The following is a 65,797-nucleotide window of genomic DNA, read 5'->3' as shown; positions in this document are numbered from 1 at the left end:
ACTCCCCTACTGTCTGCTCCACCGTTGTTCCCCAGTCAAGGGCTTCCAGGGTTTGGCCTTGGAGGCTTGTGACAATAAACTGGGGAGATGCATTAGTGTGCTAAGGCTGCCATAACAAAATATCACAGCCTGAGTGGCTTAAACAATAGAAATTCATTTTCTCGTAGTTCTGGAGGCCGGAAGTCCAAGATTGAGGTGTCATCAGGGCAGGTTCCTGGTGAGGCCTGTCTTCCTGGCTTGTAGATGGTCACCTTCTTGCTATGTCCTCACATGGCCTCATCTTTGTGCAAATGTGGAGAGATACAACTCTCTTGTCTCTCCTGTTCTTATAAGGACACCAGTCCTATTCAAGTAAAGCTTCACCTCTATGACCTCACTTAACCTTTATTAGCTTTATTAACCTTTTTATAGGTCTTATCTCTACTGGCTTCCTGACATTTTAACAAGGCCTGAAAAAAACATTAAGAACACTGAACTTTCAGCCTTTTAGATAGTAGCTACATCAGATGCCCAATAGCTATCCTTAACCCTCACCTCATCACCTATCCCTAATCCCCACCCAGCCCCAATATAGGGTCAGGACTGGGGAAGGAAGGACGGGTGGCTGCTGGACTGTAATAATAATTCTAAAAGTGTGCTTTATAGTATATACATCAAAATATCAGATTTCAAGCACCATGCCTAGCTAACTCCTGCCCTCTGGACATTTGCACTAGTCCAGAGCCTCTTGCCAAGGATGGAGGTGAAGTGAGGAGGAAAGTTGTAGTGTAAGCTCACTCTTTATACCATGGGGGGCCTGCCCTGGACTTGCTGGGTAATTGCAGTTCCTGAAGGTCTTGGCATGCCTGTAATGACAGCTCAGCCTGACTGCTGACTCTGCTTGTCTTGGGTTGCAGGGGTCCATGGGGGAGGCAACTGGTAGGAGAGTTATAGCCTGCTTTGGTTTTTGCACCCACCAGATGGGCCCAGGGATTAGGGGGGCACTCTCTAGGGATACACTTGGTCCTGCCCAGCCTGTTCCCACAGGCTTCTGGGGATTCTGCCAGATTATCTTTCCCTTTTCCAGGGTCAACCACCAGGCTATAAGACCAGACTACTGGATAGGCCCTATTTCAGAAGCAGTAGGGCCACTGCTAGGTAGCCCCACTCAAGCCGCAACCTCTTGCTGTCTGTGTTTGGCCTTGAGTCAAAGCGCCGGCCAATTGAGACACACTCGGTCTTTCCTCAGTCTCTAAGAGGAGGCACCTAGGGTGGGTTGAGGATTGTTTCAAGGCTCCAGTGGACAGCTGCATGCAGAATGTACCGAAGAATACAGATATGTATCCACATACACAATGCCCTCTGTGTGGCATTGGTTGAACCTGAGGGCCTTGCTCTGGGAAATTCCATGGAAGGCCAGATAGTTGTAAACCCTGACCAGACCTCCAGCTGCTGCAGTGGTTCCAGGGCCTGCAAGAGTCATCAGCATTCAAGGAGGCTTCAGTGCCAAGCAGTGCAGCTTGCCCCATTCCCCTTCCCCAAAACAGGGATCACAGGTAAGTAGGAGTGGAGGAGGCTGGCGCAGGGCAGGCTGAGGAGGCCCCTGTTTAGAGTTAAGGGCTATGCCACACCCACCCTCCTATTCATCCAATTTCCTGTCCGCCCAGCACAGATGTTTTTACTATCCCTTCTGGGGAAACACCAGGTTCTTCCTTCGGGGTGGGGATGGCAGGCAGACAAGTCCAGACTGCTTCAAGGATCCATTGGCCAGGGATATTGCCTAGGGACAGCATGGAGGTAGAGCCTCATTTGGCAATGCCCTGGCCATGCTGGGGTGAAAGGTCATAGGCCATGCCTGATCTTGAGCCTGGGAAGGGTCTCTAAGACTAGGTCTAGGTAGGCAGTACCTCCTACTAGTAGCCTTTCCCAGCTGGAAAGGCTTGGGCTTTTCCCTCCCTAAACAAAGTTGCTGGGCGGGCCTCTGCTTATCTACTAGTTTTTATACTAGACAGAGCCCCTTTGATATGTGTGGTCCCTGAATCACCCGCCTTGACCTCAACTGGTGATCAGCAAATGTTTGTTGAGTGAACGCATAAATGAACACCATAGAGCTGTTCCAGAAGGGAGGTATGGCTTTGTTCATACAATGGATTTGGGGAGAAGGGATGTGAATCTCTAAAACATGCTGTGATGTGTGGCTGTTAAAGATGGTTGTGGATTCATTAAGTGACACACACTGGGTGTACTCAATGAGGTCTGCTAGAGGCCACAATAGTGGAAATGTCCACTCATTCATTCATGTATTTTTGTTCACCAATTCCTGTCTAGGCTCTGGGCGCCAGACCCTATGCTAGAGCTGGAGACACAGTGATGAACAGGTTAGAGGCAGTCCCCAGGAGGGCCAAATGGTAAATGAAGTAGACATTGAATGAGGTCAGGTAGCATGTGTGAAACTCATCCATGAGGAGCTTTGGGGCCTATGGCAGGATCTGGCTCAGGCTAGACCCAGAAAGCCTTTTGAAAGAAACAACCTTTTGGGAAGAGAGTGTTCTAGGCAGGAGGAATAACACATTCAAAGGCCAGGGAACTGAAAAGTGCCTGGAGTGGCTGCAGCATCAAGCTTGAGGCTGTGCATAAGAAGAGAGACCATCAGGGCTGGATGAAGGGGATTGGCAGCATTGGCAAGATTTGTGTCTACCCTTGGGTCCATGGAATACCTTCGAGAGGTTCTATACGGAAATAACATGATGGGAATCACATGGTTACAATGTCATTCTTCCCTGTGTAATGGAGTAAGGGTAGAGGGAGCTGAGTAGAAAAGTGGGCTAGGATGGATTGTCCAAGTGAGAGATGGTGGTGTTCTGAATTTGGTCTGCGACAGCAGGGTTGGGGAGAAGTAAGTGAACTGAGAGAGATCCACCGGGTAAGATCTCCAGGGTGGGCATGCAGTGGGAAAGAAAAGGGAAGTGACTGGGAGATGGTGATATTTGCTGAGATGTAGGAAATGCTGGAGCAGAAGCAGTTTGGGTGGTGTGGGCTGTGGTATGGGGGAGATGTTTCATCCTGGCTGAACCTGCAGCTGGAGATGCCCCAAAAACAGTGGCAGGGGGGTCCCCATACGGGACTACCCCAAACCATCCTGAAATGGTTGGGATTCCAAAGAAAGTAGCACTAAATGCCAGGGTGATCAGTCCAAAGCATTTATTACGGAAATTTCTCGGTCTCTGAGGGGGCTGCAGTACATCCTCTAGGCAGACAGCGAGACAGGGATGTTCTATCTAGGTATGCCTGCTGCAAGGGGGGTCTGGGTATGGAATTTATATGAGATTTTAAGGAATTTGGCTCAGGGTGGGGGCTAGTTTCTTTCAGTGTTTCAGGCAACAATCTAAACACCTTCATCAGTGCCTGGGAATGTTTAAGGCCCCAGCTTGGGCTCAAGCCTACAGGAAAAAACCTTTGGCTGTCTGGGTCATAGAGTGGTCAAGGCATTTGGTATTTGTCAGGAGAGAGAAAAAAGTGGGGGAACCTGGGGGACCCTACATGAGATAATGAGTTCACTTATCAAGTGGCCACAAAGAAAAGGCTGTGACGATGTGGGTCTGGAGTGGACCCAGGCTGGAGATTCAAAACTGAGTGATAGATTTACATGGGTCCAGAAGCCTTTGAGGGCGTGGAGGAATGTCAAATGTAGTGGATTAAATGGTGCCCCCAAACCCCACCAAATTGCATTCATGTCCTACTACCTGGATCCTGTGAATGTGACCTTATTTGGAAAAATGGACCTTACAGATATTATTAAGTTACAGGTTATTAGGGCAGCTGTTGCAGTGGTTCCAGGGCCTACAAGAGTCATCAGCATTCAGGGAGGCTTCAGTGCCAAACCTCCCTGGATTACCTGGGAAGACCTCCCAATCTGCCCTGGATTACCTGGGTAGACGCTACAGCCAATGACAGTTATTTTTATAAGAAACAGAAGGGCAGAAGATGCACACACCGAGGAGAAGGGCAGGTGAAGATGGAGGCAGAGATTCGTGTGATATAGCCACAAGCCAAGGAACTCCTGAGCCACCAGGAGCTGGAAGGGGCAAGGAGTGGTTTGCCCCTAGAGCCTTCAGAGGGAGCACACCCTAGTAACATTTTGATTTTGGACTCGTGGCCTCCAGAACTGCGAGAGAATAAACTTCTGTTGACTTAAGCCACCTAGTTCATGGTAATTTGTTGTGGCAACCCCAGGAAATGAATAGATCAGGATCCCAGATGGAGTCTGAGGGCCTTATGTTAAGGGCTGAGTGGTGAAAGTGAGGCCACAAAGGCAGAGGTCAGAAATGGTATCTTCTGGGTGGAGGCAGGTAGAGGAAAAGGAATATAAAAACAAATGAATGGCCACTTCCTGCAAGGCAGGAAGACCAACGAGACATGATCCTCAGAAGTCCCGCCCTTTCTCAAGGCCGCAGATTTTTAGGAGGATATCTGACCAATGCTGTGGTACTGAGCTGCCAGGACTCCAAGACCCTGCGGAGGTCTTACTCATGCCTTTGGAGACTAAATCCTACAGTGTGGAGCAAGGTATTGTGGACATATCCGTCCATTCAAGGAGTTAGCAAATATTGAGCCCAGTTTGGTGGTGGGAAAATGGCAATGGACAAATGCATGCATAGTTTATGTACTTCCAGACCTCCCAGGCCAGTGGGGGAAGACGTCACCCAAGCGATCGTTCAATTTTATCAACTGTGGCAAGTGTTATGAAGCACATACGGACACGAGAAGCTGTTACGGGAGGTTTTGTGTGTGTTTTTTGAGACACAGTCTTGCTCTTGTCACCCAGGCTGAAGTGCAATGACACGATCTTGGCTTACTGCAACCTCTGCCTCCTGAGTTCAAGTGATTCTCCCACCTCAGCCTCCCTAGTAGCTGGGATTACAGACACCCGCCATCATGCGTGGCTCACTGCAAGCTCTGCCTCCCAGGTTCACGCCATTCTCCTGCCTCAGCCTCCCAAGCAGCTGGGACTACAGGCATGCGCCATCACACCTGGCTAATTTTTTGTATTTTTAGTACAGACGGGGTTTTACCATGTTAGCCAGGATGGTCTCAATCTCCTGAACTCGTGATCCACCCACCTCGGCCTCCCAAAGTGCTGGGATTACAGGTGTGAGCCACCACGCCTGGCCATGCTCAGCTAATTTTTGTATTGTTGTAGAGGTGGGGTTTCACCATGTCAGTCATGCTGGTCTCGAACTCCTGACCTCAGGTGATCCGTCCGCCTCAGCCTTCCAAAGTGCTGGGATTACAGGCATGAGCCACCGTGCCTGGTCTGTTATGGGAGGTTTTGACCTACTCAGGGAAGTGAGGAAAATCTCTCTGCCTCTGAGGGAATCTGAAGGATTCTGAAGGTTTTAATCAGGTAGGGAAAATTTTTTTCTAGACAGAAGGAACAGCATGTATAAAGGTCTGGGGTGGGGAGGGGGAATGGCCAGTTAGAGAGACTGGAGGAAGTTCGATGTGGTTACAGAAGTGAGCAGAGGCCAAACCATGTGGAACCTTATAAACCACTTTTCGATGTTTCTCAAGATCAATGCAATTTCCCAGCTGCAAGTAATGGGCTCAGATCTGCATTTTGAGATCATCATGGTTGTAGTGAAGGAGAGATGAGAGGGAACAAAAATGGAGGAGCAGCCAGTCAGGAAAGTGTTGCCATCACTCATGTGAAAAAGATGGAGAGAAGTGGGTGGATTAGAGGGAGATTTAGGGGTAAAATTGAACAGACTTGGGATATAGGTAAATAGGGTCTGGGGATGAGGGAGAGAGAGCTGCCAAGTATGACTCCCAGGCTTCTGGTTAGGTAACTGATGGGAAGTATCTCCTTCAGTACAGCAGTAAAGACAGGATGTGTGGAGGGGGAAGATGTGGGGGAGAACAAGAACTCTGTGTTGGACATGTTGCCATTGAGGTGCCTGTGGACACTCAAGTGGGGATGTACACTGAATAGTGAGTTATATGAATCTGGGGTTCAGCAGTAAGGATAAGGGTAAAGAGAAATTTGTGTCACCTGTGTGTAAAGAGAAGTGAGAAGTGGAAAGCCTAGACCTGAGTTTTGAGGAACCCCCAAACTTTACTAATGGGGAGAGGCTGCTGAAGAAGCTTGAGCAGAGGTGGCCAGAGAGGACGAGGGGAAACCAAGGGAAATCAGTGTTCCAGAGGGGCTGTGGTCATCGCTGGGTGTCAGACACTGCTCAGGGCCCTGGCAGATGAGGTCTGAAGAACAGCCGTTGAATTTAGAGATTGGAGGCTATAGTTTATTGAGACCTGGTTTGGTGCTGTTAGGGAGCTAGAAGGCTGACTGCAGGGCCTGAAGAGTGGGAGAGACAGCTCTTTTAGGGCCTGAAGAGTGGGAGAGATGTGAGGATGGGGAGACAGCTCTTTCAAGAAATTCTGCTGCGGTTGAGAACAGAGACACTCAGTGGGGTCGAATGAGGGTTTTGTTCCCATAGTAGAGGCTTGAACACATTTATAGGCCAATGGGAAAGATCCAGTTGAGAGCGGGTAGTTGAGCCTTCAGGAGAGAAAAGGGATGATCCATGGGGCAAACTCCTGAGAAGGGGCAGGAGATGGAAGGAAGCTTCTGTGGATGTAGCAGATGCAGGAGGGTTTGTGTGGTTTTAGCCCGGCTCGAGCCGGTGGCTGACGCAGGCAGGAACAGTGGCTCACCCATGTTTTATGTATATTTCCATGTGCGTGCTCCTGCTTTCCCCAGGTCTGGGCCGCCTGCCTGGCCCGTGTGCCACAGGGAATATCCACACTGGGCCTGGGCGGAGGCTGGGCATCTCCCGCTCTGGGCTTGCTCCCTGATGAGATTCTCAGACCGTGCTTCCCCTCATTCATGAGAGGAAGGTTCACAGAGCAGGCGTGGGAACCTGCCTGGCCGCCAGGGCCTCCTCCCGCTCAGGCTGAGGTTTGCTGCATCTCTGTCCTTATTCCCTTCTAGACTGGATTGGCTGAACCAGGTGTCCACTCTTTTTGGCCCATGGCATAAAGAAGGGTTTGGGCAACCCAGTGTGCCCCAGGTTGTTACCGCCCCCCCCGCCTTCGCCCCCACCCAGTCTTTGATGAGCCCCCTTCTCATCAATCCATCACCCCTGCACATGCCATCAGGACTGCCTGGACCAGAGCCCAGGACTCTCTGAAACCCACTGGGAGCTCGGCCCTGGGAATGGGCCTCCCAATCTTGGTCTCCAGGGGGTGGGCCCCAGGTCCCTAGTCTTCCTCAGGGTCTTCTCCACTTGCCTCCTCTCCTGATACCCAGTTCCTAGCCGGGGTGACCCCAGCCTCCCGTAACAGCCTCCTTGTGGTGGTGCTGGGAAGAAGGGGCCCGTGTACCCGGCAGGGCCCCCCAGGCAATGGGCATGAGCGCAGGCAGGGAAATCCGTCAGCCTCCAGGGACGCTCTCCCTACAGCCCCGGCGCGGGGATCGGGTCGTGGCGACCTCTCCAGGCGCCCAGGGGCTGGGGAGGAGGGCGGGCCAAGGCCCGCAGGTGAGGGGCGCCAAAGCCAGGCGGGCGCGGAGTACGTGCGGTGGGCTGCGGCCGGCATGAAGGGCGCGGGCGGCCAGCTCCGGCTCCGGCTCCGGCTCCTGCTCCCGCGAGGCCGGGTAGCCTGGGCGTTCCCAGGGGTCGCAGAGGACGGCGAACCCCGCCGGAGCCCCCGGAGCTGGGGACTAGGACGCAGGAAGGCGTGTGGAGCGTGAGGTGGGGACGTGGCGGCGGCTCAAGTGGGCGGAGCCCCAGCCGCTGCCGGAGGCGGAGTCGCCAAGGGAGGAGGCGCCGAGCTGACCGGGCGACGCCGCGGGAGGTTCTGGAAACGCAGGGAGCTGCGAGTGTCCAGGTGAGCGCCCCGTCCGCTCAGCCGCCAGATCATCCCCAGCGCTGCGGCGCGGGCTGGGGTCGCCAGGCGGTGCGTTCTGCCCGCGCGGGGCTGAGAGTTAGAGGCCGGGGCCGGGGGTCGCGCCGCTAGCCGCCAGCAGCGCAGTCCGGGCCGCAACCGTGCACCCTCCGCCCTGTTTCTGCACCCTCCGCCCTGTTTCTGCACCCGTCTGGGTTCCTGTCCCGCCGCCCGCAAGCCTTCCTGAGCTCAGGGTGGTGAGGTCAGCGGCGCCCTTCGTGCAGTTCCCTCGGCGGTCGGGCGGGGCTGGGAACTTGGCGGCTCTTCCCTGTCAGGCTCCCGGGAAGTGGCGGCCTGACCCCGGGCTGCCGGCTGTTGGGAGCGGGGGCGCGGCGTCCGCCTGGCCCTGAGGGGCCTCTTCATATTGGCTAAGCCCGTTCTGCACCCTCCCAAGGTCTGGGAGTCCGAGGTCTTGTCCGGGCAGGGTCCAGCTTGGAGCCCATTAGATGGGCCATTGGATCAGAAAGTCTTTTCTCCCCCAGACATCCTTGTGGAACCAGCGTTGTTTTTCCTTGGCAGCTGCGGAGACCCGTGATAATTCGTTAACTAATTCAACAAACGGGACCCTTCTGTGTGCCAGAAACCGCAAGCAGTTGCTAACCCAGTGGGACAGGCGGATTGGAAGAGCGGGAAGGTCCTGGCCCAGAGCAGTGTGGTGAGCGCTGTGCTGGAAGGGAATGCGGGCAGTGGGTACTTGGTAGAGCACTGACTGCCTCTGGCCAGAGGACCTCCCGGAGGAGGTGACCCATGAGCTGGAGTGGTCAGAGGAAGGCTGGCAAAAGGGCAGCGTGGACAGAGGAACAGCCTATGTGAGTGGGAGCAGAGACCTTGGCCAATGCCATTCCTTATGGCCTTGTAGTGGAAGCAAGGTGATGGGGAAGGAACACTGTAGGGGATAGCTGTTCACGGACGCTGTCTATAAGACCCTGGAGTGAGATGACGTGCCTGGTACGGTGCCCTGCATGTGTAAGATGCCCAGTTGACCCTCGCAGCAGGAGCCTGGATCAGGGCACTTCCTGCCTCAGGTATTGCTGGGCAGCCCAGGTGGGTCCCTGGCCTTTGTATTCTATTTGACCCTTTAAGATGGTGCAGGAGAATACAAAAAATTATCCGGGCATGGTGGTGCGCGCCTGTAGTCCCAGCTACTCGGGAGGCAGAGGTTGCAGTGAGCTGAGATCGCGCCACTGCACTCCAGCCTGGGAGACAGAGCGAGACTCCATCTTAAAAAAAAAAAAAAAAGAGAGATGGTGCAGGAGAGCACTGGGATCCCTCCCAAGACTGAGACTGTTGTCTGTTGCTGTAGAGTGGCACCCGAGATTTGTGCTTCTTGATATAGACTACCTGGGGCCTCACAGCCCCAGCCCTCTTGTAGGAAATCCTGTCCTAAGAGCAAGGGCTGGAGTCCGTTACATTGTAGCTTGGGGCATTCTTAAATGTCCCAGACTTTGTAGAGATCCGTTGTCCACCTAAGAATTTATAGGATGTTTTTGGGGTCTGCTGCTTGTTTTCAGCCTGTGTCTCATCTGACATTAACAGGTTCCATAATTTAGTCTCTGTTAAATGAACTAGGATTTCCTTTGGCTTGTACTTAAACTGCCCCTGAAGTGTCCAAGGTGCAGGCTCTCACTGTGGTTCTGGGCCTCAGCGCTCAGTCTCTCTGCTTCTCCCCACTCACAAAATGTTTGGTCTTTGAATTCTTTTCTTTTAGGGCCTCCTTGTTCTTACACAGCTGAGTGTCCACTGTGTGGCCCAGTCAATGAAGCCACGTAGCAAGGATGGAGTGAGTTGGCTGGGGGCCTCATTCCAAAGATGCTGTCATACTGGATCACCCTAGTTCTCTGAGAGCTCAGCAGGCAGACTTGGTGACAGCTTAGCTGAGGCATTGTCTGTGGCATGTGATAGGCCCTTGTATCCTGTCGAAAGCTCTGCATTGGGGTACTCTAGACAGTGCTTACTTAGTCACTGGTTTAGACTGGCCCCAGCTGATCTCAGTTCATCCCTTGAGTGCCTTCTGCCTGTTTGGCTTCTGACTGGAGCGTGCCTGGGGCTGGAATGAGGGACGAGAGAGAGGAGGTGGCTGAGGCACTATTCTTGCCTGTGGGTAGCTCGTACTCTGAGATTGCTGCTTCATATTGGCAGCTGGCCATGTGCCAGGGGAGGAGCCCGGCTGTGAGTGCTCATCAAAGGAAGAGACTACGTGGGTGCAGCTCTGAGGAATGAGTCGGTTGAGGGAATCTAGGGTCTCCTCATTTCCTAAGAAGGCCTCCCTTTTTCACTCTGCCCTCCCACATCCTTGGGAGGGTCTGAGACTGGAAGCAAGGCCTTGGCTGATTTGTGGCCACGCTGGCTGATAGTGTGCAGAGGGCTAGGAGGTGTGTCCCTGGCTCCTGGGGTCTGTCAAGAGTTTACTATTATGCAGATGGAAGTTGGCAGGAAAAGCTGTGATGCAAGTACATGCAAGCCCAGCAGAGTGCTGGAGTGAGAGTTAAACTTCGGGAAAGTTGCTCACATCTAGCAATTTGGATATTTGAAGTTCCTTAGGGTAAGACATCAGCCTGTCCTAGAGCAAAGAGGGCTGGAAGGTCCTGTGGTCTGTGGGCTTTGTGTTACGGACATGGAATGAGGGATAGAAAGACAGTTGTTTTTTTTTTCTCAGAGCAGAAGGGAATGAAAAGTCTGGATGATTTACTGGAGCCCTAGAAGAGAGTTCTTGTTCAGCTGGTGTCATTGCAGGGCAGAGGGTTAAGTATTTGGGTAGAGTGCTCTCCAGCTCAGATGGAATCTATCTGAGCCTGGTAACAGGCCAGCATCTGCTCTGTACCTTTCAGGAAGTGCTTGTTTAGAGTGTGGCCTGTTTTGTACCTGGCACTCTGAGGGCCAGGGTGTAGTGGAGATCCTCAGGCCTGGGTACTTGTAGGAGCCTGGAATGAGCAGGTCAGAGGCATATAAGTGTGTGAGTTCCTAGAGTATTGGTCCAATCCCCCGCCTTTTGCTAGAGAACATTGCTTGATGAGCTTTAGAGCCAGTGATTGACCAGTTCCAGGGTTATCCCCTAATGATCAATGTACTACATTATACCTGATTCCAGTCTCTCCTGAATTAAATGTTTCATCCCTTGTGGTGCTCCTGGGACGTGGAGATCGCCCAATTTCTGCCTTGTTTGCATCTTCACTGTCCCCTAGTCTGGACCTTCTTTCTCACCCAGGAATCAGCTGACTTGGGCTGGGCAGCTGGCTGCCTCAGGTCCACTGATGTTTCTCTGGTGCCCTTGGTACTAATGATTGACATAAATTATGCCTAGTGCGGGGCTATCTGCCAACATCTGTCATCACATTCAGTCCTCCAACAGCCCTATGAGATATAGGTCCTAGTATTGTCTCTATTATATACATGGGGAAACTGAGGAATCCTATAACTTGTCCAAGGTCACAAAGCCGGGAAGTGGTATAGAACTGGGGTTTAACTCTTAGTATGTCTGACCCTAGGGCAGGTGTGCCTATCCATTTGACTGTACTTCCTTGCCCTGAGCTGGACTGGCTGGTTATTTGTGAGTGCTGTCATGTCTAAGGTAGGAGTGACTGCCCATCTGAACTTAAGGGACCATGTTGCTGTTTTCTGGGTCCATGTTGCGTTCCTCCCTCTGGCGAGATCCAGCCAGGGATGTCATGGACCTGCTTTATGAACCTTTGGTGTAACCCCTGATAAAGTCCTTAACCTGGGCAGGCATGTTCTTCCTGGGCAAAGTGTGGCTCCCCTGTTTGGGAGTCCATTGCACTTTAAGGTAACAGATTACTGAGTAGGACTGGATGGCTGCAATATCTAGCAGAGTGTGTTTTGGGTTTGACTCTTGGTTCTGTCATTGATTTGCTGTCAGATGTCAGATATGTAGGAAACCCTCTCTCAGCCTCAGCTGTTTGTCATTTGTATCTATCTTATATCTGGAATGGAGGTAGTTATCTAGCTTAGAAGGTTTGGGTGAGAATTAGATAGTAGAAATGAAAGATTTTTCGAAACAAATAGTGCTTATCTCAGACTATGTTCCCAGGAAATAGCCTGAGACAGAGCTTAAGTACTTAATGCTTTATTGGAAGGTGTAATTGCAGGGCAGCCAGGGTGAGGGAAAACAAAAGGGAGGTGCAGGACCGTGCGATGGCTCATGCCTATAATCCCAGCACTTTGGGAGGCTGAGATGGGTGGATTGCCTGAGGTCAGGAGTTTAATACCAACTGGCCAATATGGTGAAACCCCATGTCTACTAAAAATACAAAAATTAGCTGGACATGGTGGCACACACCTGTAGTCCAAGCTACTCAAGAGGCTGAGGCAGGAGAATCCCTTGAACCCGGGAAGTGGAGATTGCATTGAGCCAATATTGCGCCACTGCACTCCAGCCTGGGCGACAGAGCAAGACTGTCTCAAAAAAATAAAAGAAAAAAGTGAGGTATAAAGGAGGGATGGGAGGTGGTGTTTTAGCAAGCTGGCTACTCTGCACAGAGATGTACTTGGTTACCCTATGAGGGCCCTGTGGTAGCCACTGGGGAGGCCAGTCTGGTACTTCAACAGAGTCTGGAGATAGTGAGAGGAGCCAGAGATTCTGGCGTGGGCCTGGATAGTCTCCTCCACTGGGCTGAGGCAAAGTAAATACCCTGGGACCTGGGAGACGGGTGAGACCAAGAGGTTGCAAGGTGGGATGTAAGATGCATCCAATATAGTGGTATATGGATTTTATCCTCAAGTGTAGTTCCCTTTTATGAGTTAGTCTCATCCAGACTGCCAAGTCTCTGCCAAGACTGTGACTGAAAACCCAACTTGGCTTTTGCGTGTCAGTTTTAACAGCCTTCTCTGCTACTTCATTGTCTAGTTACTGAAGCAAGACTTTGTGGTGTTGATCGTACCCAGGTGGGGAAGTGGAAGTCAACCACTGTTCAGGTACCAGACAGAGAAAGTATGCGGATAGATACAGATAAACATTTTGGCTTTATTAGGTTCTTGGTGAAGGAGAATATTTTTTCACATAAAGTAGTTGTTGAAGATATGAAACCTGGCATGGTGAGATGAGGCTGGAGAGGGCAGCAGGGCCTGGTCACACAGTCAAAAGGACCCTTTGGGCTAAAGAGTTTGAACTTTATCCTGATGGCAGTAGAGAGCCAAAGGAGGGCTTTGATAAATCATGCTGGCTACTTTGTAGAGCAGAGGTGGGATGAAGGCCAGATGACATGTGGAGAGGCCAGTATAGTGGGGGCCAGGATGCCTGTAGGGGAAGTTAGGGGTGGCTCAGATCAGGGTGATGACTGAGGCTAAGGAGAGTAGGGTACCCCCCCATACTTGCCTAGGCTGCTGTGGCAGCAGCTTATGGGCCTGAATGGACATCCACGTGCTTTGGTGGCAGGGTCTCCTGGAGCCTCTGGATCCTCTTAGGCTGAACACACAGGTCCTTTCAGCCCTGTTATCCTAGAGTTGGAGGCAGCGGGGAGCCATGTCCAGTTAGGTTTTCCCCCTTCACAGAAGGCAGGCAGCTTCTTGTTCAGTGCCAAGCAAGACCAGTTTGTTCTCAGCAAGCTCATGTTCTGTCTCTAGGCTGTTAAATACATTGTTAAAACTCAGGCTGTTGCATTTGGGTTGCAGCTGGGAGCTTGGCAGAGGTTCTGCCTGATGAGGTAAGGAGAGAAGCTAAGGACGCTGCTGGTTTGCAGCTGGAAACATCTTTTCATGGCCATTTGGCCAGATTGTAAATGTCTTTTCCAAAGTTCAGGTTTGGTAGGACCTCTGGTTGTATGTCTTGGAATTGCCCTGTGTTTAGAAACAGTGCCAGTCGCCTGATGGGTGAATCACTGTTGCTGGGATGTTGGCAGGTTTTGCAGGACTTCCCTGTGGGGGTCCAAACACTGGGGATGGCAGGGCCCGTTTGGAGTCTGTTTGAGAAGGGCCTGCTTTGTTTTCTTTACATTTTAAGCATATGATAAAATAATTTTACAAATTGCTATGGAATTTCTTGTAGAAAGAGAAACAAGCATAAAAATAAAAAGAAATTATTTCACCACGATATAGCCAGGTGTATGACTCTTTTCTTGCATCTCTCTATATACACACATACATTAATTTTTCCTTACAAAAATGGAATTATAGAGTGCATATTATTTGGGGCCCACTTTTCTCACTTAACAGTATGCTTAGATCTCTCCATGTTGATACATAGTATTCATTCTTAATATACTCCGTAAAAACTCATTGTATAGAAGAAATGTAAAATCTTCTATTGTTGTAGTTTCCTAATTTGAACAAGTCTGTGGTGAAGTATTTTTTGTTGTGTTCCTGGTATGGGACAGACATTGTTCTAAACTCTGGATTCAGCACAGATAAAACTCAGTATTAGTTTTCTGCTCAAGATGTCACTTTGTTTTTCATAAAAGTGGGTTTGACATTGTTCACCTCCAGACTTATTCCAGTTGGATATTGAGGGTTTCTGGGAGGGCTTTTGGCAGCACTGGACGCTTTGTAGGGGCACTCAGCAGGTACACATACTTTAACCTACTCTGTCTTAAGCAAGCTGTGGGCATAGTTATGAGATGGGATGGAGGTTGGCCTTTCCCACATTGTGGGGCACAGTCCCTCTTGGATGCTTCCTCTTCCCAATCTGACTCTAATTAGAGGACTTTTTGTACAGATCCTTTTGAGTTAAGGGCCCCAGGCTTGGGAGAAATGGGGTAGGGCTCCAGAGTACCCCTGCCAGAGATGTCAGTGTTGATGTGGTAGTCTGGGAGCTGCTGCTTGGAGGTGTCCAGCTGTCCAGGCTAGCAGAGTTAGTTATCCCCTTCTCCCACCAGAGCAAGACTTTGCAGGCTCTTGGTAAGTAAGTCATCTGTAATTACCTGTGATTCTTTGAGGCTCTTCCCAAACCCCATCTGTGATTCTTTGAGGCTCTGCCTCCAGGCTGAGATTCAAGAATGGGCTCAGTCTAAGCCAGGTCGCACATTCCAGAGAAATCACAGCTGGTATTCATGTAACGAAGAAACCTGGCTTTTCCCTGAGTGTTGTGAGGTATGAACCATAGATGATAGGAGCAGAATGATTTGAAAGGAATGGACAGACTTCTTCCCTGGAATTTATCTGGCCTCTAAAAAGGTATGCAACTGCAACTGGAGACACACCTGGGGAGAGATGCTGGGTTCCCCACTTCCAACCATGTCTGGTTTGGAACCTGCCTGGGCCCTGTTCTCCCACCACCCCAGCTCTGAGGAGCAGTCAGCTGGTCCCTTTCTGTTCACAGATACATCCTCCCAGCTCTATGTTTTCACTGTCCCCTCCCTACATACATACAGAAGGTGCTGAGCCTGAGCCAGTCAAGCCTTTTGAGGAAAAAGGAACAGATACCCAATCCCTTAGGTATAAGGGGCTTGTGTAAGCAAGAGAGAAATCCTGGGATAGAGAAGACAGTATAGTAAGGCCTTGGAGCAGACCTGTGGCTAGAACCAGGAGGGCCTGGACTCTGCTTCAGGGCAAGCCCACGCTTACTCACTTTCTCTTGATGACTTGCTGTCTTCTGCTGCTCTAACTCCCTAATGGACCCCTTAGCACAATACGCCCTACCCTGCAGCAGGTTCCAGGTTGGAAGATAACTGTCCTGTGTGTCTTGGGACCCCCACACCTAGACTATGACAGGAAGACTGTCAGCTCTGCAGACATTTGGCATAGGTATGAACACATGGGGCCATTCACTTATGCTTTCCTTCTGATAGAGGATCCATTTGCAGATGGGAGTTGTGGTTGGCCTTTTCTGAGCCTAACCTGGAATCTCAATGGATTAGCATTTCTCCTGAAAGAGTAAGATGAGGAATGGTGGGTGTGCTGTGTGTCTAATTAAGTATGGAGGGCAAAAAATTGATGAACTGGCATTAGCTTAGAGTTCGAATTCTGTCAGATAAGGCTTATGTTTTTTTTGGGGAAGCATTTGTATTTCCTTTGTTTTGCTTGTTTTGTCTTAGTCAATTTCCATTTGAGCACTCCAGTGGGGTGCTCAAAAGCAGGGCAGGAAGAAGACCGGCAGAGCTGGGGTACAGATGGGTGGTAATCCTCCAGCACAGTCTAGGCTGCATGGCTGAGCTGGGAGACGGTATCTGAAGCTTCTGTTGTGGACTGAGGTTTACTGCCAGTGGGGTTTGTCTCAGGTTGTGCCTATTTCTGGGCTGATGAGAAGACAGTAGCTGGCCCCTTTCCCATGTCAGCAGCCCAGCCTGGGGTTTTGGCCATGTGTGGCATATTCATTTTTGTATCCTGAGTGCCTAGATCAGTGCCTGGCATCTGCGGGTCTTCAGTAAATATTTGTGAATGAATGGTGACGGGCCAGTGAGAACAGTGTCTGCCAAGGAGCCTTACTACAGGAAGAACACTGTCTGCCTAGGAGACTGTCTCCTCTGACTGCTCTTTCTCTGGCAGGTGCAGACTGACAAGGGTTAGTTTTATTCCTCTTCTGGCTGGCCATCTGTTGTACACCTTAGTTTGGGTGTTGGTACCCTGGAGGATATTGTGTCAAATTATCTTTCTGTTATTGTCTCTCGTATACTGTTGCCTCCTTGTGGGCAGGGACTGGTTCCCCAAAACCTGGCACTGTCCTGGCATATGTGTTGGAAGGTAAGATAGAAACAAACAGCAGTCTGTGAAATAAGAAGGAGTGGGCCAGAATCTTGGACTGACAGACCATTGGAACCAGAGCTGACTGTACCCCACTGTGATTCTGCCTTCTCATGGTACAGGTGGTTGCTGGGAGTTGAGAGGATGGGCTCTCTCCATAGGGCACATGACTTCCCAGAGCAGGGACCAGAATTGAGCACACATCACTGGCTGCATGCTCTTTGTTCTTTCTGCTGTTTGTCCTTTTTAGCTTCTGTGTGCTAGGCCAGGATTTTGGTATGTTTGATTAACTGCATATGTGTGTACATGCCTATATGTCTCCTCACCTAAATTAGTCTTTTTCACTTTGTTGATCCAGTGATTGTCATTGAATGCCTTTCAGACACTTCCCTCTGTGACCATGAAACTCTGGGTGTCTGCATTGCTGATGGCCTGGTTTGGTGTCCTGAGCTGTGTGCAGGCTGAATTCTTCACCTCTATTGGTACGTGCCAACAGGACTGTCGTCTCCCTGACACCTTGGCTCACATGCCACGGATGTCTCTGGCTGCAGCCTGTTCTCATTTAGAGTGGAATAGCCTTAACTACTGGTTTTGGCCAGTTCTGAGGAGAGTGGAACTGGCAGAGTTGCTGTTTTCCCCTATAAGATCCCAATGATCTGTGTTCAGGGAGCTAGATGTCTGAATTGGGTCTTTCTTCCTGGGAAGTGCAGGCTGCACTTGGGCTCTCTGGTCTTTTTGACCACCTTGCCCATGGACCAGAGAGTGGTTCTGAGCAGCAAATCCTTTGTATCCTGAGGATCAAGCTTTTCTTATCCTTCTGACCTAAAGTTCAGAGCTTTTTATCCTGTAGTGAGCCCCCAGGATATCCATGCCCCAGTGTCATGACCAGCTATGTAACAGTCGGAGAATGAGATTTAGGGCTGCTTCTTGAATGACATCCAGTGCACTTATCTCAAACATCCCCTTGGTGCCTCTGCCTCTTTCTTCCTGAAGTTGGGAGATAGGACCCCATGAGTGCCTAGGCCCCCTTTAACTCCAAGTCCCCATGATCCCCAGAGAGCTGACATGTTCTTATCCCAGGAGACTTGCTTCTGTGCTGCTATTCTGTGCCCCAAGGAAGGAGGCTGGACATCCCTCATCTGTTTCTCACTGGTGCCTTTCTTCTCTCCCTTGCAGGGCACATGACTGACCTGATTTATGCAGAGAAAGAGCTGGTGCAGTCTCTGAAAGAGTACATCCTTGTGGAGGAAGCCAAGCTTTCCAAGATTAAGAGGTGTCCTAAGTCCCCGTACCATCCTTAGTTGGCCTTCCTTCCCTTCTGCCCGTCAAGGAACAAGGAAGCCATCTAGGGTGCCTATAAGAGGAAGCCCTTGAGAGGGTGATGTGGGGCTGGCCTGAGTCCTTGAGAGGAGCTAAGTACATGGGCTAAGGAGTCACTGTTTATTTTCTATTTAAGACCTTTTCCCTTACATTGGGGGTCCCAGCTGTTATCTAGATTAAGGGGCTAGAAGTATCTGTGGGGAGTTACTGTATTCATTTTCATTGCCTGTTGATGAAAAGGGCCCCAGAACCTGGCACCAGGGAATTCTCACTAGGGAAATTATCACAGGTCAAGACCTATGTGGGTGGATGCATTAGTCTTCCTTTTCCTCTGGTTCCACAGCTGGGCCAACAAAATGGAAGCCTTGACTAGCAAGTCAGCTGCTGATGCTGAGGGCTACCTGGCACACCCTGTGAATGCCTACAAACTGGTGAAGCGGCTAAACACAGACTGGCCGGCGCTGGAGGACCTTGTCCTGCAGGACTCAGCTGCAGGTGAGGGACGGCGAGCAGGTGCTTGAGTGAGCCCATATGTTTGTGTGCTCATGCCTGGGTTGTTGTGTCTGAGCCTGTCTTGGGTCTGGGTGTTGGTGGGCAAGTGCATTGTGGAAACAGGACCCTGCTGGTTTCATGGCTCTCTCCCTTCTCTGTGGGGACCTGGAAGTTGGCTGGCCTTGGTTTTTAACATGTAATGATGGTCAGTTCTTTTTTTAGCGTCTTTTTTTTAGTGTCTGTCTTTTCTTATTTTTTGCTAATGACATTTTTCCAATTATACTTTAGTGATACATGTTTATAGAAAAGTCGGAAAACACAAAAACAAGAGAATTATAATTCTTAATCCAATTGCCCAGTGGTGAGCATTATTAAAATTATAGTTTTTCTACCTATGCATATACATTTAAAAAATGGAACTATACATACATACCAGGGCATGCAAACTCAGTTGCTTGGAGGAACAAATGAATTTACAAGTGTCAAGTGGGCTGGATGGTGGGACCAGGACAAGTTGGGGAGCATAGTTCTGATCTAAATTCATTCCTATTCATATCTTTTACAAACAAAGCATATCTGTTGGTAGATTTGTGACAGAAGAAAAAATTCTTTCTGTGAATTTCCCAGCTTCTTTATATGCCATTCAATGTTCTTCTGCAACATGATTTTAATGGCTGGATGGTGATTACCTGTCAGATGGTGATAATCTGTCATACTGATAATACTGTCAAATGGATCAAGTCATTGGATATGGGATTTTTTTCTGAATTATCAGCACCTTTTTACGTATTTCTTGGTGTATACTTCTGATTACTTTTCTAGGGTAAATTCCTAGACGTGATATTTACAGATCAGAGTGTGAACTTTTTAAAAGCTTTAAACTATACTTGGTGCTTTTATTGTGATAATACTTTTTATGCCCTAATACTTTTCTGTCAATAGGAAGAGATGGTAGGGTGGGCCTGGAGGTGGGCTTTCCTAACTCCTAGCCCTGGGTTTAGTCCCCTGGATTCACTGACTTTTTTTTTTTTTTTTTTTTTTTTGAGACAGAGTCTCACTCTGTCACCAGGCTGGAGTGTAGTGGCGTGATCTCGGCTCACTGCAACCTCCGCCTCCGGGTTCAAGCAATTCTCCTGCCTCAGCCTCCTGAGTAGCTGGGACTATAGGCACGTGCCACCATGCCCAGCTGATTTTTTTTTTTGGTATTTTTAGTAGAGACAGGGTTTCACCATGTTGGCTAGGATGTTCTTGATCTCTTGACCTCGTGATCCACCCATCTCCACCTCCCAAAGTGCTGGGATTACAGGCGTGAGCCACCATGCCCACTGCCTTTTTTTTTTTTTTTTTTTTTTTTTAAAGGGACAGGGTCTCACTATATTAGCCTAGACTGGAGTGCAGTGGCTATTCACAGATGCAATTGTAGCACACTGCAGCCTTGAACTCCTGGCCTCATGTGATCCTCCTGCCTCAGCCTCCTGAGTAGCTGGGACTATAGGCAAAGTGCCACTGTACCCAGCTCTTCACTGCCTCTTTTCCCTGAGCTGTGAGTGCTGATTAACTTCAGACTAGCTGTCTCTCTGGCTAAGACATTTTAGCCCATGTGGCCAGACTGGGTTGGGCTTGGGGGCAGGGTGGCCTCTGGAGAGGGATTGGTGAGCTCAGCCAGGCTGGAGCTGTGCCCAGTGAGCTCACTGCCTCCAGAAACCACGGCTGCCTTTCCCAGACTCCCGCCTCTCCGCCTGGGCCTGCAGCTCGGGACAGGCTGTTCTGCCTGCACGGCGGGAGACTAAGCCTACCCAGATGACCTCCTCTCTCCAATCTTGTTCTCCACACCCTACACTCCCACCATCATCTGGTTCCTTTGGAAAACCTTATGATTACCTGGAAGGAGATAGGGCAGGCCCAGAGAATAATTGGTTGTTTTCATCTCTGACTTTGAGCTCTTGCCCCTGAAATGAGTGGGGCATGCTGACAGTGTGGCTTTTCCTGGCAGCATGTTCCCCTACCCCCACCCCACCAGATTCTAAACTCTTTAGAGTCCCTGACCATGTAGCTATGAAGACAAGGCAGGGTTACAGCTTCTTGGTTCCTGTCCCCAGTTATGGCTGAAGTGGATGTTTAGGTCTGAAGTCATAGGTGGCAGTGGATACAGCTGCTCTTGCGAAGAGGTTGGGGAAGGAATGGCCTTGTTGTTCCCCTCTCACTTCTCATCTTAGAAGCAGAATTGAAGGCCCTAAGTCAGCCTGGGAAGGCTTGGCTCCCACCTGGGATTGTAGGAGGTACACATCTTACTTTACAGCTAGGGCTTGGAGTCCCAGAAAAGCCTCCTTGGAGTACTTCTGTGGTCAAAAGCTCTCCCAGGCTTCAGGCTGTGGTCTTGAGCACCATAACTGGAGAGCCCATGCTCTGAACTCATTGCACATCTGAGTGGTGGGAGTACAGAGGAGAACAGGCCCACCGTGGTCTCTCAGGGGACGGACCTTGCTGGGTTGGTGCGGCCCCACCTTGGTCCTTGGCCTGTCTAGGTGGTCCTTCAGCTGTCAACCTAGGGGGAGGGGGATGACCTCCAGGACTTTCATCATCACCTTTCTGGATGATAAGTGCCAGTGGTCAGTAATGAGTGGCCAGCTCGGCTTCGTTAGTTAACTGCCATCGTCCCTTGGACTACTCCTCAACTTGAAATGTGTGCTGGAAGTCTGTGTTTACCTGACTAGCTCAATTACCCTGGATCAAGGTTTTCCATGGGATTCATTTTCCACTGAGTGGTTGACAGTTCTTCCCTGAGTCCTCTCCCGTGCTCTTCTCAGTTACCCTCTTTATCCTCTGTTTCTTCTGTCTCCACCAGCTCTGACTGAATGCTTTGGAGCCAAGACTTCTAGACTACTAAATATTAACCAATATGGGGGGCTGTTTCTACTTAGTTCCAAAGAGCAACACGGGCAGTAGGTACAGTGAGGAGTAAGAAAGGAAAAGTCCCCATAGACTGGAGTCATCAGGGACAACTTCCTGGTGGAAGGGGGCAACAGCCTTTGAGGGAGGGGGTGGGGAAATTTCACTAGCCAGAGACCCTCTTTGTGGCTGCCTCTCTGGTCCCAAGTGGAATTCTGCCCCTGGATCAAGGGTAATCTCTTGTTCTGACTCTCATTTGGAAGGTTTTATCGCCAACCTCTCTGTGCAGCGGCAGTTCTTCCCCACTGATGAGGACGAGATAGGAGCTGCCAAAGCCCTGATGAGACTTCAGGACACATACAGGCTGGACCCAGGCACAATTTCCAGAGGGGAACTTCCAGGTAACTCACCACTCCAGGAGTTGCCTGTCCTGCATGTGTCTCTTTAGTGGCGGGACAGGTTGGAGCCACTGCCGACTTGTGGCCTCTAACCTCGGGTACACCTCTGGTGCACCTGTTGGCTCACCGGTTTGTGCTGGACTCCCTCTCCCATGACAGGTTTCTCCCTCAGCCCCTGCCCTGCCACCTCCCTACATGTATTAGCCAAGGCCCTCTCTTGCGTCTCAGAGAAAGCCAAAGTTGCTGCTCAGGAGCCCCCCCCGCCTCTGTCCCCAGAGCACCACACAGATCTGCATTCAGACCTGCTTCTTGTCTCCCACCCTCCAATGTCTTTACATCTAAGGCTGATCTGGGCTTACTGTCCCCCTGTCCTGAGTCCTCTTAGTTACAGTCTCTACTGCTATACATTCTGTCTCCACCTCTCTGGGTTCTACCCTTGAGCTCCCATATAGGCTGTATTCTTGCTCATCTTACACTTGCCTCCCTCAGTATCTGAGAGTCTTTTGAGTCTTTGCTGCTGATCCATCTCTTCTCCCCTCCTGGTTAGGCTACTGGATAGAGTCATCTACACTCTGTCCATTTTCCTGGTTCCCATATACTCCTGAACTCACAGTATCTGGCCTTTTTCCCCACTGTTCACTGATGCTGTTCTTGCAAGGTCATCAGTGGCCACTTGGCTGGTAAACACAGCGAACAAGGTTCACACATAATGTTCTTTTACTTCCCAGCAGTATTTGACAGATGGATTGCCTCATTCTTTGTGATGTTCTCTCCTCCTTTGAATTCTGGGATACTGATATCTGCTTCTTTTTTAGCCTCTCTGGTCATTTTCTCTCAAGTGGCCCCTCTCCCACTGACTTCCCAGTGTTAGTGTTTAATAAGAAGATGTTTTGAGGGCTACTGGAGACCAGTAAACCCAGCGATTCACTGTGTGAGGCCTATGCAGACTCAGCTTATTCCAGCTCCAGAGCCCCAGCTGCCCCCTTTAGACTCCATTAGAGGGAGGGCAGTTCAGGGCACCTGCAAGATCTGTCACTCTGTAGCCTTGAGATTGGTTGCTTGGAGGAGGGAACCACACCCTGGTGTTGACCTCTCACGTTCACTCAGCAAACCCATGAGTGTCCTGAATAGGGATATGGGGCAGAAGGGAATTACTCCCTAGGACTCCATCCTTACCTCATCTTCTCCCTGAGCACCTTCCCCAGGTGAGCCCAGCCATTTCCATCAACTGAGGTGGATGACATCCAGATCTGTGTTTCCTGCCAAGGCTTGTCTCCTGAGCTTCTAGCCAGTGTAGACAGATGCCTTTGGGACATCTGTACTTGAATGTTCCATGGACTTCTCGAACTTCATGTGTCCTGAACTGAAATCCTCATCTCCTTGTGAACACTTTACCTCCCCCTCATCCTTCTATCTCAGCAAAAATGACCTCCGTCCTCTGGCTGCCTAAGCCAGAAGCCTAAGGCCTATGGATTCTGCCTCCTTCTCTCATGTCTTCCGTGCTTATCCCCTGACTCCAGCCTCACAGCTACTTTTTTCTCAATTTGATTATCTAAATACCATTCTGACTTGTCTCCTACCTCCAGCTTACTGCTTAAGACCATCCTCCATGTGGTCTTAAGCACACATTTGTTCACATGAGTTCCTCATTACTGTGCTTAATTTCCAAAGCTAAACCCAAACTCCTCCTGTGTGTGGTCTTTGGGGTCCTGCGTGACTCCGTTTTCCTGGCTTCCTTGCCCATTGTACTCAGCGTTCCCTATCACTCAGCTCTTTTATCTCACCCCCTCTATAGGAATACCTTTACCCATGTCAGCTAGGCTACTCCATGTCTGATTGCCTATCAGCACTCAGCTCAGCTGTCACTCTCCCAAATGCTCTCCAGGGAGTAGACATTCGAGTTGGCTCTGGCGAGGATGCTGAGTGCCAGGAAGCCATTCTTAGCATTCTTGGCATCTGGGAGACATGTTGATAATAGCTACTGGTCATTAGCATCATGGGGGTCATAGGAGACATCTTCATATGTCATCTCTTTGAATTCTTGGCACAAGCTCTTTAAAATTGATGATATTATCTTTATTTAGAGATAAGGGGACTGAGACTTAGAGAGATACGGTAACTTGTCTATAGTCACACAGCTGGTTGGCGCCCTCGTGAGGCCAACACAAACCTAGTTTAGTTCAGCTCCAGAGCCCCAGCTCAGTCAGCTATGTTACTCTGCCCCAGCAATGCAGGTTCCTGGGCCTGCAGAGCCAGAGGAGACCTGTGGAGAGGGAAAAGGGGCTCCAGGAGCCCCCCAATCCCTGGCCTACCTATGGACTTCATCTTGTGTTTACTCTCCTCAACTTCCTATTCCTCGTTATTGGTTCCTGAGCCACTGGGGTGAGCAGACCCTGGTCTCTGAAGCATTTAGCCTGCTGTGTAGCGGTTTCATTCCAGGCAGAAAGAGCCTTCTCTGAGTTCTTTTGTGTCAGCCATGCCCAGGTTGCTGTTAATGGGGCTGTGGGGAGTCTTCCTTGCTTTCCAGGGAGAGTCACAGCCCCTACTTCCCCTCCATGGTATCTGTTTTCTCATTATTCTCTGAGGAACCACACACATAGTCTTTCCCATCTTGAGCCCACCCTAAATCCTGCATCTCCCTATAGCTGCTTCTTCATATTGGCTTGAAACTATCTTCATGGTCACTTTCCAGCACTCCCTCTACAGCAGATGACCTTTGGTCATAAGACCCACTGAACTGATACTCAGCAAGGTCCCCGCCACTTAACAGCCAAAGCTGGCACTGCAACCTTGGCTCTCAGCCTCCCTTGGTGTCTCTCACACCACTCCCGCTCCCTCTGTTTCTCCTATCTTTAGTTCATTCTCAGGGTTATTCATTGTCTGTTCTTTCTGGGTAGGTGCTCCCTGGAGCTCTGGCCTTAGCCATCTTCTCCATTCTTTCCTTAGAGTTCCTGCAAGCTATTTTCCTCACCCATGGCTTGGTTGCCACCTACATTTATGTTTTTTATATTCAGCTAATTTTTCCATCCTCTAGACTCATATGGCAAACTGCCCACCAGACAGCTTCTTCTCTGTGGTCCTCAGGACCTTCCCACTGTCCTCAACAATGCTTCCTGGTGGGTTTCTGGGGCTCCCCCTAAAAAGGCCCCTTCCCACTTGGGAGATGGGGAATCTGAGACTAAGAGGTGGCTGTGAACCCCAGTCCAGGGCAGGGCCGGGCCATCTGTCTGTGCTCACTGTGTCAGTGGCCCTTTAGGATATGCAGTCTAAATGTCTGATGGAGTTCTGCTTGGTGATGCCCCCATCTAGTGGCTCAGGCTTTCCTTGAAGCGGGAATCTCTTTCCCTAATCCAGAGGCTCTTTGGAGCCTGACAATTTACTTCCCCTGCTGTAGGAACCAAGTACCAGGCAATGCTGAGTGTGGATGACTGCTTTGGGATGGGCCGCTCGGCCTACAATGAAGGGGACTATTATCATACGGTGTTGTGGATGGAGCAGGTGCTAAAGCAGCTTGATGCCGGGGAGGAGGCCACCACAACCAAGTCCCAGGTGCTGGACTACCTCAGCTATGCTGTCTTCCAGTTGGGTGATCTGCACCGTGCCCTGGAGCTCACCCGCCGCCTGCTCTCCCTTGGTAAGGAGATTCTAGGGGAAGGTAAGATGGGAATGGAGAGTGGCAGAGGAAGTGCACTGTGCTGGCATCTGCCTGACCCCTCTCCTGGGACTGAGTCAGTTTACCCTGTCACTTGACCAGTGACTAATGCCTTACTGACTTTAGGACCAGTCCAGCTTCTTACTAGCTCTTTACCCACCTCAATCCTGGCCTTAGCTTTGCCCAGTTGGTGATAGATACACTCAGGCCTGTGGCACTTGTGGGCCTTTTTAATAAGGACTCTGTTATGGTGTGTCTGTCACCATGCAGGACTACACAGGGTGGAACCTTTACTGCATCAGGAGCAGCTCAGGAGTCAGGTTGTACTTCAGGATTGCTACAGTGACAAACAGTAGCGGTGCTATTAGAGGCCTGAGGTCTAATAGTAGGACTTCATATGGCATTGATACTTTGTGTGCCTTTTGCTGTTGGACTGAAGAAGGCCAAAAGCACTGTGCCTTTAAAACTCATCTACCTCTTTTTTTTTTTTGAGGCAGAGTCTCACTCATCCAGCCCGGAGAGCAGTGGCACGATCTCAGCTCACTGTAACCTCCGCCTCCTGGGTTCATGAGATTCTCCTGCCTCAGCCTCCCAAGTGGCTGGGATTACAGAGGCACATGCCCCCATGTTGTATTTTCTTTAGAGAGATGAGGTTTTACCATGTTGATCAGGCTGGTCTCGAACTCCTGACCTCAGGTGGTCCACCTGCCTCGGCCTCCCAAAGTGCTGGGATTGCCACCGCGCCTGGCCTCTGTTGGTTTTCCAGTTACGACCAACATACTCTGGTTAGATGCTGTGGAAGGTAGAATGCAGCATGCAGGTGAGCTGCTGGGAGAGAAACCCTTACAGAATAATTTCTCTAAATGACTTAACAGATGTTTGTGGTTTCCTTTTCCTTCTCATTCCTTGCTTCTTCTAGACCCAAGCCATGAACGAGCTGGAGGGAATCTGCGGTACTTTGAGCAGTTATTGGAGGAAGAGAGAGAAAAAACGTTATCAAATCAGACAGAAGCTGAACTAGCAACCCCAGAAGGCATCTATGAGAGGCCTGTGGACTACCTGCCTGAGAGGGATGTTTACGAGAGCCTCTGTCGTGGGGAGGGTGTCAAACTGGTGAGATGTGTGAGGGGGCCAGGGTGCCAAAGCTGTGGACCTGGACTCTGGCTCTGGGCAGGCAGGTTTGGGGAAGGTGTTCTTCATTCTGTAGGTACTTTTCTCAGTATATCCCCCAGTTTTTCATGGCATCTTCTGAGGCTGACATGTGGATATTCTCTGAGGTGTAGGAAAGGAGACTGTCTCCCCTCATGCCCCAGGTAGAGTGTTGCTCCTCTAAGTTACCACTGAGCTTGCCTCCTTACCCCAACATGTCCCACTTTTTGCTTCACTCACTGTTGGGAAGAAAACAATGGGTGGACATACCTCAGGCCCCAAAAGAAGTCATGGTATAAGTAGAGAGTAAGTCTCTGTGGTAAAGACACCAGCATGTACTAGAGCTTGATATCGAGCCTTTGAGAGCCCTGGGATCCTAGTGCTTCCTGAGGAGGCCCAGGTGTAACAGGCTCTCAGCCTTTTCCATGCCCCTGTCTGCATGGCTTCCACTGGCTCCTCCACCAAGAAAGGTTTCTCCCCTGTCCCAGCCCTTCAGACCTACACAAGTCTTCACGAAAAGGGTCAGGAATTACTCTCTGCCATGGGACTTGAGGATGTGAGGTGATCTTGGGAGAGAAGAAAAATTGCATGATTTGTGGGGTGTCATTTCATGCCAGTTAAGCTGAAGGGGCTCTCCTCTCTCCCCTCCCCTCCCCGGATCTTCCCCCCTCCTCCCCTCCCCCTCCCCTCCCCCCCTCCTCCCCTCCTCTCCCCTCTCCTTCCCTCCCCCCTCCCCTCCCCTCCCCCCCTCCCCTCTCCTTCCTTCCCCCTCCCCTCCCCCTTCTACTCCCCTCTCCTCCCCTCTCCTCTCCTCCCTTTCTTCCTTTTTCTTCTCTTTTTCCTGTTTCCTCTCTTTCCTTTCTTTTCTTTTCTTTCTTTCGTCTTACCCTGTCGCCCAGGCTGGAGTGCAGTGGTATAATCATAGCTCACTGCAGCTTTGACCTCCCAGCCTTGAGCAATCCTCCTGCCTCAGTCTCCTGAGTAGCTGGGAATACAGGTGTGCACCATCATGCCTGGCTAATTTTTTTAGAGACAGGTCTATGTCATCTAGGCTGGTCCCAAACTCCTGGTCTCAAGCTATCCTTTGGCCCCCCAGAGTTCTCGGATTACAGGCGTGAGCCACTGTGCATGCCCACCTGCTGGGACTTTTGTTTTCTTCTGTGGTGTGGTGGGAGGGAGCAGCTGCTGGCCATGAGGTGAGTCCAGTGTCTGCTGACAGCCAGACTGGGACCGAGGATTAGGACTCACTCAGCTCAGGGCCTGTTACTCTGTGCTTTCCAGACACCCCGGAGACAGAAGAGGCTTTTCTGTAGGTACCACCATGGCAACAGGGCCCCACAGCTGCTCATTGCCCCCTTCAAAGAGGAGGATGAGTGGGACAGCCCGCATATCGTCAGGTACTACGATGTCATGTCTGATGAGGAAATCGAGAGGATCAAGGAGATCGCAAAACCTAAAGTAGGTGTCACTGCAGGTCCTTCTCGGGGCACTGAAGGGGGCAGGTCCTTTTTCTCATCCCTAGCACTATGGATGGTTGGTTTGCCAATCTAGCAAACCGTTTATCCATATCTAGCATGGGCCTACTGTGGGGATACAGAGATGCTTCAGACTCAGCCTGACCTTGTGAGTTCATGGTCCAGTGGGGAAGAAGAACAGGGTAACCAATGTGGACAGCCAAGTGCTATCATAGAAGGTCACGCTGGGAACAGGGCAGGTCTACACTGGTGTGTCAGTTCACCTGGTTGGGAGACTGTTTCATGGGTGAGTTTTTTGGAAATATTCCATAGGATGCTATGAAGCTGGGTCCTGTGGAGCTCCTGATTAGGACTGTAAATGAGGCAAATGACTTAGAGGAGAATGTAGATCTTTATAATATTGGGTCTTCTCATCCAAGGGTGTGACAGGTCTCTCCATTTATTTATATCTTTTTAAGTTTTCTTCATATAAGCCTTGCACATTTCTTAAGTTTATTCCTAGGTAGTTTCTTTGTTACTGTTAATTTACTTTATTTCTTCATTATTATTTTTAACTGGGTAAATTATTTTATTAGTTTACTATTATATGCCAAACTGTTGATTTTACAAATACATTTCATAGTAAGAGCTAATGTTTACTGAGTTCTTAACTGTGGCAGGAACTTCTAAGTGCTTAACATATATATTAACTGTTATGTCACAGTTATGAACAGCTGCTCATAACAGTGTCACTGTCTCTGTTTTACCTATGAAAAAGCAAACTCATACAGATTGCAGCTAGTTGTTGAATTTACTTATTCCTTTTTTGGTTTTTAGCTGATTCTCTTTGGTTGCCTGGATAGCATTAACACCTGGAAATAAGGAAAATTTTATTTTCTCCTGATACTTGTAGTTCCTTTGTTTTTATAATCTTATTGAATTGCCCAGAACTTCTAGAGCATAATTACATAGAATAGGCATCCTTGTTTCATTCCTGAATTTCCTGGAAATTCCTATGGTATTTTACTGCTAAGAATGCAGTTGGCTATTGGTTTTGTATATATGCCATATTTTAAAATTATTCTTCTGTTTCTAGTTCATAAAAGATTTGCTCCCCATTTGACATCTTTCAAAGAGACCTATTTGCTGCCATATCCCATCACTGATGATTGGGAGGGAGGATTTAGCTGGATTCTCTATTGCTCTGCTCCTAATAGAATTGTAGTGGCCGAGGTGACCAGGAGGCCTGACACTCATGGAGAGAGCTGAAATAAGTTCCTATCCTGGCCCCTGTACCTCATCTTGGAACAACTTTGGCTTGAGGTACTAGGACATCTAGGGCTTTGAGTCAGTGGTTGGCATCATCGATGTGGCTGAGGGAGGGGGCTAGCCAGATGTATGGAGAATGGGGACTAGGACTCCCCTTTCTACTCAGCTCCAGAGTCCTCCAGGAAAGAAAACTACTTTGTTGGTTGTGCCAGGATTTCCTGAGAGATTTCTTACCTGTTCTTCAGTTCTAGACACTGAAAACATTTCTCTGTGCATGTGTGCATATGTGTGCGCATGTGTGTTGCTGGCCAAGGGGTAGTGTTGGGAAAAGATATATTTGAATAGAAGCTGTGTGAAGAGCCAAACAAGGTTGGCAAACATGTTTGGCTCTTAACATGGCTTCTATTCAAAGATAAGCTAACCCTCCTTTCCGGAGACTGTGAGGGACAGATGCTAGTCTGGCTTTGAAGTAGAGCCAATGAGTTTAACTTGGCCTGTGGGAAATGCCTGGCAGCTGTCTGTAGGGTCTCTGGCCTGCTTTCAGAATAGCCCTGTGTTTCCCCTGGGGCAGAACACAGCTGCTCAGAGCCTCTTTGTGGGTGTTAGGCCAATGCTGAGGCACAGATGTTTGGATGGGGTCTGGCTGTGGCTGCAGTTTTCAGGGAGGGACTGACATGAGCTGAAGCTCAGGAAGGGCCATGAGTAGGAGCTTGGGAGCCGTCTGTCCTGCTTGCACTGGCCATCTTACCAGATCATGCTATAGCAGCACAGTGTCCAGGTTGGTCCATCTCACCCCCTTACTAGCCTTCTGGTCCATCTACTCCTCTCCATCCCTTCTGCTACCACCTGGCCCGGGCCACCATCATCTCTTGCCCTGACCTCTGCCGTGGCCTCACTAGCCTCCCAGTCCCCACTCTGGCCCCTCATTAGTCAACTCTCCATGAGGTATTCACAGTGATCCATTTTACATTCACATTTTGAGTGTCCCTCCCCTGCATAAAGCCTTCCCCATTTCTTGTGGGCCACAAGGTTGCATCTAGTTCCTAGCCCCTGCTTCTCTCTTCAGCCTATTCTCTCTTACTACTTCCCATAACCTTTAATCCACACCTACTGCAACACCCATTTTCATTCCCAGGCCTCTGGATTGCTGCTCTTTCCCTGTTCCTGTAATGTTCCTCTACTTGGATAACTCATGTTAACCCTTCAGGCCTCAGCTAGGTGGTCTCCTCCCCTAGGAAGCTATTCTTGACACTATACCCTGAGCTTCCACAGGATGGTAAGTTCACCCATGCTGTGCTGCAGTTACCTGACTGGTTTTCTGCTTTCCCCACTTGACTGAGTTGTAAGAGTGCAGGTGGCATGTCTCAGTTAACCTAGCGTGGTGCCACGCACAAAGTAGGCACTCATCGATATTTATTGAAATCAAGGGGAAGTGTGTTGGGGTGGGAGTACCTGGGCCTGTGGCCCCCACCATGTGAGGTCATGAGGACAGTCCACAGCTGAAGCACATGGACCTTTGCCATGTTGGCTGGCTCTGGGCAGCGAGTCCCCCTTGGGGTTTCACTAAGCCTGACTGTGGAGGCTGGGGGAGATGAAGTAGATGCGGGGAGTGCGTGTGTAGTGTATACATGTGTGAGTGGGTGGCTTCCAGGCCGTGGTTCACTTATTTTAACTTACAGAATCTTTTCCTGGTTTTATCATCTGACTTGTAAGGATCCCAAGGGAGCGAAAACTGTGCCATCTGTCTTTGCTTCTTGAGGCTGTGGGAACCCAGTGTGAGATGGTGCAGCAGGAGAGTGTTTGGATGGGTTTCTTGGCAGAGGAGCCCACTGAGGTTCGGAAGGATGGTGAAACTTGACCCAGTTGAGAGAAGTACATAAGGCGGAGGCTCAGGCATGGTGGCACAGCCTGAATATGGTGGGAGTAGCTAAGCTCAGGCAGGCTGTGCTCAGGCAGGGGTGGTATGTGGGCCTGGCAAGGAAAGGGGCTAGCCAGGCAGATGCATGGATAGACAAGGCAGGCATAATTCTGCAGGCAACGCAGACCTGGGGAGGAGAAGGGATGAGCAGTGACCAAGCAGGGCGATAGCCAGGAACTGATTGCAGATTGGGAATGTGGAGGCCTCAGACTCTTGCCCTCAACTGGCCTGCAGGATCTTGGGGCCTTGGCTAGAGCCATTGGCTGCAAAGCTTCCTCCACTAGCATGGTAGCAAATCTGGTCCCAGTGCTCTCTGGGAAAATACTCAAGGCAAAACAAACAAACAAATCAAGTCTTCCCTCTCCTCCTTCCTTCTAGCTTGCACGAGCCACCGTTCGTGATCCCAAGACAGGAGTCCTCACTGTTGCCAGCTACCGGGTTTCCAAAAGGTAAGCAAAGAGCAGGGGTTTGTAGCTGATCAAGCCCCAACTTCAGGACTTCTCAGTGCCTACCCTAGGGATGGGTGGCTTGCCTTTTCCTGCCTGCTGGCACCTCCTCACCCCCTTGCAGCGGGCACCCTGTACTGCCTGTTCATGCTGGCCCTGACTCTGGGGACAGAGTTCAGGACCTCATGGAAGCCTGCCCTTCCATCTTCTTTTCTCTGCCCTTTTCTTTTTGCCCAGCTCCTGGCTAGAGGAAGACGATGACCCTGTTGTGGCCCGAGTAAATCGTCGGATGCAGCACATCACAGGGTTAACAGTAAAGACTGCAGAATTGTTACAGGTACGGATAGTCCCTGGGACTGTAGGAGTTGGGAAGTGGGTATTTGTGGCTAGATTGTCTCACAGGGTGTACAGAACTGGGCCAAAAGAGGCCCAACTGTATGACTACTGCCTGATGCTATGAATATAGCGTGATCTCATTTTAGGAAACCAGAATTAATCATGCCTGCTGGCTTTCAACAATTAGTGTTCAACAAATATCTATTGAGCATCTGCTGTGTGCCCAAGTGTGCTGCAAGCTAGGGATCAGCGGTAGTTATGGTAGGTTCGTTCATGTCTTCTTGACAACAGAAGCTGAAATCCTGAATGGTCTCAGGGACATCTCTAAGAGAGCTAAAAATGGCTTCAGAGGCCATGGTTCTGTGTCATAATCAAATACATTTGAAGGTCAAAGTATTCTGTGTGTTTTCTCCTGCTGAACCACAACTGAAGTTGCTCCAAAAGCAGCAGCAGGGGAGTTCCCATGAGGGACTGCCAAGATGGGGTCGGTTGAGAATCCAAAGAAAGCGGCACTAAACCCCTGGGTCTTCAGTCCACGGCATTTATTAGGGAACTTGCAGAGTGGGCTGCAGCAATCCTCAAAATGGACAGCAAGAGACAAGAGTTGTTTTACCTAAGTATTTCCATAGTGAAGGGGTCAGAGTGTGGAGTTTATTTGAGGGTTTAGGGAATTTGGCTCAGGGCTGGGGCTAGTTTCTTCCAGTGTTTTGGGCAACAACCTAAACACCTTCATCAGTGCCTGGGAATGTTGAAGACTCCAGCTTTTGTTCCAGCCTGAAGGGAAAAACCTGCAGCTGGCTGGGTCACAGAGCTGTCAAGGGAGTCTGATTTTCAGTCAGAACAAAGAAAGAAAGGCGGGGTGGGTCTGCGGGACCTTACATTGTGATATGTAGGTGGCAGTGAGAGGCCTGGACTGGTTAAGCTGGTGCAGGTGGAATGTTCTTGTCCAAGTACTCCCACTGGGACCCTGGCTTCCTGCCTTTATTCAGAGGTGATTTTGAAGAAACGTGGCAGCACCCTGCTGAAAGGTTTTGGGTAAAGCTCCTTATTAAAGTATCCTCTTGGGTAAAGCTTAGTAAAGTGTCCTCTTGGGTATTGAGTTCAAATCAGCACTGGCTATGTTCCCTTATAAATATTGGAACGTCTGTATTCTGTTGTAAAATTGCTGACCTGAGACACCGTCAGAGAAGTTTCACTGGCATCTTTCTAGAGGCCTCTGGGTCTCTCTGTTTGGCCAAAGTTTCTGTATACTTAAAGATAGCAGCCTTTACCTTTAGGATTGGCATTTGGGTCTGATCTACCATAGATCTCATTAGAATATTGACTGAAGATCATTTGGAAAAGATTTTTTGAACTTTTGCCTGGACATGCCTAAGCAAATCAGCCTACTTTTTGTTGTTGTTTTTTCTGTGTAGCTGCATCAGCAATTGGAAAATCAGTTTTGAAGGTCATCTTTATGGATTGGCGTGAAGTCTACCAGAGTTTTAAAAAACATACTGATTACCTTGCAAATAGTACTGTGAAATTTTAATTTTTTTTTCAGTTCAGCTCAACTTAGTGTTTTGTAATTTTTAAATAAATTCTGCAGATAAGCACATCCATGGAGGACTTCTGCCTCATCTCCCACTTGCTGAGTATGTGTAAGAGCACCACCATTTCAAGAGTGATAGGCACTCTTGATGTGCTAGATGAGTCCCTGTTGGCATTGTCTTGACTTATATCTTCTTGGAGCAGGTTTTTGTTTTTGTTTTTGTTTTTAAAGACATCTGCCACTGCTTCCTCTGTGTCAGAGCCAGTCTTCAGGACTTTCATGGTCCTGATCAAAGACCACAGTCTGCTTGGCTGATTTCATACCCTGGACCAAGAGGCTGAGTAGACAGGACCTGTGGCTCTGTTGCTTTCCTGGCTAGCTGTGCAGCTGCACTCACTGTATCCCTGTCTTCCACTCACCCGTGGAAGATAGCAGCTTCTTGCCTATGGACTGACTTCTCTGCTACAATTCAGACTTTATCTTGTCTGGCCTCTCATGGTGTTGTAGCTCAATTGTCTGGGGCCTGAATGCCAGACCTCTTGGTAGAGGGGCTTTTATAGTTAAGGATCTTCTGGAAATTCAGACCACAGCTGCCAAGTGGTTGAGATGCCATTTTTGTTTGCATTCTTCTCCTAGGAACTGTCTTGACATTTCCTTTGCCAGTTAGTGGTGTTGAAGGCTTTGATCCTTCATGGTCTGGGGAACAGGAACCTGGATTTCAGCATGTATCCCTAAGTGCTTACTCCATATGAAATGCTTGTGGTATGTTACATGCCTAGGCACCAGCAACAGCCCTCACACCAGGTCCTTTAGGAAATGCTGCAGGCCTCTGGAAAGGAGCTGGTTCTTCTATCTGTTGACATTCTTTCAGCTGTAGCTGACATGTTTGCTGTAGATCATTTGAAGGAAAAAGGTAATTGAGGCTTTCTGGTGAATTGGATGAGGGCTTATCTGATAGAGAGGAAGAGATGCTACACCTCTGGGATTCTCTAAGATTGAAGACTTTGGCTGCATGATGTCTCAGCCTCACCTGAAAAGTGATTTCTGACCTTTTGAATTTTGCCTTTACTCTGTCCTTAGCATCGTAAATACCCACATCTTTCAAATAACTGACTCCACTCTTACAATAGTAAGTCTAAAGATTTAAGTGAATACCTCCTCACATGAATCAGTTTTGATGTACAGTTGCTTGTTATTAAAGGCGTGAGCCTGGGGACTTGAGTATGCCTGGATAGGTAATCTCACTGCTGCAAATCTAGATGGTCGCATGCATTTTGTACTTATTTGGGAACTGTATTAAAGAGTGTAGGTACGGTAGCTTCAGAACCATGATCAAATATAATTCTCCAAACCTAAAAGATGAACCAGCTCTCGCAATGCAACTTCTTTCACTGCCTGGGATCTGTAAATTTAAGCAATCCATTTAACAAGTGGAAGTATTGGAAAATGCAGTCATACTCTGCAGCTCCAGCAACAAGCACTAATTGAATTTTCCTGAGTGTACCGGCACAGCAGTCACAGTTGTGTTTAAAATTTTCTTCCAGGCCAGGTGTGGTGGCTTACATCTGTAACTCAGTACTTGGGGAGGCCAAGGCAGGAGGATTGCTCGAAGCCAGGAGTTTGAGACCAGTCTGGGCAACATAGTGAGACTCTGTCTCTACCCACCGCCCCCCCAAAAAAAGGAGAGAGAAAAAAATTTTCTTCAAGCTCTTGGCTACAAAAAAAGATATGCTTTCTCAGCTGCTCTGGCACTTCTCTCCTTAGATGCATCTCCAGCCTTAGGGCCACCTGCTGAACCAGGCTTCCTTGTGCTGTTGACAGGATTTCCAGGTATTTTTGGTGCAGGAATCTTAAAGGCTGAAGCAATGGATGACAACATGTTTTCATCCATGCTTTGTATCAAAATTTTTATTTTTATAGACATTGAAAATGATACTGCTGACATTTTGTGCTCTAATAAGAGGATTTCCTCTCTATAAAGTCCACTGTCCCTTTCTTTCTTGCATTTCTTTTTTTGTGTGTATGTGAAACAGGGTCTCATCTGTTGCCCAGGCTGGAGTGCAGTGGCGCAGTCATAGCTCAATGCAACCTTGAACTCCTGGGCTCGAGCAATCCTCCTGCCTCAGCTTCCTGAGTAGCTGGGACTACAAGTGCACGCCACTGTGCCCAGCCAATTTTTTTATTAGTAGAGATGGACGGGGTCTTGCTATGTTGCCCAGGCTGGTCTCAAACTTCTGAGCTCAAGCAATCCTCTCACTTCAGCCTCCCAAAGTGCTGGGTTTACAGGCATGAGCCAACACGCCTGGCTTCTGTCCCACGTTTCTATAGGTCTCTGTTATTGCTAGTTTTGTAGCATCTCTCACCTGACTGTTGGGATTGCAGAAAAGAATATACAAAAAATACCAACTTTCTGAGAACTTATGGCCTAGCCCCAGAGGTTTTTATGTTTTCAGTGAGACACAATAGCTGACTGTTCCCAGATGGACATTGGTGGTGCTGCTTGATCCATCAGCTTCCATATCAGATTCTGTGCTTCATCTTTAACCTTGTCTCTCGTTCTGTCTACTGAAGCTGAGACGATAATTGTGATTTAGGACTTTCCATTGTTCTGATAAGCTGTCCACAAAGGCATTTACAATTTCTAATCCAATTTATGACACCTGGTAGTTGCTCAGATGTTACTTCAGGTCCAGGGTCACACTGGGGATGCTGATGTAGCATGGTAATTCTTGACTGCCCGGCAGCTGGCCACCCATGTTGTGCTGTTTCACTCCATGCAGTAGACCACTGTGGGAGTTTGCCCCACTCAGTCTCACCAGGAATAGCAGAGGTGGTAGGAACAGTGCCAGGTGCTGAGTACCTCCAAAACTAGTTTAAAAAAGAAAATCCTTATCTTAAATTTGTTACTCACTTTCCTCTGGATTACTTTCTTAATATGTCCCAAACAAACTGGGTCCAGGCCAGGGCCCGCCTCAAGCAGTGCTCCCTTTGCTGCTGTCTGAGTGTCCATGAAGGGCTGGAGCTTTTCCTCAGTGATCATATGCATTTCACCCATCTTGTTTTGTTTGGGAAACCACATTTGTGCTGCAGCCTTACTCTTGGACAGAACTGTAGACTTGTTTGTGATGTTTGCTCTGCCTGTGCTGGCAGGGCATGGTTGTCTTCCACCTTAGAGAGGCTGCTCTTGGGAGTTCTGGTTGTTTTCAGGCCTGGGAAGATGGTATCCCTAGAGTGATGGGCTGCTACAGAGCTGTTCATGCTACTTACAAGGTCTAATGCTGTTATTTCCCACAGGTTGCAAATTATGGAGTGGGAGGACAATATGAACCGCACTTCGACTTCTCTAGGGTAAGGCCTAAATCACGGGTGCTTTCAAAGGGCCCTGCTCTAGCTGATTTGAGAAGGGTGGAGCTTCTAGGAGCATTTCAGCCTCCACATCAGTACCCCCACCCCTTGTCCTCCCTCCACCTCTGCATCACCAGGGGAAACTCTTCGTTACTGGTGAATCCCAAATCTGGAACCAAGGGTCCTGCAGAACGCAGTGGAGCCTGGCTGTCTCCCCTGTAGATGTGGGGAGTTCGTCCCCTGCCCTAACTCTGTCACCCTTTGCCCTGATTCTAAAGCAAAGAGCCTCACTAGGTCTTTGTGAAAACTGTTCTTGTCCCTTTTCCTCTTCCCCGCCTACCCCATGCCCTAGCCAGAATTTACTTTGCAGCCTTGGCACATATTCCAGGCTGATTTATGGAACACACACTTATTACCTTCCCCTGACCCTTTTGGTCCTAGTCTTGTGGGTGGTGGATGAAGCCTGTTGTAAACTTGGGTGAAAGTTGTTGTCTGTTGCAGCGACCTTTTGACAGCGGCCTCAAAACAGAGGGGAATAGGTTAGCGACGTTTCTTAACTACGTAAGTACTGGGTCCAGGCCCACCTGTTCATTCTCACTTAATTTTGTAGAATGATGAGCGAGATACTTTCAAGCATTTAGGGACGGGGAATCGTGTGGCCACTTTCTTAAACTACGTGAGTATGATATGTGCTGATGGGCCCTAAGGGGACCCTGGGTCCAGAGGGCTGCCTTATATCCCACCCTCATCAGGGCTGATATCATCTGCTGTTAAGTAATGGTCAGGTCCTTCTGGCTCTTAGCACCCTTCTTGGCTGCAGTAGGGAGAGTTGACGTCTGTTTCTATTCATTTTCCCCACTGCCACCAGCAGGACTTTAACATTCCTGGCTCCTATTTTTTTTCCCCAGTGTTTAAAATTGTGATAAAATAGACATAACATAAAACTCACCATCTTAACCATTTTTTAAATGTATGATTCAGTGGTATTAAATACATTCATAGTGTGCAAGCATCACCATCATTCGTTTCCATCTATTTTCATCATCTAAAACTGAAACTCTACCCATTAAGCAGTAATTCCAGATTCCCCTCCTGCAGCTCCTGGCAGCCACCATTCTGCTTTCTGTCTCTGTGATTTTGGTTACTTAAATAAATGGAATCAAAGTATTAATACTTGTCTTTTTGTGTGGCTGGTGCATAATGTCCTCAAGGTTTATCCATGTTGTAGCATATTCTGGCTTCTTCTTCTTCTTTTTTTTTTTTTTTTGAGATGGAGTCTTGCTCTGTCACCCAGACTGGAGTGCAGTGGTGGGATCTCGGCTCACTGCAACCTCAGCCTCCCAGGTTTGAGCGATTCTCATACCTCAGCCTCCCAGGCAGCTGGGATTATAGGCGCTAGCCACCACGCCTGGCTAATTTTTGTATTTTTAGTAGAGATAGGGTTTCACCTTGTTGGCCAGGCTGGTCTCAAACTCCCGACCTCAGGTGATCCGCCTGCCTCGGCCTTCCAAAGTGCTGGGATTACAGGCGTGAGCCACTGCGCCCGGCCATTCTGGTTCCTTTTGATGGGCCCAGTGCTAGTCTGAACTTTTGGGATTGGTGCCCTGGAGGGTTCCCTCCTTGGCATCAGAGTGAGGAGATAGCCTTAGCTCTCTCTCGATGAGAGCCGCCTTTGTGTTCTCCAAGGCTTAATGGCCTGATTCCCACCTCTTGCCTCTGTTCCATCCATAGGTTGTAGGGTTTACCTTTCACATGAGGAGCAGTTTCCTCTCCCCTCTGCTGAGAGCCAGCTCTAAAGAGGCATAGAGACAGTAAAGTAACTTAGAGACAGAAGCCTGTGTCCATTTTTTCCTTTTACGCTTTTATTGTGTGGTTATTACATGCTGGGGATTGTGCTGTGTACATGCTGGTGAGCAGAACATACGTGGTCTCTCTTGTGCTTGAGGTCCAATATGAGAGACTTATTTTAAACATCAGAGAGATTCTTCTTCTTCTTCTTCTTCTTTTTTTTTTTTTTTCTTTTGAGACAGAGTCTCCCTCTGTTGCCCAGGCTGGAGTGCAGTGGCGCTATCTCAGCTTACTGCAAACTCTGCCTCCCAGGTTCAAGCGATTCTCCTGCCTCAGCCTCCCAAGTAGCTGGGATTATAGGCGTGCACCACCATGCCCAGCTAATTTTTGTATTTTTAGTAGAGATGAGGTTTCACCATCTTGGCCAGACTGGTCTCAAGCGATCCACCCACCTTGGCCTCCCAAAGTGCTGGCATTACAGGTGTGAGCCACTGCGCCCAGCCTAAACATCAGAGAGATTATTATGTAGTTATGGAGACAGGTGCTGTGAACCCCAGGCTTGGGGTTCAGTGGAGGCCTCTCTTTGGAAGTAACATATCAGTTGAGACTTAAAAGTTGAGTGGAAATTAGCTGGTAGAACATGGTTTCTGGCAGAAGAGAGAGTGTATGTAGTCCTGTAAGAGAAAAGGAGCTTGGGATGTTGGAAAAGTAGAAAAAGGCTGGTGTGTCTGGAGAGAGGCTAGTGAGACTGACAGGGCCTTGGGGTTCTAGAAAAGAATCTGAGTTTGATCCACAGGGCTGTGACAAGCCATCAGAGCTTTTTGTCTTATTCATTTACCATATGTCTGTCAAGTACCCTTCAGTGAGTCTGGTATGTGTCCTGTGGAAATATTTTTTAGCTCCAATTTTTATTACATTATGGACAAAAAAAGTAAGCCAGATGGGAAAGAAGTAGTGCTTTGGCCATGAGTCAAGGCATGCTCTGTGGGCACGAGTGCAGCCTTGCTAGTGTGGAACTTGTGTTCAATGTAGTTTAAGGCCTTACCATGGGAGAAAGCAGGGCCTCTAGAGACACAGTGCCCCACCTTTCCACTCAGTTGGCCCCAGGAAGCGTGGCTACTCTGGGAAGGTGAAGGTCTGACTAGAGCAGCAAACTACTAGAGCCAGAGAAACAGAGCTGCAGTGAGGACTGCACATGGTGTTGGAAACAGTAGGGAGCTCCTGGTCAGGGCACTTTGCTGAGTACAGTGGCTTAGGCAAGGCCAAGGCTAGATGGGGATTCAAAGGGTGGGGGTCAGAACAGGCATTTTCTGAGTACAGACTCAGATTATTTTCATCCAAGGACTGCCCGGATGTGGGTCTCCTGTGGGCCTCAACTCTTGAACACTCATGACATGGAGACTGTTCTAATGAATCACACTGGTTAAGTAGGCATGGGAAGAGCCTTTCTTGGCTAAAGGGCTGGCCATGGAGCAGACACCAAGTAGTGTCACTCATGCTGAGAGGAGGGCAATCTGTATACCTTGTCATGTCCTTTGTGGCTCAGTTGCTCTGAGAGCCTTGGGTAGGAGGGTCAAGCTCTATGTCTTATATTTCCAGATGAGTGATGTAGAAGCTGGTGGTGCCACCGTCTTCCCTGATCTGGGGGCTGCAATTTGGCCTAAGAAGGTAAGTTCTGATTCTTGTGGGTCAGAGGTTGAAGCAAGATTCAGACTTTACTTTGTCCATGTCCCCCAGTACCATTACTTGGCCTGCCTGATTGTCACTGTGATGTGCCTTAGCCCACCTGGGGTCTGACCTGGTAGCCCCAGCTTCTCCCTGTGAACAAAGGACAGGGAGGGAAGTCCCTTCAGGGATGGGTGAGTTCCCAGACTTCTACCCCAGAAAGGTAGGTGCTTTCTGGGAAATGTCTCTATTGCTGGAGTCCCAGAGCCCTATCCCCCGTCCATGGGAAAATGAGGGTGTTTCTGCTCAGGGCAGAGCTTCTGTGATGCTTGCGGTCAGGTCCCTGAGCACAGTCTCTTAAGAATGTGTTCTGAAAGGCCATCTCTTTCCCAGGGTACAGCTGTGTTCTGGTACAACCTCTTGCGGAGCGGGGAAGGTGACTACCGAACAAGACATGCTGCCTGCCCTGTGCTTGTGGGCTGCAAGTGGGGTGAGTGTCTTAAGGGGTAGTGTTGGTGTTGGTGGCCTCAGCTTGGGCTTTGCTTATTGGCCTTAGATTGTGAGCTGGGAGGCAACTGCTGCCAAATTTGCTGAGACTGTCTCCCTTCTTAGGTTTTTTTCTGCTGTTACTACCATCCAGCCATGTAATGTCCATGCAGCTGGTAAATGCCAAGGCAGCTGGTTGGAAACACTCAGAGATACACAGGGAGCTGAAGAAGGCCTGAGGACGAACAGCTGCATAAGCACCATAGGTCCAGGACCCTCTGGCAAGGCTTCTGAGGGAGCAGAGTGGAGAGCTGGAAGCAGTGAGGGGAAAGAGTGTCTCAGGCAAACAAGGCCCATATGGATGGAGGCACAGGCTAAAACCAGCATATGGGTGTGGGGGCTGGCTCCCTTGTCACTTGAAGAAAGGGAGGCCTGTGGCACAGGGGCCAGAAGATGAGGCTGGAGGCTGGGACCAAACTGCAGAGGCTTAAGCTTGAGCCTTATCCTGGGAGCAGTTGTGGTGAGCCTCGGAGAGGCTCAAACCAGGATATGACAGGAAGTGTTTGTAAGCAGATGAGTGTGTAGCCCCCTTGGAGAGTTTTGAAGATAAATAGTGATAGGTTTGCAGATAATTAAGCAAATGAAAAAGAAAACAAGGCAGTTGCTGAATTCAGGGGAAAAAAAAGTTGTACAAGAAAGGAAATGTAAGTATAATCTACTAGATGGCTGAGGTGTTAACACTTACATGATATAATTATGTACACACTGAGTATTACTTTAACTAAAACTTGTGATTTACCTATACTGGAAAGATGGGAGGGGATGAGTTTGTGTTTTAGGAGTAGAATAAAAGAATTCCAAAGTTGAAAGTCAAGGAATAGAACTGTAAGCATCTTATCTAGAAAAATGAGGTTAAATATCAGAAGAAACAGCTAGAGGAGTTTAATGTTCCTTGGGAGTGGGGATTAGGGATGGGAAGGAGAGGCTTAGGAGATTGCTGTTTATCATTATAAGCCTTGTGACAATTTTATTTTTTTCAATGAAGTACATGTATTACTTTATATTTTAAAAGCTCTGTGACTTCAGTAGTGCATTGAAATAAAATTTTTATTCATTATGAGAGAGTCTGTGAGGAACAGAATCATGGTTCCTGTGTGTTTGAAGATATGGCATGGGGTGATAGTGCTGGCAGCAGCTCTGTTGCTCTTGTGCCCATGGCATACAGACTGGATCTGCTGGCCCACGGCTCCTGAGGTTAACGTCCAAGCCCTCTGCAATGCTGACAGGCTTCCTCATCCTCACACCCTACCTCTCAGTTTCTACCTGCCACCTCCCAGTAATATTAGGCCTCTTGAGTCCCCAACACACATCAGGGTGGCTACTGACTTGATTACTTTCTCATCTGTTGTCTCTCCTGGGACCCTCTTGGTGAGAGAACCATCTGGGTATGTCCATCTTCTTCCCAGGATAACTTCTATGTAGCTTTATATTCTAGCCCTAGGATTTCCTCTTCCCTCTAAGAGCAAGAAATGTGTGCGGGTTGCCATGGGAATAGAGCCAAAGGGTATCAAAGGTCATGGGCATGAAAGGGCATGCTTAGATGCCCTTGGGTGCTATTCCCATGGCAACCTGCACACATGTATCTTGTCCCACTGGCAGAATTTCATACAATTATCTGTTTACATGTGTCTTCCTTACCAATTCTTCAGCAAATTGAGGCCTGAGATCATGTCTTGTCTTATTTGTGTCTGATTCCAGGGCACAGTGCAGGGATCATCATGAAGGAGTCATTCATTCAGGCTACTAAACTGACCAATAGGATTGTAACATGCTTGCTTTCTTTTCACAGTCTCCAATAAGTGGTTCCATGAACGAGGACAGGAGTTCTTGAGACCTTGTGGATCAACAGAAGTTGACTGACATCCTTTTCTGTCCTTCCCCTTCCTGGTCCTGCAGCTCATGTCAACGTGACAGACACCTTTGTATATTCCAGTTTCTATCAGGCTGGTTTTTGGAGAAATGAATGTTTGTCTGGAGCAGAGGGAGACCATACTAGGGCGAGTCCTGTGTGACTGAAGTCCCAGCCCTTCCATTCAGCCTGTGCCATCCCTGGCCCCAAGGCTAGGAACAAAGTGGCTGCAGCCAGGGTTAGCTGTCTAGCGCCTAGCAAGGTGCCTTTGTACCTCAGGTGTTTTAGGTGTGAGATGTTTCAGTGAACCAAAGTTCTGATACCTTGTTTACATGTTTGTTTTTATGGCATTTCTATCTATTGTGGCTTTACCAAAAAATAAAATGTCCCTGCCAGAAGCCTTAAAGAGCCTTACTTGGAGTATTTTTAAGACTGGGAACTTTTACCAGGTTCATCATTTCCTGTGCATCACCTCCATGCAGGCAGAGTCTGGATAATGAATGCTTTAGTAGCAAAAAAGCATCTTGGGTCTTGGATTTCAGACCTGGTTTCAACACTTGTGTCCCCTCTAAGTGTCAGTGTCCTTTTCTGGAAAGTAGGGTAAATAGTTTCTCTTTGTCTCCCAGAGAACATAGCACATGTGTTCATGATTGTAATGCTGTTATAATGTGTAATTCATTTTTAAATTTTAAGATAAGAATTGTTCATGATACACAGATGTATACTTAAAAAAATATGAAGGTGAGCAGGAGCACCTGTGTCAACACCAAGTTAAAAAAGAGAACGTTTTCAAGTCAGTACCTCAGGAGCCCCTTGGGAACCTCTCCTAGATCACATCTCCTTCACTGCCCCCAGCACTTTGGAGATAACTCATTGTCTCGTGATGTGTGGTACTCATTCCTTTGCTTGTCTTTATAGTTTTATCATCTATGATTAGATCCCTAAATAAGTAGTTATTTTGTTTTCCCTGATTTTGAACTTTTACTAATAGAATGAGAGTAAATATTTTTGGGTATGTGGCTTCTTTTGTTCAACATTGTTTTAAGATTCATCCGTGTTGCTTGTGTAGCTGTAATTTGTTTTAATCTTTATAGTACATTCAGTTTTGTTAATGCTTATTGTAGGACTATACCATAATACAGCCAGTATGCTGCTGATAAACACTGGAATTGATTTCAGTCTTTGTATATTGTGAATAATGCTGTGATAAATATTTTTATACATGATTCCTGGTGCACATATAAACACATATTTCTGTAGGATATATATCTAGGAGTGGAAATGTGGAGTCTTAATGGTGTTCCATCTTTACTAAATAATGTATTCCAAGGTGGTTATACACATTCTCACCAGGAGTAAATGAGAGTTCTTATTACCCCAATCTTTTCCAATATTTAGTATTTTCATACTTCTGAATTTTAGCTAGCTTGGTACATGTTACAGACTAAATGTTTGTGTCCCCCCACCAGATTCATATGTTGAAATCTTAACCCCCAATGTGATGATATTAGGATGCGGAGCCTTTGGGAGGTAATTAGGTCATAAGCATGGAGCCCACATGAGTGGGATTAGTGCCCTTATGAAGAGATCCCAGCCCTCTTTCTGCCATGTGAACACACAGCAAGAAGATGTCTGTCTATGAACCAGGGGGCCCTTACCAGAAACAAACCTGCTAGCATGTTGATCTTGGACTTTCCAGTTCCCATAACCATGAGAAATAAATGTTTTAAATTCAATGTATGATTTTTTTTATAGCAGCTCTACCTAAGACAGTACATGTATATTGTCTATTTGAACATTATTGATAATGTTGAACAACTTTTCATGTTTATTAGTTACTAGGTTTCTTCAAGTGTTCTTATTGATTCATAGAAATTTTAAAATATGTACACAAGTTCTTTGTTATATATTTTGCAAATATCTTCTGTGGCTTGTCTTTTCACTGTTTTAGTTCTGTCTTTTGATAAACAGGAGCTTTTAATTTTTATGTCAAATCCATCAAGCTTTTTCTTTTTGATTTATGTTCTTTATGTCTTATTTGAGAAATCCTTCTATACCTCAAGATCATGAGGATGTTTCCTGTGTTCTCTTCTGAAAGCTATATAGTCTTTGTCATTTAGTTTTATCTTTATACATGGTATGAAGTGTAAAGGTCTACTTTTAATTTTTTGCATATTTTATTAGGATAGGATGGGCTTTTGCTATAGTAATAAATAATCCCTAAATCTCAGGGCCTTAATATATAAAATTGTCTCATGCAAAAAACCACTGGGTCTAGGGCAATTGCTATCTACTGCCCTCTAATCTCCCTCTAGTGGCTTCCATTGGTAGACTGTAACAGGAAGCCAGCTGATAAGGGAATCTGGGAAATGTAGTTTACAGAGTGGCAGCTACAGTAGAACAGTAGAGACTACAAGGATGAGCTTGCAGCTGAGAATAGAAACATGACTGGCACACTAGGTGGTTTGTTTGTAGGTTTTTTCTTTTCCTGTTTGAGACTTTTTTGGCTTCTTGAATTTGTACAGTGGTATCTTTAATCAATTTTGGAAAATTAAATGATTTTTTCTTTCAGCATTGTCTGTTTCTTCTGTAACTGATTAAATGTAAGTCGGATCATATGATATTCTTATCTCTTAATCTGTCTTTCATATTTTTTATATATATGCTATATTTGGGGAGAATTTTATAGCTGTTTTGTACAAAGTTCACTAATTCTGTCTTCTATCAAGTGCATACAGGAGTCTGTTTAAGGACTTTAAAGATGTAATTCTTTGTTTTCTGGCTTATACCATTTCTGTTGAAAAGTTGCTATCTGGTCCTTTGTTGTTCTTTTGAAGGTAATTTTGCCTTCACCTGGCTGCTTTAAAGATTTTTTTCTTTTTAGTTTTCAGTAGTTTTACTATGATGTACTTAGTATGGTTTCTTTTTCTTTTCTTGCTTGGCATTTAGCTTCTTGAATTTCTGGGTTGATATCTGATCAATTTTGGAAATTTCTCAGACATTATATCTTCAAATATTGTTTCTGTCCCATTTTTTCTCTGTCCGCTCTGAGACTTCAGTAATCTGAATGTTAGAACTTTTCATAGTGTTCTATATATCTCCTGTTCTTGTGTCTCTCATGCTTTTTTCTTTGTGTTTCAGACTAGATATTTTATATTGATCTGTCTTGCAATTCATTTATTACTTTTACTGCTAAACTCATCTACTGAGTTCTTAATTTCATTTTTCTTATATTTCTCAGTTCTACAATATATCCATTCATGTCTTTTTTTTTTTTTACCTTGAGATGGAGTCTTTCTCTGTCACCCAGGCTGGAGTGCAGTGGCGGGATCTCAGCTCACTGCAACCTCTGTCTCCCAGATTCAAGCAATTTTCCCACCTCAGCCTCCCAAGTAGTTGGGATTACAGGCATGCACCACCACGCCCAGCTAATTTTTGTATTTTTAGTAGAGATGGGGTTTTGTCATGTTGGCCAGGCTGGTCGCAAACGCCTGACCTCAAGTGATCCACCTGCCTCAGCCTCCCAAAATGTTGGGATTACAGGCGTGAGCCACCACGGCTGGCCCATTCATGTCCTTTTAATGGATTTTAATTCTCTGGAGAATCTGTCTTCTGTTTTCTCTGTGTTTTTCTCGGACCGATAAATCAGTTATATGAAATTTTTTGTCTGATGACGCCATGATTTCGATTTTCTATGGCTCTCTTTCTATTGCCTTTTTCTCTCCTTAGTTTCTGGTCATTTGGTCCACTTTGTTGATATGCCTGGCAATTTTTGATTGAATGTGTATGACAAATTGTAGAGCCTCTGGATGGATAATCTTCTGCACAAAGGGCTCACCCTTTCCTCTACTATGCAGAGTGGGGATCGATCACCTTAATCCAGTAAGGATCTGAGCTGACTTAAAATTAAGACTGGGTGGTAGTTTTCTTAAGACTCTACCTCTGGTTTACCCTTATTTCCCCCCCTTATAGGATGTAGTCCTCCAGGATTTTCTAATTGAGAGCCTAGTGTGTTCACTGGATCTGTTTCCACTGGCAGTTCCTCAACTCTAATTCTTGTCTTCTCAGTACCAGACTCAGCCCAAAAAATTTATCCTCCTTTTCAAAGAATTTGAATTTTTGAATCTAAGCAGATATTTTTGCTTACCTTCTTAGCCTTCCATTCTGCACAGTGTCAGAATTCAGAAAATGCCTCAGTGGGTAAACAGGCTGAGTGGCCAAGTTTTCCACTCCTCCCTCTTATTCAATATTCTGAGAAACTACTGGCTAATTTTGGTTTTTCAATGCCCCTTGACACTGTCAAAAATTATTTTGGTTTCTCTGCCTCTTAGTAGTTGCCCATTGCTCTGGATCCTCATTCTTACCCCATGGCTACAATCAGTAAATTATTATTATTATTATTATTTTGAGACGGAGTCTGGCTCTGTCACCCAGCTGGAGTACAGTGGTGCAATCTTGGCTCACTGCAAGCTCCGCCTCCCGGGTTCACGCCATTCTCCTGCCTCAGCCTCCTGAGTAGCTGGGACTACAGGTGCCCACCACCACGCCCGGCTAATTTTTTGTATTTTTTAGTAGAGATGGGGGTTCACTGTGTTAGCCAGGATGGTCTTGATCTCCTGACCTCGTGATCTGCCCGCCTTGGCCTCCCAAAGTGCTGGGATTACAGGTGAGCCACTGCACCCGGCCAGTAAATTATTTAAGGATAAAAGAGACTACAGACTTTTGGCTCACCCACAAGATTTACCCTTCTTCAGGATCTTGATGCTCAAACTTTTTGCTTCAGCAGTTGACTGATGTCTTCCAACAATTTTAAGAGATTTTATTCAGCTTTATTCTAGGAATGAAAATTGGTCTACCATAAGCTACTCTATCTTGGAAGTAGAAGTGGCCTATTCATTTTTTTAAAAATCATTTTTCTTATACTGATACAGAAAACCTTATCTTTGATATCTTCCTTTGTTATCTAGTATAACAAGATGCTCCACACTCATCTTGAGCATTTCTCACATTAAGCATGGAATCAGCCGTTAAAGAATCTTATTATATGTTGATGTCTGCCTATCAATCCCAGCATGGTCCTGGGAACAAGCATGAGATAACTTTTGCCTTAGAGCCAGGGCACTGCTTTCAGCAATCCTTATTAATTTAGCTTGGCATTAATATGTTCACTAGGGCAGCAAAGAGTTATTGAGTGTTTCATTATGCATTTGGTACTGTGCTAGGGATGTTACAGTCTGTTACTGCATTCAGCAACTCTTCAGAACGAATAAATAAGCAGAACATCAGAAAGGTTAGGTAATATACCTGAGGTCACATGAAGTCTCATTGCTGGTAAGTGGAGGACCTGGGAATGAAACTCTGGCAGCTTCCAAAAGCCTTTGCTCTAAAACAAAATTTATATTTTCATGCATTTAACAGTTATTAAAGATTTGATGGGGAAACTTAAGGACTGTCTTTACCTTTGAAGAATTCTGAGCAGTGGAAGGGACTCATAAATAGGTGTGTGAAATGTGAGAAATCTGATAACAGAGGATGTGCTTGAGGAGCACAGTAGAGTGAAGGTCTGCTGTAACCAAGAAGTTGGGACTACAGTAGGCACCGTTAGAGCTGGCTCTTGAAGTATGAGCAGGAATTTGTTTACTGTGCAATGCTAGTTTAAAATTCATGCACGTGGCTTAAAAAATAAGGGACAAAGGAAGTTACCCTAAATAGTTCCTGTCCCACCTTACTGCCGACTCCTAGTCCCCCTTCCTAGAGGAACCTTTTCAAATTATCTTTATGTTAAATTTTTCTGCCTATTAAATGCTTATAAAATGCTGTTCCTTGATTTTTCCACTTCAGAAATTTGAGAGATGATCATTTAGTTTATATTCACTATCTCCCATGGTACCTCCCCATGCCTTTGCCATTTTTTGATAGTTATATTTTGTATAGTCCTCTCTTGTTTGCCTGGCAACATACATTTTTTGTTTGGTTAAAACTAGGATGGTGAGATGAAGATCTAAACTAGAATTTTACCAAACAAGTGATCACTATTGTCTAGCCAAGTTGACACATAGAATTAAGTATCATATACCCTTTTGTCACCCAACTGCTGGTCAGTTATGCTTTGGACATTATTTTAGTAGCCATAGTAAGTTGCTTCTAAAAGTTAAAAACACAAATGTTATGTTTCTTAATTTAGTTGAATTAGTCACTATAATGTTGATGTAGCTAATCATAAAAAGGAATTTGTGTCTTATTTGTCTAATAGAATTCAAAATGAATTTATAATGTATATAATTTGCTAGGGCTACCATAACAAAATACCACAGACTGGGTGGATCAAACAAAAGGAATTTGTTTTCTTACAGTTCCAGAGGCTAGAAGTCTAGGATCAAGGTGTCAACAGGTTGTGTTTCTTCTGAGGCCTCACTGCCTGGCTTGGTCTGTGTGTTGTCTATGTCACCTCTTGGTCTATGTGTGTCTATGTCATATCGGATTAAAGCCTGCACATATGAACTCATTTTACTTTAATTATGTCTTTAATGCCCTGTCTCCAAATACAGTCACATATTGGGTTAGGACTTTAGCATATGAATTTTGGGAGAACACATAAAACTACTAGGAAATCATGTTAGATCTGATGTACTATTAAGACTAAAGCAAAATACTTTTCCTCACTCATTGTACATCAGATATAGCCCATCATGAACAAATGTATCTGATTATTAAGTATGTTTGCATAAGAATAATGTCATAACACTAGAAGTTTTGTATTTTGAGAAGAGATATAGGCTCTTTTATGAAATTATTAATAAATTGAAAAAAGATATTGACATAAAATATCTTTGAGGCCATGGATATAATTGGACAAATACAGCAGGTGTGTATATAAGGGTGGAAAAGCCATTATTTTCCCCCAAAATGGTTATGCCAAATAAGTTCATAATCTGTGCAAAAATGCTGCTTATATGAATTAAAATATAACCTTTTTAGTGTGTACAAATGATACATAATCTTTTATGAATTCATTGAGCAGTGGAATGTTATGCTTGTTCTAAAAACTACATTAAAAACATAAATCCTGAGAGGCATCAAAGTCAAATATGATCAAGGTACTTTACACAAAGATGTTTGTCAAATATTAAAAGAACATAAAATGACAAAATACAATATCCTGAAATAGGAACCATCTTTGTGTGAACAGATTACAAATTTTCATGTAACTTGTCTATGTGGCATGGTATTTTGAACTAAGTATGGTAGAAAAAGGTTTATGGAAAAAAAAGACTATATACAAAGCTGCATGCTTAATAAAAGGCCTATTCCTTTGCTTATAACAAATGAGAGAAAGTAACTTAAAGTTATGTTTGGTTAATGTAAAACTTTAAAAGAGATATAAATATACTTAAAGAAAAATCAGAAATGTACAAATTACGGAATGAGTATATCAATTATTGTGGGAAAAGTGTTTGTCAAATAGAAATTAAAGAGATTATAGATGTCCTAGAGATGGAGATATGAAAAATCAAGAGATATGAAAAATCTAATGAAGTATTTTTGTATTTTTACTTGGAGAAATTTTCTACGAATACATCTGATTAACAAAAAGCAGCCATTGGCTTGACTTACCTCTTAAATAGTCCAGTGATTTAAATCCTGTGGCAATTTCATCTGAAATAGTGGTAAATAGCATGCAATATCAATAGTTTGCATGAACAAATGTGACCCTGAAAGAGCCAGTCCTTCAAGATGGATCTTAAGTGGCTGAGTGGGCCTAAATTTAAAGCAGAGCCAAGAAGCCATTTGGTGACTAGAGGCCACACACCTATTTTGAGTTCCCTGAAAACCCACACCTCTTTAACTTTGGAACTTTCAGAGCTCACCTGAACCAACCAATCAGAGCCCACCTCCCTTGCTGCTCAGTTGTATCAACCAATCAGAACTGTGTTTCCATCTCATTTGTATCAGTGCACCTGACTGGGAACCAGGGCAGGAACTTTTGCTATAAAGCTAGACCCCTTCCTTTATTCTTTGGACCACACCTTCCTTTTACACTGAAGGCTGTATTGGACTCCCTAGTTTGCAAACTATTCACTGGAATAAAGTCTCTTTCTTCCAGAGAACTTTTGTTCACATTTGTAATATAAAATCATGATGTTTGTATCCTCTAAAACGGATTTGCAAATTTTTCTTCGGGCAGCCTTACCCAAATTTCAAAATGGTCCTGAGAATTTTTTTTTAAAACAGTACCAGTCACAGTGTGATACAGTTTGGATCTGTGTCCCCACCAAATCTCATGTCAAATTGTAATCTTCAGTGTTGGTCATGGGGCCTGGTAGTCAGTGATTAGATCATATAATGGAGGTGGTCCTTCATGAATGGTTTAGCACCATCCCCTTGGTGCTGTTCTCTTGCTAGTGAGTTATCGTGAGATCCGGTTGTTTAAAAGTGTGTATACACTTTGGGAGGCTGAGGTGGGCGGAACGCTTTGAGCTCAGGAGTTCAAGACCAACCTAGGCAATATGGTGAAACCTCATCTCTACAAAAACTACAAAAATTAACCGGGCATAGTGGCTCACTCCTGTAGTCCCAGCTACTCAGGAGGCTGAGGTTGGAGAATTGCCTGAGCCTGGGAAGTGGAGGCTGCAGTGAGCCGAGACTGTGCCACTGCACACCAGCCTGGGTGACGGAGACCTGTCTCAAAAAGAAAATGTAGCACCTCCTCTCTCTCTCTCTCTGTCTCTCTCGCTGTCTCGTTCTCTTGCTCTTGCTCCTTCTCCAGCCATGTAAGATGTGCTTGCTTCCCCTTTGCCTTTAGCCATGATTCATAGGTTCCTGAGGCCTCTCCAGAAATGGAAGCCACTACACTTCCTGTACAGCCTGCAGAACCATGAGCCAATAAACCTCTTTTCTTTATAAATTACCCATTTTCAGTTATTTCTTTATGGCAATGCAAGAACAGACCAATGCACCTTGGTATCCTGCAAAATCCTGAAGTTAATTAAGAATTGTTTAAGAGGCGCAGTGGCTCATGCCTGTAATCCCAGCACTTTGGGAGGGTGAGGCGGGCGGATCACGAGGTCAGGAGATTGAGACCATCCTGGCTAACATGGTGAAACCCCGTCTCTACTAAAAATACAAAAAATTAGCCGGGCGTAGTGGCGGGCTCCTGTAGTCCCAGCTACTCAGGAGCCTGAGGCAGGAGAATGGCGTGAACCCGGCAGGCGGAGCTTGTAGTGAGCCGAGATTGTGCCACTGCACTCCAGCCTGGGCGACAGAGCGAGACTCCGTCTAAAAAAAAAAATTATTTAAGATGGTCACTTAGTCAAGAAGAGTAGATTTTGACAATTTTATTGATCAGTTTACTTCCATTACAGTCATTGGTATAAAATATTTAAACTTAATGTGAGTTTTAATATACCAACTTTCAATATTGTCAACCAATTTAATGTGTAAAAATTAACAAAAACACGAAAACGTACATAAGGAGCATACATTTTTCATTTTGCCTCAGGCTTCAATATAGTTTGGCACGGCACTGCTCTTAAGTTTCCAAACTTGGCATTTTGACTCCAATATTAGATTTGCCAGATTCAGCAAATGAAAATACAAATAACACCCAGTTTAACTTTAGATAAATAACACATAATTTTTGCATAGGATATATGCATACTAAAAAGTTTGTTGCTTATCTGAAATTTAACTGGGCATTTTGTATAATATCTGGTAATTCTAAAAATAATTATCTTACATGGTTGAAAAAGCTGCCTGCTTCTTGGTACCATGTAACTGTTGCACCAACACCGTCTTGCCTGTTTGATTGCTGGTTATGTGGATGACTGAAGCGCACACACGGGGAGTCATATGGCTTCTGTGTCACACTGTCCAGCCTGTAGGTATGTCCAGTCCTTACCAGGTCTAGGAGAACACAGCAGCCTCACTCCATCCGAGGGCAGAGGAGCGAGCATATTCCCCACTGCCATGACCCTCTCCCCAGCTCCCTCTGCTTCAGTCACACTGACGGCCCCAGTACATTCGTGCTTGTTGGTCCTTCTGCCTGGAAGGTACCTACCCCAAGTAGTTTCTACCCTCATTCCTTTCAAGACTGATCAAAGATTACCTTATTCAAAAGGGTTCTTCTTGTTTCACTGCTGTGCTGCTCGGGCTGGTCTGGAATTCCTGGCCTCAAGCAATCTTCCCAAGAGGTTCCTCCCTTCCTCCCTCCCTCCCTCCCTCCTTCCTTCCTTCCCTTTCTTTCCACAGTCTTGCTTTGTTGCCCTGGCTGGAGTGCAGGGGCGCAGTCTCGGCTCACTGCAACCCACTCCAAGAGGCCTTCACGACTACTACGAAGGATTTGCGTTCTCATTCTCTTCCTCCTTAGCCTGTTTTTTCTTTTTTCTTTTTCTTTTTTTTTTTTTTTTTTTGAGATGGAGTCTTGCTCTGTAGCCCAGGCTGGAGTGCAACGGTGCGATCTCTACTCACTGCAACCTCCGTCCCCTGGGTTCAAGCGATTCTCCTGCCTTAGCCTTCCGAGTAGCTTGGATTACAGGTGTGCACCACCACGCCTAATTTTTGTATTTTTAGTAGAGACAGGGTTCCACCATGTTGGCCAGGCTGCTTTCCAACCCCTGACCTCAAGTTATCCGCCCGCCTCTGCCTCCCAAAGTGCTGGGATTACAGGCGTGAGCTACCACGCCCAGCCCTGTTTTATTTTTCTTTAGAGCACTTATCACTGAGGTAAAAGGTGGGACTTGACTCCAGAGGCACCGGACCAGATTGAGGACTGGCTAAAACAGGGCCAGGGCCAGAGTAGCTTTCAATCAGACAGCCCACCAGGGTGCCACGTCAGTTTGCAGTTGCTATGACAACATCCTGGCGTTAGGGCCCCTTTCCATGGTAATGACCCAATGACCCCAAAGTTACTACTCCTTCTCTGGAAATGTCTGCATAAACTTCCCCTTAATCTACATGTAATTAAAAGTAGTTATAAACATGACTGCAAAACTGCCCTGAGCTGCTACCCACTGTCAATGGGGTAGCCCTGCTCTGCCTCTTCAAGAAAGCTGTTTTCTTCTACCTCTGGCTTACCCTTGAATTCTTTCCTGGGCAAAGCCAAGAACTCTCGTGGGCTAAGCTCCACTTTGGGGCTCACCTGCCCCACATCACTGCCACCCGTTAAGTGATTTAATTTGTGTATTAGTTCGTGGTCTGTCTCCCCCATGGTATAGAAGGTCCTTGAAGGAAAGAACTTTGCTTTTCCACTTCTCTATCCCCAGTGCCCAGAATGGGCCTTTGGAAAGCATCGAGCAGCCTCTCTTGTTCAGTGGGCACTGAAATGGCACTCAGAGCTCAGTACCCAGATAAAGGACACCCCCCCAGATAAAGGACACCACTCCTTCCCCCGCGCAGGCCTCGGGAAAGGGCGAGGCCGTGCGAGGCCACAGGAAGGGGCGGGGCCTCTGAGGACCTGGGGCGGGGTCTGGCAGGGCCAGAGGTTTCCGGAAAGGCCTTTGACCTGTGGTCGTGTTCCTTCTAGAGGTTAGGTGGTGAGAATGGCGGGGTCGGGGGACAGCAGTGGGGCCACAGGGTGTGTCTGTGGCTGCCCTGGCTTAGGGCTCTAGCTGGCCCCTCCTTTTGGACCTGGTCTGGCAGAGCAGCCCCGCAGGACCAGCTCGCAAGGCTCCTGGGGCCGGTGGGGCTCTGTCCTGTGAAGCGGTCCCTCCCCAAGGACAGAGTCAGAGAGAGGCTGGTGAGTCAAGGATGTGCTCTGAGGGAGGGTCTGGGTGCGTCAAATGATGTCTTGGACGTAATATCTAAGGCTGACGCTACTTTGAAGAGGTTTAACTTTTGTGAAGATTCTTTATTCTAAACTCGGGGGAAACTTTTTTTTTTTGTAAAGCATTTGGGGGGGTTGTGGGAAGATAAGTGGTAGGAAAGGCCATGGGTATTTGGCAAGCTCAAAGTTTTTTTGTTTTTAAGGCACTTTTCTGTGTCTTTCTGAAAGTGCGTTTATAACGTGGAGGATCAGCCCCTTCCCCACACCCCAGCTTGGTCCTCCCTTCTCTTACTCTTCTCTGAAAAGTCCATCTCTTTCTCTTGAAATTTGCAGCCAACGGAGCCTCACTAAAGTAATGACCCAAACTGGTTTTGTACCCAGTGGGCTCACAGCTGTCATCTTGCCTGCTTCTTTGATTTCAAGAAGCTTAAGGCAAGCTGCTTATGCTAGATTTACTGTCCTCACCTTCCATTCTTAATTTTTTGACGCAGTGAGTCTACCCCAACTAATTCTCTGGAATTGTCTGGTAAAGTGTTCTGGGTCCTCCTAGTGGCCAAACCCAGTAGACACTTCGGACAGTTTTTTTTTTTCCTCCAGCGAAGCACTTCGTGATTCGAGTTCTCCTTTATTTCCGGCCTCCCTGGCTCCTTTTCATCAGCCTAGGCTTCTCATATATATGTTCCCTAGTCTAGTTTGTTTCCTTTTCACGGTAGTACTGTATACTATAGGAAGAAGGATCTTTACTTCCACTGCTTTAACAAGTATATGTTTATGATTTATTGAATTGTCTTTTTGTACTCAAATCTTTCTCTTGAGCTCTGTTTTAGACCCTTATATCCAACTTTCTAGAGGACATACCCACCTGGACCAACATCTAGGATAGGTGTCACAAATTATTCAACAAATGATCACAAATAGGGCCTGATGTAGGAAAAATACAATTACAATGACTGTTAACCTTTTGGGGTGACAGACCCTCTTGAGACCCATATGAAATTTCAGGGTCTTTGTCCCTTTAAAAAGTGCACACAAAATTTTGCCTGTTTCAGAGCTTCCTAGACCTTCTGTAGTTCAAGAATTTGAGCCTTTGGTTAGAGCTTCCTGATATGATAATGATAAAATGAAAAAGTGTGTTTTCACAGATAAACATCAGATTTAGAAACTTACAATGGGAATGCATTGTATTCCAGCCTTCATCAAACGTTAACCCTGATTAATCACATCAGGCTGATTTATGGAAACGTTCTCTTTAGCAGTAGCAACAAAGAATGAAAAATCTGGAGCCCTAGAGTTGAAATACACCCCAGCAGACTCCCTGTGGCTAAAATGAGACATACCAAAACCAGAATCTAACGGCCACAGCAAGATGAGGGCTTGGTCATGTATCCCTGTGTTACTAACTACCATAAGGTTTTCTTTCCTGTAAGCAGAAACCAGGTCCTGAAAAACATCACAGAAACTATAGCTGGAAATTTCCTGTTGACCCTGATAGACTACTACTTGACACCAGCCGACCGATCTGCTGGCTGCCCACCATGGTCCTGCCACAATTCTGATGGGACAGAGGATTGGCCTTACATTCTTTCCTGATAAATAGCCAGCCAGTTTTGGCCAGCTTATAGAGACTGTACACAAACTGTCTTTGTGCCCTGTAGTTCACCTTTTTGATGCAAAGAGCCAAATTCACCTTACTTTAATGCTAAAACCCCACCCCAAAGTGAACATGTAATGCATGTTACATATATGTTTACCCACTGCACACATGCTTGACTTCCCTCATGAATATTCACAGATTCCTTCAAGCCTGCTAAATATAATATGTAAGACTATCCCTGTAAGGCATAAATACCAGCTTCCTATTCCCTTTTGGAGTATGTCCTTTTGGTTTTCCTGGGAGGTTGCATTCCCCAATTTGTAGATTGTTTCTCCCTCTGAAAATAGGTTTTTTTCCTTTTCTTCCTCTGTGCATCTCATGGTCTTTTGTTAACATTTCAAAGAGAGTTTCTGATTAACTGTGGGTTGCATGTTTCACAGTCCAAATAGCCTTAGCCTGGTCAGAGACCAGGGCCTGCTTCAGATCATTTAAGAAGTTGTTGCTATTAAGAGTGTAACCTGGCTGGGTGCAGTAGCTCATGCCTGTAATCCTAGTACTTTGGGAGGCCGAGGTGGGTGGATCACTTGAGGCCAGGAGTTTGAGACCAACCTGACCAACATGGTGAAATCCCGTCTCTACTAAAAATACAAAAAAATTAGCCGGGTGTGGTGGCACACCTCTGTGATCCCAGTGACTTGAGAGGCTGAGGCAGGAGAATTGCTTGAACCTAGGAGTCGGAGGTTGCAGTGAGCCAAGATTGCGCTGCTGCACTCCAGCCTGGGTGACAGAGTGAGACTCTTGGGGAAAAAAAAAAAAAAGAGTGTAATCTGCTCCCCTCCAGCTGGATGGGAATACAGGTAAGGTTTTGAGGCCTGGTGCCTTGTAGGAGCCCTGAGTGATCAGGCAGTCGTAGAAGTGCATGAGGTGCCAGGGGTTTCCTTCCAGCAGAACTTGCCTTCTTTGTTTATTTGTTGGGCCAGTGACTTCTCAGTTCCAGATTTATTGCCTTGATGGTCCATGAGTGCTGTTTTGAGATTAACCCCCACTCTCTCTTGAATGAAATCTGTTTCATCTCTTTTCTTCTTGTATTGATATGTTAATATTTATTTTTTAATAAAGGTGAGATCTAAGGAGACATTATCCACTTTGTTTAAACCCTTCTCTTGGCTGCCATGATCCAACTATCTTCTGGTTTTTCTTCTGTCTCTGCCTACAACTTCTCAATACTGTAGTCTCCTGTGGCCCTCCTTTCCCAATCCTCAGTTATGGCTCAGAGTTTCTTTATAGCCATTTTTTTTTCTCTGAAGGCTCATGATTTCCAAATACTTGATATTCCAAATACTTGATATCAGTATATTGATATTCATAACTCTTGAGTCTTTAATTCTAGCTTTTATCACTTTCCAGCTTCCAGCTCCAGCTCTACTTAGATGGCCCACAAGTTCTTCCATTTTAATAGATCCCTAACCAGGTTCATTATACTTCCCTTAAATGGTTCCTATTTCTGTTTTACTTATCTTTGCGAATGGCAAAAATGACTGATCATTCTTCTAGCCTCAGCTAGGAGGCGATTCTCTCTTCTTTCTTCACTGTTCTTGATAACTATTTATGTGAACTTCCTTTTTCACTTTGCTTGGTATTTTTCCCCCACTGTTCCAGGAAATTGGTAACTTGTTTCTATTTTGCTCTTAATCTTTAGAGCAAACTTAGAGTTTAGGTATATAGTTCCCATTTTACTCATGAGAAAACAGGCTTACTTTTAAAATTATTAATTACACAAAGAAAATATATGTGCATGTTACCTCTAAGCAAATTTAGGCAAAACAGAAATAGAATAAAATATTACAGTGCCCCCTCCCTCCCATTACTCTCCTATCTCTTTAGCAGTGGTTCTCAGCTGGGGAGATTTTGTCCCCTAGGGCAGTGGTCCCCAAACTTTTTGGCACCAGGGACCAGTTTCATGGAAGACAATTTTTCCATGGACGGAGGGTAGTGGGGGATGGTTTCAGAATGAAACTGTTCCACCTTACATCATCAGGCATTACACTCTCATGAGGAGCATGTAAACTACATCCCTCGCATGTGCATGCATAGTTCACAATGGAGTTTGTGCTGCTATGAGAAGTTAATGTTGCTGCTGATCTGACAGGAGGCAGAGCTCAGGCAGTAATGCTTACTCGCCTGCTGCTCACCTCCTGCTGTGCAGCCCGGTTGCTAACAGGCCACTGACCAGTACTGATTTGCGGCCCAGGCGTTGGGGACCTCTGCCCTAGGAGATATTTGACAAGGTCTGGAGACAATTTTGATTGCCTTGACTTAGGGGATACTACTGGAATCTAGAGAGTAGAAACCAGAGATGCTGCTAGACATCTACAGTGCACAAGATAGCTCCAGCACAACAAGTAATTCTCCTGTCCCTAGATATACCTAATGTGAATGACGAGTTAATGGGTGCAGCACACCAACATGGCACATGTATACATATGTAACAAACCTGCACGTTGTGCACATGTACCCTAGAACTTAAAGTATAATAAAAAAATAAGAAATAAAAAAGTAAAAAACTACCTATTGGGCACTAAAAAAAAAAATATATATATATATATATATTAACAACACCATCACCCACGGTTCCCATTACCTTTATATAGTCTTGTTTCCTTCCTTTGTTCTTAACACCTTCTAAGATATATCATTACCTTATTATGTTTATTGTTATGGTTCAGAGATATTTTCAAATTTTTACTCTGTATGGTATGTATTTGGAGCAGTATTCAACAAAATACTGTATTTGGAATCCAAGTGTTTATTATGGCTTTTTAAAAAAAATTAGTACATAGATTAAAAATAAATACATAAAGCTAGCCAAATAAATATGCCTACATTTTGTGTTTTGCACTGGTAATCCAAAGGAAAACAAATAAAAATAAAAAAAATAATTCTCCTGTCCCAAATGTCAGTAGTGCCCAGGTTGAAAAACTGCTCTGGAGGTAATCTGTTATATATCATTTTCCATAACTATACTGTCCAATACTGTAACCACTAGCCACGTGAGGCTATTTACACTGAAATTAATTAAAATTAAATAAAAATTCAGTTCCTTAGTGCTATTAAGTAAATTTTTAAGTGTTCAATGGCCACACATGGCTACAGAATTAAACAGCATAGATTATAGAACATTTCAATTGTTACAGTAAGATTTGTTGGACAGTGCTTTAGGTACATATCACGCAAATAGATGTTCTGTTTTACATAAATAGAATCATATTATACATACTGTTCTATAGTTTTGTTAATATGTCTTGAAGATTTTTCCATCTAAGTATATATAAGTAAAATATGTACTAAGTACATATAACTAAATATTTAAGTTTAATGGTCTGTGATATAGTTCAATTTTATCAAATTCATAAATTTAATTTATAACAGCAATGTAGTTTAATTTTGCCTTTTTTTAAGTTTATGTGTATGGACTCATATAATACATATTATTTTTATCTAGTTTATTTTACTCAATGCTGTGTTTTTAAGATATATCCATGTTATTTCTGTATATCTATAGTTATTCCTTTTAAGTGCTTTATGGTATTCCATTGGATGACCATACCATAGGTTGTTTATCCATTTGACTTTTGTGGGCATTTGAGTTTCTTCCAGTTTGGGGATATAATGAATAATTCTGGCATGAATATTCTGTACTTATTCCCTGAAAGTATATTTTTTTGCAGGTTATACATGGGAATGGAATTATTGGTCCATTGAAATTTACTAGATTATGCCACTTTCTTAAAATAGTTGCATTCTTCTTATTATTATTTTTGAGATGGAGCCTTGCTCTGTCACCTAGGCTGGACTGCAGTGGTGTGATCTTGGCTCACTGCAACTTTCACCTCCTGGGTTCAAGCGATTCTCCTCCCTCAGCCTCCTGAGTACATGGGATTACAGGCACGTGCTATCATGCCCAGCTAATTTTTGTATCTTTAGTAGAGACAGGGTTTCACCATGTTCCAGGCTGGTCTTGAACTCCTGACCTCAAGTGATCTGCCCGCCTCGGCCTCCCAAAGTGTTGGGATTACAGACGTGAGCCACGTTGCCTGGCCGCATTTTTTTCTTAATAGCAGTGTGTGAGAGTTCCCCTCTAAATTGCATCCTAAGCAGTATCTTTGTATTTGTCAGACTTTTAAAGTTCAAACTTCCTAGTGGCATGTGGTTGTATCCCATAGTTTTATTTCGCACTTCTTTGATTATGAATGATATAGAACACTTTCATATATTTATCAGTCTTTTGAATATTTTATGAGTTCTTTTTGAGTCTCTAGACCATTTTTCTATTGAGTTGTTTTACTGATTTGTAGAAAGACTTTATATATTCTGGATACAAGCCTTTTATTGGTTGCATATGTTACAAAGATATTCTCTACCTTTAATGGCTGCTTGCCTTTTCTCTCTCTCTTAATGGTGATTTTTGATTTGTTTGTTTTGAGAAATATCAACCTTTCTTCCTAAGATTATTCAACAACAACAAAGTAACAGTGAGAAACTACTGTCAGTTTAAGTGGGTTTAGCTCCTCAGTTCCAAGGTATATAATCACTTAAATATAACCTGGAAAAAAACCCAAAATTACTTCTCTAAATCATGGTCTTTGTGAAAAAACGAATTAAACCTTCTCTGTTCTCTCATATTGTATTCCAATTTTGGATGTAGCCACCAGTGAGATAGCAGATGTCTAAATTTGGACACATCACTTAAATATTTAGAACACTGGTTTCTTCAAACAGTGGGAAAATTCTTGCCATGCCTACGTTATAGACTTTGTATAATGCTATATCAATGCTAGCTGATACTAACTTAGAAGATGATTATGCATTTTTAAAAAGCTCTTCCTATCCTGATTCCATAATAAGATACTGGACTCCACACATAATAAGACTCCACCACATACTGGATGACCTAGAGCAAGTTAACTTAATGACACTGTGCATTAATTTACTTTGCTATAACAATGGGATAATATATCAATTCCATGTTATTATTACAGCTAGTGTTCAGATAGAACAATTGAGAGAATTTATAAACAAAAGGACTAAGCATGATTTAGTTTTCCTAATTGGCCAGCTCAAGGGAGAGAGTTATAAGGGCTATAGAGTTCTAGATGAAATTAAACATCACCTCAAAGAGAGAGCAACTTACCTCTGGTCAGGCTTTCTTCCTGAAGTGTTTCTTGGGAGAGGGTGAGCAGAGTGGTCAAGAGCCTGTCTATTTATTTCAGTGGGCTAAGCATAGATGTCCTTGAGAGAAGACTTCCTTCGTCCTTTAGGTAATGTAAGTCCTTCAACTTCATTCTTTTTCAAAATTGTTCTGACTATTCTGGGTCCCTTTTATTTCCATGTGAATTTTAGGATCAGCTTGTCAATTTCTGCAACAAGCCCAGCTAAGATTTTGATAGGGTTTACCTTGTTCTTGCTCTCAGGAGCCAAGCAGCCCATCTTTCACCATTAAGTATGATGTTAGTTGTGAGAGTTTCGTATCTGTCTTTATCTCATTAAGGATGTTCTCTTCTATTCCTAGTCTGTTGAGAGGTTTTTTTGTTTTGTTTTGTTTTGTTTTTTTAAGACAGAGTCTCACTCTGTCACCCAGGCTGGAGTGCAATGGTACAATCTCTGCTGTCTGCTCTCTGCAACCTCTACCTCCCGGGCTCAAATGATTCTCCTGCCTCAGTCTCCTGAGCAGCTGGGGTTACAGGTGTGCACCACCACACCCAGCTAATTTTTGTATTTTTAGTAGAGATGGGGTTTTACTGTGCTGGCCAGGCTGGTCTCAAATTCCTGACCTCAGGTGATCCACCCGCGTTGGCCTCCCAAAGTGCTGAGATTACAGGTCTGAACCATCATGGCCAGCCTAGATTTTTAAAAAAAATCATAAATAGGTGTTGAATTTTGTCAAATGCCTTTCCTGCATCTGTGGAAATAATCATGTGTCCTTTATTCTATATAGTCTCTTACATTAATTGCATGTTAAAAAAACCTCATATTCTTGCAGAAATCCCACTTGGTCATGGTGTGTACATTCTTTTTACATATTCCTGGATTTAGTTTGCTAATAATTAAGGATTCTCATGATGATGTTCATGAGGGTTTTGTAGCTTTCTTTTTGTATGATGTCTTTAGCTTTGGGATTAGGGTAATAAGCATCTTACAGATTTAGTTGGGATCTGTTCTCTTCTCTATTTTCTGAAGACTTTGTGAAGGATTAGCATTATTTTTTGGTTAAATATTTGATAAAATTCACCAGTGAAGTTATCTGGGCCTAGAATTCTCTTTATGGGAAGATTTTACATTTCTAATTCAGTTTCTTTACTTTTTATAGGCTTATTTAGATTGTTCTGTATATTTTTTAGTTCATTTTGGTAATTTGTACCTTTCTAGGAACTTTTCCACTTCATATTAGTTGCCTACTTTGTTGGCATAAAGATGTTTACAGCATTTCCTTGTAATTTCTATAGGATCAGTAGTCTGTTCTCTCTTTCATCCCTTTATTGGGTGATTTTTATCTTTATTTTTTTCTTGGTCAGTCTAAAGGTTTGTCAATTTTGTTGATCTTTTCAAATAATCAACCTTTAGGTTTCTTTGGTTTTCTCTATTGTTTTTCCATTTTCTATTTTGTTGATTTCTGCTCTTATCCTTATTATTTCATTTATTTTGTTTGCTTTGGTCATTTTAACTTGCCCCTCCTTTTTTAGCTTCTTAAGGTGAGAGCCTGGGTTATTGATTAGAGACTTTTTTAAAAATATAGGCATTTAAAGCTGTACATTTTCTTCTAAGTACCACTTGAAACTGCATCCCATAAATTTTAATATATTGTAGTTTTGTTTTTATTTAGTTCAAAATATATTTTAGTTTTCACTGTGAATTCTTCTTTGACCTATGGGTTATTTAGAAGAATGTTGTTCAATTTCCAAATATTTGAAGATATTCAAGATTTCTTGCTATTTTTGATGTTATTTTAATTCCATGTGGTTGGACAGCATATTCTGTATGAGTTAAATCTTTTAAAATTTATCAGGACTTGGTTTGTGACCTAGCATATGGTCTTTCCTTGAGAATGTTCTGTGTGAGCTTGAAAGGAATGTGTATTCTGCTGCTTTTTGGTGGAGAATTCTATAGGTGTCAGGTGAAATTGGTTAATAGCATTGTTCAGATCTTGTATATCCTTCCTGATTTTCTGTGTGGTTGTTTTACCAATTAATAAGAGTGAGGTATTCAAATATCCAGCTATTATTGAATTACCTATTTCTTCTTTCAGCACTGTCAATTGTTGTTTTATGTCTTTTGGGGCTTTCATTAAGTGATATACATCTATAATTATTACATCTTTTTGATATATTGACTCTTGTTACGTTATAAAGTGTCTCCTTTTGTCTGTAGCAGTATTTCTTATCTTAAAGTATATTTTGTCAGATATTAATACAGCCACCCCATCTCTCTTGTAGTTGTTGTTTGCATGGTACATCTTTTACCTCTTTTTTTTTTTTTTTTTTTTTTTAGACAGGGTCTCGCTCTATTGCCAGGCTGGAGTGCAGTGGCGTGATCTCAGCTCACTGCAACCTCCGCCTCCCGGGTTCACGTGGTTCTCCTGCCTCAGCCTCCCAAGTAGCTGAGATTACAGGCACGTACCACCACGCCCAGATAATTTTTGTATTTTTAGTAGATATGAGGTCTCACCATGTTGGTCAGGCTGGTCTCAAACTCCTGGCCTCAAGTGATCCGCCCACCTCGGCCTCCCAAAGTGCTGGGATTACAGGTGTGAACCACTGTGCCTGGCTTACCTTTTTTTTTTTTTTTTAACCTTAAAAACCTTTTTAGATTATTTGAATCTAAAGTGTGTCTTTGTATGTAGCATGTATTTGGATCTTGTTTTATTTATTCAATCTGAAAAGCTCTGAGTTTGCTAAGAAAAATCAAGGTGGTTCAGTGATAGAGAATCTCAGAGCAGAAGGGTTTCAGATAGAATGTTCAGGGATGATCTCTTTGTAGAGGTGACATAAAGCTGATACTAAAGATTAGAAGGAATCAAAGTGTGAAGAAGGGAAGGAAAAGGAAAGAGCATTATAATAAAGAGAACAGACCCTGAGTGATAAGAGAGCTTGACATTTTTGAAGAACTGAAAGAGAAAGCTGGTTCATAGTGAGCAAAGGGAATGTGATGGCAGATGAAGGGTAGGATGCTAAACAAGGGTGACACTGCAGAATCTTGAAGTCTGTGGTGAAAAGTTTGTATTTTATTCAAAAAGTAGTGTGAAGTCATTGAAATTTTTGAAGAGTAGAAGAAACTTGATCCAATTTGTGTGTCCTAAATCTGAATCTAAACCTTGATAAGCAAGAAATAGCATATGGTAGGCTGGGCACGGTGGCTTACGCCTGTAATCCCAGCTCTTTGGGAGGCTGAGGCAGGTGGATCACCTGAGGTTGGGATTTCGAGACCAGCCTGGCCAGCATGGTGAAACCCCGTCTCTACTAAAAATACGAAAATTAGCTGGGCATGGTGGCAGGTGCCTGTAATCCCAGCTACTCTGGAAGCTGAAGCAGGAGAATCACTTGAACCCGGGAGGTGGACGTTGCAGTGAGCCAAGATTGTGCCATTGCACTCCAGCCTGGGCAACAGAGTGAGACTCCGTCTCAAAAAAAAAAAAAAAAAAAAAGAAATAGCATATTGTAAATTTTTTCCTAATTCAAATTAAATTGACTTAGAGACTCTTCCCTGCTGAGCTGGTGAGAAATGTATTGTCAGTCATTATTAGGGCTCTGTCATCTCAGAAGTTCCCACTAAACAAACTAACAAGGTTGCTAGAAAATAGAAGGAAAACTTCTAACTTTGAGTTTGTCATGGTCATTGGGATAGTATGTGGATGTTTGTCCATATCCACAGAGTTTCCTTAAAGGATGGTAGTTTTCTGCTTCTATGCCACTTTGGGGTTCATGAGACTGTGGAGATGACAAGTCCTGGTACTCTTTTTGGTGTACCATGGAACCATCATTTTTTAGGTCTCATTCTTTCTTAGAGATGCTGCCTGCGAGTATGGTAGTCAGTTCTCTTTATTATACTTTTTTCCTCCCTCTTCTGACCTTTTCTTTTGTTTTCAGAAATTACTCTAGACTATATACTCTTCTCTTGTTACCATTAAAAACTTAACAGGATTTTACTTTGATTTTTACAAAAGACAGGAAGTGCAATTACCTGGATTAGCTTCTTCTATGAAGAAAAATAAAGCAGCCTAACAGGGTAGAGATTGATAGAGTCTACTATCTTAAATAGAGAGAGTAGGAAACTCTCTCTTAGTAGAGTCATTTGAGTAGAATCCTGAATGCAGTAAAAGAAAATAACATTTCAAACAAAGGGAATAACAAATACAAAGTATCTGGGAATGGAGAGTAGTTGGTGTTTTTGGGGAAAAGTGAAGGTCAGGCTACTGTGGCTGGAGCGAATGAACAAGGTTAAGGAGCTTTAATAAATGAAGTAGCCAGGTGTAGAGCATGCAGAACTTTGAAAGTCGGGGGAAGGAATTTGAGGTTTTACTGTGAGTGAGATCATAGAAGATTAATTTGTAAAGAGTAGACTTTAGAGGGGACAAGGGTATGCAAGAAAAAGCCAGACTGGACACCTAGATTTTGAACTTACTAAGTAAAGACATTAAGCCAACTGTTACAAATATTTTCAAAGAACTGAAGACAACTATGTCTAAGAATTAAAGTTTGAGAATGATGTCTTACTAAATAGAGAATATCAGTTAAAAGATATAAATTATTTTACAAACCAGATGGATATTCTGGTTGACAAATACAATAACTGAAAT

General features: G+C 45.6%; 1 protein-coding gene across 32 annotated transcripts; it reads left to right on the top strand.

Annotated features, from left to right (window-relative positions):
* Positions 1-7,560: 7,560 nt before the first annotated feature.
* On the top strand, positions 7,561-42,998 carry P4HA2 (prolyl 4-hydroxylase subunit alpha 2). 32 transcript variants are annotated; one of them, XM_003776656.5, is made up of 16 exons: positions 7,573-7,860; positions 8,437-8,572; positions 16,928-17,027; positions 17,722-17,818; positions 18,209-18,360; positions 21,510-21,647; positions 25,039-25,278; positions 26,216-26,409; positions 27,727-27,903; positions 31,465-31,535; positions 31,770-31,869; positions 36,694-36,747; positions 37,246-37,305; positions 40,132-40,200; positions 40,591-40,687; positions 42,533-42,998. In XM_003776656.5, exons 3-16 carry the CDS (start codon positions 16,946-16,948, stop codon positions 42,601-42,603), a joined length of 1,602 nt encoding a protein of 533 aa, XP_003776704.1. In that variant the 5' UTR covers positions 7,573-7,860; positions 8,437-8,572; positions 16,928-16,945; the 3' UTR covers positions 42,604-42,998. The 32 variants fall into 32 exon arrangements, with proteins under 32 accessions (XP_002815905.1, XP_003776704.1, XP_024103524.1 ...); XM_054555921.2 differs by having other exon boundaries at positions 7,601-7,860; positions 8,400-8,572; XM_009241020.4 differs by lacking the exons at positions 37,246-37,305; positions 42,533-42,998 and adding exons at positions 37,355-37,420; positions 40,810-41,805 and having other exon boundaries at positions 7,757-7,860.
* Positions 42,999-65,797: the final 22,799 nt, after the last annotated feature.

The sequence above is a fragment of the Pongo abelii genome, chromosome 4, assembly GCF_028885655.2.
Source record: "Pongo abelii isolate AG06213 chromosome 4, NHGRI_mPonAbe1-v2.0_pri, whole genome shotgun sequence".
Taxonomy (NCBI): domain Eukaryota; kingdom Metazoa; phylum Chordata; class Mammalia; order Primates; family Hominidae; genus Pongo; species Pongo abelii.
Note: the sequence above shows the minus strand (reverse complement) of the source record. Positions and strands in the feature narration are given on the sequence as shown.

Excerpts from the sequence above, each read along its gene's own strand:
- P4HA2 (XM_009241024.4), top strand. The coding sequence starts at position 16,946 with ATGAAACTCTGGGTGTCTGCATTGCTGATGGCCTGGTTTGGTGTCCTG. Across the intron at positions 17,028-17,721 it reads TGAATTCTTCACCTCTATTG|GGCACATGACTGACCTGATT; the intron begins GTACGTGCCAAC and ends TCTCCCTTGCAG. Across the intron at positions 25,279-26,215 it reads CCGCCGCCTGCTCTCCCTTG|ACCCAAGCCATGAACGAGCT; the intron begins GTAAGGAGATTC and ends TGCTTCTTCTAG.